This window comes from Magnolia sinica, chromosome 9 (assembly GCF_029962835.1).
Source record: "Magnolia sinica isolate HGM2019 chromosome 9, MsV1, whole genome shotgun sequence".
NCBI lineage: Eukaryota > Viridiplantae > Streptophyta > Magnoliopsida > Magnoliales > Magnoliaceae > Magnolia > Magnolia sinica.
In genome coordinates, this window is record NC_080581.1 from 85357213 (window position 1) to 85429301 (window position 72089).

Below are 72089 nucleotides of genomic sequence, written 5' to 3' on the forward strand. Positions count from 1 at the left end.
CTCGACCGAGCCAAGGGAGCGTGGGCTGAAGAACTCCCAGAAATATTGTTGGCATATCGAACTACAGCATGAACTGCTATGGGCGAAACTCCTTTCTCCCTTGCTTATGGCTTGGAAATCGTCACTCCGGTCGAGATCGGATTGCCTTCAGCCCGAGTCAGTTCATTTAACGAAGAGGATAATGAACAACTCCTAGCACTCGGACTCGTGGACGAACGAAGAGAATGAGTGTTCACTCCCCAAGTGCAGGGTTGCGATGTAGTAATAAACTCTTGGTTCTATAACGTCTGAGTCAAGGACAGACGTTTTCGAGTGGGAGACATGGTTCTTCGAAAGACGTTCCTCAATACTAAGGAAGTCGGCTCAGGAACACTGGGACCCAACTGGGAAGGGCCCTATATCGCCTCAGCCACCATTCGACTAGGGACATATAAGTTAGAAGACCTAACCAGACGACTACTATCTCACCCGTGGAACGCCGAGCATTTGAAAACCTATTACCTCTAAAGTCCGCACGGTAAAGCAATGAAAGAGACTCGGGAAAAATAAGCATGTAAACTGAGTCAAAAATGAATAAAATGAAACTGATCATGTTCATTTATCGGTATGTTATATCAAGTTACATCTTACTTCGGCAATATATTGTTAGACTAGAAAGGGGCAAAAGAAAGATCAGCCACAACGTGCGAATGTCTTCTTCGGTTAACGCTATTCTTGAGCTTACTCGGAGCCGGTGTTAGTGCTACAAATGGAGCCGATGATGGTACCAAAAACTGAGTTCCCAGCGGAGCTGGTATTAGTGCCAAAAATGGAGCCGATGATGGTACCAAAAATCAAGCTCCGGGGCTCTCAAGGGTCATTCGAAATGACCTCTGGAGCCTGAGCTGCTTCAGGCTCGACCTCGGTACCACCCACAACATCGTCAGGCTCAGCCGCTTCAGTCGCCGGATCCTCGGGAGGCCCATCCTCAAATTTTGAGAGGTCAAGGTCGGGAAAAAATTGCTTCACCACTTAGATGCAAGCTTGGTACCCACTCGCATATAGGCGATCTCTCTCGTCCTCGAACTTCGGAGACTCAAGGAAGTCTTTTAGGGCTTTCTCTCCCGCCTCTTTCTTGGCCATCTCGAGTGCCGTTTTTGTATCGGCCTTCAGCCGGGTTAGCTTATCCTTGGAGGCGTCATGAGCCAGGCGAAGTTGCCAACTCTCATCAGTAGCCCATTTCAGCAACTGAGCCATCCGAGCATATTCAGCAATAACATCTTCAGTCGCCTTCCGAGCCAAGCTCAACTCGCCAGTTAGCCGGCCGACCCTAGTCGAGGCGATCTCAAGTTGAGCTTCTGCCTCTGCTGCCCGTCTCTGAGCCGCTTCAACGTCCACCACATTTTTCTGAGCCTTCTCAGCCTCGGTCAGGTCTACGCTGGCTCTTAGTAAGCAAGGAGCGAGTTGCACAATAAAAAACACTACTAAGTCCGATTAAAGCTAAAAGAGACAGAGCTAGAGAAAAAAATTTGAAACCCCACCTGGAGTAAGACCTTTGCAGCATGGGAGAGTATCCGACTCCCAGGAGCTTCGAATATTGAAGCGAATTCCCTTTCGCTCCCGGCAGAAATAGCCCAAGGCACCATATTTGCCACGGCCCGACGGAAGGAGGATAGCTCCTGCGGAGCCGACTCCTCCCTTGAAATCTCCCCTCTCTACTCCTCTCTTCGTCCCGAGACTCGTTCGACGACCTGTGCTGGCTCGAGAGTCGCTTGAGACTCGACAAGGAACGTCCTCCGCCCTCTCTTCGGGGTCAGAAAAATCGACGACAGGCGAGATGACAGAGGTAGTGGTGACTGGGTAGAAGGCTCCGCGACCGAGGGAGCAGTCTTAGCCTTCTTCGGGAGCCGAGGATCCGACAGAAGGACTGACCTAGGGGGAGCCTTTAACTTCGACGGCCTCAGGAGGGGTCGAGCTTCGGCCATTTCTGTGTCAGATAAAACGCAGAATCAGAAAAATTCAAGAAGGATGTGCCTGAGTAATTCAAAGTTACCTATCACAGACGAGTCGAAGCCCGAGAGAAGAAGATGCTCCGGCTATAAGAGGGACTTCCAAGACCTGTCTTCCAAGCTCAACGTCCACAGGTCTCTGATCCGAGCTAATGTGTTGGTTGCTAGCTTCGGCTTTCTCTTGGAGATATCTGCAGAAGACGTTCAGTTAGACTCAAGAGGAGTTTAACAAAACAAGACGAGGAAAAAGGCATGCCAAGTCACCTGCTTTAGAGGACACCTGGGGAACGAGGGATTCGAACAGCCCAGGCTCGGTAGTTTTCCAGCAAACGCATGCTCAGAACCACCTCTCTCTCCAGTGCTTGTTAGAGGTAGGAGGGTCAGTTATCAAAGAACCGCCCTTGTTCCGCCAAGCACTCAAAAAATACCAGCCAGGCTGCGAAGTATTCGGCTGAACTTGGTATCGATAGAGGAACTCATCCATAGTCAGTGGGGGCTGTTCAGCCTCAGCCCACAAAATTGCACATCCAAACAAGTTCCTCCACCCATTCGGGACTATCTGCCCGGGAGCAATTCTGAGCCGAGAAAGAAAATTTCGAACAATAAGTTGTAAGGGTAAACGCAAGCTACATTGTATGGCGACTTGAAAAATTACGACCATCCCAGGAGGGGGATGGTGGGGCAATTCATTCGGAAGCGGAAGTTGAAGAATTACTGAGTCAGGGATATAATACCCTATTCGGATCCTATTTAAGTCCATCTCAGTTAAAACTAAGGGAACCGGCCCCTTTTGTTCATCTCTGACCTCCTCACTCTCGGCAGCCTCTCCTTCTTTAGCTGCCGACTCAGCAAATCGAGCCGATCTCCATAGGGGGACCGACTCAGTGGTTCCCCCAAACTCGACCCTCATCGGTCTCCCAGGAAGAGCCTACTCAGAGGTTCCTAATTCTTCCTCCTCTTCCTCTAAGTCATCCCCTAGGAAAAAGGGGGTGGGCCTGCTCGGGGCATGTCTCAAGACAAAAGGGCCCTCCGAAGCAGGGCGTTCCGCTGGAGTCCTACTGAACATCCTAGCGGTGAGTTGGAAAGCCTCATTGGCACTCATCACCATCTCTGCCAGTAAGGAAGGCAATTTCGAAATATTCCAAAAATACTCCGTTTCACCCTCATCACCAGAAATCTCCTCTTAGGGATTTGAAGGATACATAGTCACTGAACGTCAAAAAGAAAAGGGGGAAAGATAAGACTCACCGGAAAGACGATAAGCACACAGTTAAGGAGGAGGGAAGAAGGCAAGGACGGAGAAGAATGGCAGACCGCAAACACAGCTGAGAAGAGAGAAGGGAGAATGGGAGAGGAAAATGAATTGGGCAGACGAAAGTGCGAAAGTCGATCCCGCTCCTCCTTTTATAAACGAGCCATGTGACAGCAACATTTAAGGAGGAGTCAAATCGACGCCTATTTCGACTCCCCCGCCCGACACGTGGCTCATGCCGACTGACGCAAGTAACGTCTTCGCCACGTGTCTGGCGTTCATAAGCGGACAAAACGACTTAACGGCTGTTCGCTCATGCGACCTCGAGTAACGATCCATCGCATGTCAAGAACGACACAAGAAGCAATAAATACCCCATCATAACCTCGGTCTGCAATACAGTACTCCTTAGTGCCGATATAACTGACACAAGGAGTAGGGGGCTTACTGTTGGGGAAAATAATATGACAAGTCCGGAGACTCGGTTATTTTATGGACTAACTCTACTAAAATCGACTGAAAGATCTGAGCCAATAGTTCGGGTCGAGTAAGATAAAGCCAAAGGAGAGACTTGTTCGGATTTGTCGGAAATGAATCCCGACGGAAGTTGAGAGTCAAGAGCCTTAGGCGAGTATAGGGCACATCAAGTTGACTCTATTAACGAGGCAGCAATGTCTAAAGAGACCTATTAAAGGTCCCAAATCAGAAAGCCACCTGACCGATTATAAAAACAACCCATGTATGGTTGGTTGCAGTATCGGCTATCGGATAGAAGGAAAACATCGGTCCTGAACCGACCCAGTTTCGTCCGATAGTAGGCAAAAAGTCTCCTATATAAGCCAGCCGAGATTACAAATCTATTAAGGCCGAGCCAAGCAAAGGAGAGACGGTGTAATCTTAAACACCGTCCCGAGAATCTTGTAGAAGGATCCCCGGTCCCGGAAATCTCGGGATCAAGAAGTATCCATAAACAAAACACCATCTAAATCAAATCTCCAAAATATCGGGAAAGAATCCCCATAGGGTGGGATCCTCCTTCTCTTATAAATAGGAGAGAGTCCAAGGATGAAAGGTACGAAAAAACTCTCTCCTGAACTCCCTCAATACAATACGACCCAGATTCCTGGCCTGACTTTGGCATCGGAGGGTCCCCTACTCTAGCCAGGGTCTCATTTGTCTTCTTCCTGTGTAGGCACTCGCCGGCTAGAAGGAGGGACGACCAGATTTTTGCATCAATAGTGATCATTATTGTTGATTTGGTCTAATGGGCTATGGCCCAAAAGGTAAGATTTTGGTAGCCTTACAATCATCAGTGGCTTCAAGAATATGCACAAGCAATACAAGAAGATAAGTAATTGAACTGTTGAATTTGCTAGTATGACTGTGGCTCTATCACAGTGCACTCTACCTGATGAATGGCCCTGAACTGTGACACATAGAAGTCAAATCCCAGCCCTTTCAAATTTATGCAAAAATCCATCAACGGTGAAGTCTGACAAATGTTCTGGCCCTAATATAAATTGGATAACGACCCTTTTGAATTTATGCAAAAAAAAAAAAGCCCAATTATTATGATGAATGCCATCTTAGAAATGATTTCTGATAAGTAGCTACATTAGCTTAGAGCTCAAATATTTCTAGACTTCCCAGCTTCTATACAAACTTCAGATTTATTAGAACCGATATGAGTTTCCATCTGGACAGGGGATAGCCCAGAAACTGGGATATTGGCTCCATGACCTCCATGTCCCCAAAAAATGTGGCCACAAAATACAAGTTAATTAGGGATTCAACATAGCAAATCCCTAATTAAGGTTTCACATTGTAAATCCCTAATTAGGAATTCACCATTGTAAAATCCTAATTAGGGTTTCAACATTGAAGATATTCGATCGAGAGAGAGAGAGAGAGAGAGAGAGAGAGAGAGAGAGAGAGAGAGAGACCAAGAGTGATTGTGCCATGGAGGTTGCTTCGCCGCTAGATTGAGAGAGAGCTCTTGCTTGGCAGAAGGGGGAGAGAGAGAGAGAGAGAGAGAGAGAGAGAGAGAGAGAGAGAGAGAGAGAGAACTGCAGTGGGTAGCTGCTGGAGTTGCAGTAGAAGGTGGTTCTCACCGAGAATATGGGTTGTGGAGCTGCAGAGAGAGAGAGAGAGAGAGAGAGAGAGAGAGAGAGTGGGGGCGGGGAGAAGGAGAGAGTCAAGGGGCGGGGATCACAATGAGAGGGTTGTTGTTTTAATATTTATAGATACCCTTTGCCAGCGCCCAATATTACTTAGCACCGGGCAAAGGATCCCACGAAGCGCGGGATAAGCCCTGTTTTCTTGTAGTGTTGTAATCCTATCAATGGAGCGGAATTGAGTGGAAAGGAGATCGGAAACAGGTCATTTGATATATAGCAAGGTTGGCTTTATGAGCTGAGAGGTTATTTGGTATGCATACAAGACTTGATTGATGCAGTCTTTACAACTAGCAAAGTTACTTGGTTTGCATAAAACAACATACCAGATATAAGCACTACAAGTCTTCTCAAGGATGTAGCAAATGGGCTGAAATTCTCTTTCCAGTCGGCTGAAATCTCTTTGTTCACTTCCAGTGTAAGAACTGGTTTACCAACTGGTTTACCATCTCTGCATCTGAAATATGAAGATTCATGGCTAGTTCTTTTTGGTTATCTTCATTCATGAGGCAGGTCTTCAATTACATGCTTTTCAAGTTCGACATGAAATGAATGAAACTGCAACTTGGGGATATCCTCATGAAAATCATGCACATTATTGCAACTTCACCATTTTCCTTTTTTGAACCAAATCATTTCATTTCAGTTATGCATCCAGATGCTTCCCTGAGATCTCGAAAGTCCAAAGTCTCATATTTCAAATTTAATATTTCTGCGTCTCCTTCAACTCCCAACTCCTGGGAGTCATTTTCAGTAGTGACTATAGCCTCTACATATAGACTCTCCTCTTGATGAAATATGAATTAGCAGTGCTGCTTGAATAACCTCCATCCTTTTGAGTTTGCCTCTTCCTATAGCTCACCATACAGAGTATTGTTGTAATCCATTCAATGAAGTGTCCATCCGAAATATCCATCCAGGATGAAGTGAGTTGTATTCTACTTGCTTCAAAAACCATATTAGATATTTCAAATTAATCCAATCCATTCAACTGATTGTAGCCCCTCTGCTCCAGTCAGGCTCCATACTGTGATATTGTTCTGTATATTTGATTTTGTACACCTGTTCTACGTCAACTATATTTTTCCATGTGCCTCCGAAACAGCCTTGCATAACTTTATCCATGCTCAAATCCAGCTCGACCTAAAGAAGGTTTCAAATGTCACCAGTTCTTTACCTGTTGATGCTTCAGTAACTAGCATTTGATTCCACAAGACATTCGGGCTTCATTTTTCCCATGCTGATTGAGATTTCATGGTGCATTGCTTTGTAATGGTGCTTCTATGATACCTGCCACCAGATAACTTCAGTCGTGTTTAGCATATTGCCATTGAGAGCTACTCAAGACTGTTGAAAGTATAGTCTGTTTGGGCTTTTCTCAACTCTTTGGGAAATAAACTGCTGCTTGATGGACATAGGAAAGAAAATCAGCAAGTGTTCCAAATGCATGACCAGCTTTTCTTGTTCAGAAGGTAGGATATGCTGAGAAACAAAAATGCAGCCCAAAGCATTCTACAATATTAGATTTCAGGAAGCAAACAAAGTATCATCACCATTTCATATAGGAAGTATCATTACCATTTCATATAGGAAGTATCTTGGTTAGTGGACATGTAAATTGGAATCCACCCTTAGGAAGATCAATGACCTCCTGACTGTCAGCCCAATCTGAAAATTTCCTCTTACACGGGAGTGATTCTACTGCTCTATGGTATAAATACCTACTTTATTCATTGTAAACACTTTGCATGCTAGCCAAACACACAATTTGTTAATCTGTAAACAGATTACCACTTAAAAGCCAAACAGAATAGCATGTAAACCAATTACACCTGAAACTCTTTTCAGGTGTAATGTGTTTACAACTAAAAAAAAAATTACAGGCATCCAAACGACCCCTAAATCTCGTCTTATTTCAGGTGTAATGTGAATAATAATGTTCACTTTATTATCATATTTCAGTTTCTGCTCTATTCTCTTTTCTTTTTACATGCTTCACTTTCCCAGGATGACATAGACTCCTAAGAATCTTTTAGTACCTTATCAATTGATATGTACTAGGGGTCCATAAACATGGATATGTACCTTATCAATTGATAGCATTTCTGTACTGAAAATCTGTCAGATAAGTAGTCACCACTCATCAGCCAAGTCAACCCTCTCTGCCCCACTCTGAATCTTCCCAACTAATGTGCATTGCATGGATTGCAGGCAGGAAATATGCATACATGGAAGCAGAGGCTGAAGACCTAACTTTGGAAGACGTTCCAAAATTGCCAAGTGTATACAAAGATGTGGTTACTAAGTATTCGATGCTACATAAGGCTCTAAGAGGTCTCTCTCTAAATGAGGAGACGTTGCCCCCTGTACTGAGATAAGACTTTGCTAATCGTGTTGCAGCAACTGGAGATGACAGAATTAGAGAGTTCAAACTTAGCCCAGCATGGTACTGGCGGATGAAGTTAAAAGAAAAAGGATACTGTAAGTGCAAAATGTATTGTATTCCCTTCCCCCCCAACTTTTTATTCATGTGCTTGACATGCAATTTTTAAAAATTGAATGAGGAGAAGTCTATGTAAAAATTTTGAATGGACACCCTCATAAGTGTAAAGATGATCAGGCTGGAAGCTGCTAATCAATGGGAAAGAACAGCAATTGCTTGGTCAAAGTTTCCCAATCACCATGACTTTGGTCAATATCCTATTCACTGTCCATCCATGTTGTCATTTTTTACTGTTTGCAGTCCACTTCATGAGTGGACTGGCACGATTTTTAAGCCACCAATTGACCCCTGGATCTCATACACAGGTTCCACATGTGCATGTTTGATAGATTATCATCTTAATATCTTTTTTTTTGTTTTTTCGGCACAATTTTTAAGCCACCAATTGACCCCTGGATCTCATACACAGGTTCCACATGTGCATGTTTGATAGATTATCATATTAATATCTTTCTTTTTTTTTTTGGCACAATTTTTAAGCCACCAATTGACCCCTGGATCTCATACACAGGTTCCACATGTGCATGTTTGATAGATTATCATCTTAATATCTTGTTTTTTTTTTTTTTTTAATGAATGAGTTCGTTTAGCTAATGTCAGGAAGCAGGATCTCCAGGCATGTCTCACTAATTGGAGCCTAAATATAGAGATGGTCCGATGATAGGAATTATCTACGTTCTGTTCTGGATGCTATGTTTAATGGGCCACTGTAAGAAACTTTTACTGAAATCTTCACCATGTGTAGATGAATCATGAATGTAGGACATTCAAATGAAAATTTTCAACCATACAACACGAAAATGAAATGGTCTGGGATCATCCTTGCAGAGAAGATCACCCATTGGTGAATTTTTTATTCCAATTCTGCTTTGCTGTTGGAGATGAAACAAAAGACCCTGAGCAGGATGAAGAAAAGTTAGCTCAAGTGAGGGACTGGATTTCTTCTAGACACACTGAGACCGTCTATCTCCCTGATGTTCTTTCAAACTTTCCCAATGTATCTGTGGTAAAGACGAATACCACCTGCTCAGCTAAATTATTATTCAGGATTAAATCCTGTTTGATTTTACCATTGAACTGGATAGCAAATTGACCAACTTGTAGTTTCCTTACTATTAGTATAGAGGGATTAGGCTCTAAATTGCAATAATGTTTCTTTCTCAAGATGGAATAGAAATGAAATGCAATTGCAATTTGAGTGCTTCTTCCTCATATGATTACTAGGCAACACAATATCATTTGATAATTTCCATTGATTGAACTGAATTTTCACAATTTAGTTTAATTGTGTATCCAAACAAGCTCTCGATGTTTTAATTGAGATAGTTCTGTTCTAAGGGTAGAGAAACAGTCAGACATGTATTTAATTAGTGAAAATGATTTGCAGGTGTTAACAGAAGGTAATTGGACCCAAATTGCAGTTCAGTTACACACCCGTAAGCACCGTTATAGTTTCTAGAGGACTTGAATTTGTTGGAAAGAATGCTGGTTTGGAAGAAAACTTATATAATGGAAAAAAAAAAAAAAAAACAACTATTTTTGACACTTGTCTAAGTGGTTTTTATGTTAATTTTTGAAAAAAGAAAAGGAAAAATCTTTTCTTATTGAACTTATTTTGCCATTTGGGTTAACACCCATTTGGGACATTTTGTGTTGATTCTCAATAGAGAAAAAAGATTGGTACTTCTGTTAAATTCTGATGCCTGCTAATGTTTTTCATGTGTAAAGTTGTTAGGGAAATTGCAGTTGAGCACCTATATTTATGTGTAATTACAGTTATCCACCTATATTTATACTCACCCTGATTGATTTTAAGTACACCCACTTTCAATTTCTTGAATTGTAGTGCAGAATTAAATGAAGTTGTATGCAACCAAGCATGGTGTATGTCCCCCTCCCCTCAGCGGCATGGGTATATCAGAAGCATTTTGAACTTATTGCAGTTGTGCTAGGTGGTTTTGGGTTTTGGGTTACTGCATTGAAGGAGATGAAAAGATGCTACTCTATGAATACCTGCTGAACAAGAGCTTAGATTTCTTCATCTTTGGTTTGTCTATATAACCATAAGAAGCTTTCAATTCAAGCTTATTTTTGGATTAGCATGACTAATGATTTTATACATTTGGATGGAAACATGAAGATGAAAAACGAAGCAAATTGATACTGCTAGATTGGGAGAGGCGCTTCAACATCATCTTAGGGATCGCTTGAGGCCTTTTGTATCTTCACCAAGATTCAAAATTGATACTGCCATTGCAATATAATTTCTACAAATAGCTTTACATCTAGATCTAAATTAATGATAATTTTTGTTTTATTTGTTGTATTTGATTTTATCTTTCCTCTCAACTCTTGTCATCGATTATTTTTTTTTAGAGACTAAATCCAAATCTTATTTCAGGTAATTCATTGAGAACTCGGAGGCTTGCTGGCTGGTTTCGAAGATTCAGTAATCATTTTAGGTAGTTTAATCCAAACTGCCCCAATTTTATTTCTTGATCAAAATTTGGTTTCTATGCTAGTTTGAATGTAATAAGAAGGTAAGAATTAGTTTATAGTTTTTAAGATTTACATCATATGATTAGTGAGAATTGGAATATATAGTTTTTGTTAGCATATATTTAATTATTGTATCAACGTTCTTCCTAAGATTTCTTTTAGATGTTGTAATGATCCGTCATGGCCAGGTGGCAACCTGGGATTGGGTATCATATATACAATTAATTTTTTATGGAAATATAGATTTTACGTGTGGGATTTGGATGGTAGATCTGTTTTTTATTTCAATTCTGATTTCTTCATTTTCTTACCTTTTCAAATAGGTGGGGCTTTGGAGAACTTTTGTTGGCATTAAGCTAGTTTTCGATCTGTGCACTAATTAGGGAATCTATTTTCGTAATTAACTTTTTTTACTTAATGAGAAACGCTGGCTTTAACCATCGGCGAATGGCTTTTTAGACATCGGAAACGCCGACGATTTTGGTCGTAAAAAATGGCGACAGTTTTGGCCATCGGACTAAGCTGTCAGAAATGCTGACGGTTTTGACCATCGGAAATGCCAACGAATGTTAACCATCGGCGAGCAATGCCAACACCCCCTTTCCTGATGGCACTTCCGACGGCTAAAAGCTGTCAGGGAAGGTCATTGCCGACGGTTTTTAACCGTCGGCCTTGCGCTATTTTTTTGGTTGAAGCTTTCCTACAATGCGTTAGGTGATTATGTCAGTCATCTCCCTACAAAGTATGATTCACACAATATGACGAACAGATAGTCAATCCATAACCGTCTTGCCACGTGCTTGGTTCCAACCAAGACCATGAACATGTTGTCACCTCAGTGAAATCTTGCCATGGAACCCAATTCCGATCGAGGAACGAAAATATTATTGAAGATCTGTCATCCATTAGTCGTCCCTCCATAACGCCGAGTTCTGATCAAGCAATGAACAGACGTTCATCCAGCACATTACGACCATCCCGCTACGAAGCTCAAACCTGATTAGGAAACAAATAGATCATCATCCTCCAAGCCAATCATGAGTGCCATTATTGTAAAAATCATTAATAGAAGAATATTTTTGACTTGCATCTTCTTCCCCTATTATTTTTATAGTTGAACTTTGGCAGCGAATCACGCTGAAAGAAAAAGTCTGAAGTCGTAGACTCATGTCTATTGACACAAGGTAAAAAGAATCCATTCATAAGGTTTAGCCTCCTATCATTTCACAAATCACCTAAACGGAGCGCAATACGGGTGGTCAAGAGGACTCCGAATCCCGTGTCTAGTCTCTAATATGGCCGTCTTGGTGCAGGGGATACCAACAATTCAATCAACCCTTCAAGTCATGTATACTCTGGCATGCTTGTGCATCATAATCGCACATGAAAAATCGAATCCAAGCCCTCACTTGTGCGGCCTAGCTTGATTTAATTGAGCCAAAACAAAGATGCCATGAGTGGTAACATCCCATCCATTGGATCTAATTGTGCCAAGCCAAGTGTAAATAGGGACTAGTGAAGCCAGGGACTATTTACTTCCACGACCGAGAGAATACAAGGAAGTGAAATGATCTCAATTAAATCAATGGGTAGCATTTTGAAATCTTTTTTGAAAAAGTTAGTTGGAATATAAATTTAATATTAATTAGGTAGCTTATATATATATATATATATATAGTAATGGTCTCTTGCGAACCATCCCGCGGGCTACTTGGTGCGGTCTAATTCCCGACGCAAAGAGGAAATCGGATTGCATTCTGAGTAAACTCGGGTCCCGTGTGAATGTATGTGGTCTATCCATGCGGTCCATCGGTTTTTCAAGCACATTTTAATGGTTGAGACAAAAATTGAATCATTTCCAATGCTCAAGTCGACCATAGAACAGGAAACATTGGGAATAATAATTTCCACCGTTAAAACCTTTTTAGGGTTTATAGTGATGTTTATTTGTCATCCGACCTGTTCGTGAGATCACACAGATATGGATGAAAGGAAAACAAAAATATTAGATTGATCCAAAACTTGTGGACCCCAAGAAAATTTTCAATGGTTGGCATTCAATTCACACTGTTTCCTGTGGTGTGGCCCACTTGTGCTTTGGATGTACTTCATTTTTGGGCTTAAGCCTTAAAATTATCTGTTAAAATGGATGCAAGGAGTGGATGGAATATATAAATCATGGAGGGCCCCATAGACTTTACTCAGTACGCAGTCCGCTCCCCCCCCCAAGAGACCTGGGCGTGGATGGGCTATTGACCGGGTGAGAAGTGACGTCACCAAAATTTGTGGCCCCACTATGATATATGTTTTGCATCCACACCGTCCATCCATCTGGAGAGATCATTTTAAGGTAATATCCAAAGAATGAGTCACATCCAAAGCTCCACCCCACCACAGAAAACAATGGCGAGAGTGACACCACCGTTAAAAAATTCTAAAGGCCACAAAAGTTTTCGATCAAGCTTATATTTGTATTTTCCCTTCTTTAATATCTTTGTTAACTTTTGAACAGGTTGGATTTCGAAAAAACATCATGGTGGGCCTTAGAAAGGTTTCAACGATGGGCATCAATCTTCCCACTGTTTTCTATGGTGGGGTCCACTAAAGCTTTGGATCTGCATCATTCTCTAGCTCATGGCTTAAAATAATATCTCCAAATGGATGGAAATTGTAGATACAACACATACATCATTGTGAGGTCCACAGAACTTGGTAGCCTGCAGTGGGAATTGGACTGCACCAGGGTAGCCTGCGCGGTGGTTCGCAGGAAGACCATTGCTCTCTCTCTCTCTCTCTCTCTCTCTCTCTCTCTCTCTCTCTCTCTCTCTCTCTCTCTCCCTATATATATATATATATATATATAACCGAACCCTTGTGTACGTCCATCAATAATGACGTCCACCACTGACACCTGCACAGGGCGGTAGGTGATGCTCACTTGTCATCCAACTGTTCATTACATAACAGTGGGCCATACAGTCACACCACCTCGGTCGGTTAAGTAAAGGAGTCCTCACAAACCAGGCCAGTGAAATAGGTGGACGCGGATTCGCCGCCACAGCAGTTCCGGTGCTGGGATGCTAGATGGAGCAAATCGACTGGTCCATTCATCTTGAGAGCTCATTTCACGAAGTTTCAAAAAGAAAAAAATAAATAAATAAGCAGATCCGAAACTCAAATAGGTTACCTGAGAGGAAAAAAAAACACCTGCCCTTGAAACCTTCCTATCTCTACTTCAATGTTTATATGCCATCCAAGCCATTTATAAAATCATTTATACTAGAATGAATTGAAAACACAGGAAACTTATTGCTATGTAAAACTTTTGTAGTTATATGAATGTTTCAATGGTAGTCATTGAATCTTTACTGTTTCCTCTCGCGTGACCCACTTGAGGTTTGGATCCATTTCATTTATAGTCACATTCCTAAAATGAGCTTGCAAAAACGGATGAACAGTTTGGATTTCTAATAAACATCATGGTGGCTCACCTAATATACCAGTCGCAAGAACTTTTTTATTATTATTTTATTATTATTATTATTATTATTATTATTATTTAATTTTTATAAGAGCAATTTCATTGACAGCAAAGGTTATAAGATACATCCATTTGGACAGGACCGGATTCAAAAAAGAGATAGCCCTGCCTATCATATCCTATACATTAGAATTCCTATGAAAATATCTGATCGGGCCAATGCCCACTTTGCCTAGAAAGATCTCATCCTTAACCAGACCAGGGAGATTGGAGGAGTCCCTGAATAAGCGGGTTTCTTGCCTAGCGCTGCCATCCTTTACTTGGCTGTCAGCATGGCTGTTCGCCTCCCTGGGAATAGGGGAGAGCTGAAAACATCCCTTAGCTCCCAACCTACGAATCCTCCCCCATCCAGTAACCCCAAAATCAGGCGAGGGGCGAAAGGCCATCAAGACAATCAACTAACCATCTGAAATCTGACTCAACGAGCACCCTACGAAGCTCCAAGGAGACACGAAAGGCCATCCCATATATCATATAGGGTTCACATTTAAGACAATCAACTAGCCACTTGTTCATCAAGCGCAGGAACTTCCCGATAAAAGGCTTTTCCCAGGAAATCTGGGTACCAAATAGGTGGCAAGCCGGGTCCCACGAACCGCTTCCTTTTCTTTGGGGCCCATCTAAGCCGGTCCAGTAAACCTGACCACGCAAACCGCGTCCAATAGCTCCCATTTCTTTGTAAATATATTCCACCAGCTGTCATGGTATTGGGCAGCTCCCATTTCTTCGTAATTATATTCCACCAGCTGTTATGGTAGTGGAGTTGGTGCTTCCCTGACCTCGTGGCCCATCTTGATGTATGCGTAGTGCATGCAAGCCGTCCATTAGTTTTTCAGCTCATCATAATTCCAAAAATGAAATGGATCCAAATCTTAAGTGGACCACACCACAGGAAATAGTGGTCATTGAACACCCACCATCCATCCAATCGGTTGATAAGGTCACACAGGCCTGGATAGAGGTCAACCAGTGTGGGTCCCACTGTGATGCTTGTCAAACATCAACACCGTAAATTTGATGGGTCCCCTTTCAATTATGGGATATCCTAAAAATCAGCCTTATACAGAACTTGGGTGGGCCATACCATCTAAAATCATGTGAAGACATGCTTAAAACATATAAAAGCACTTGGTGGGGCGCACTTGAAATTTGGATGCATCTAAAACTTGGTCTGACCCCTCATCCAAGCGGGAAACATATAATGAATGGTTTGAATTTATGAACCACACCTCTGTGGGCCCAACAAATGATTTTAAATGTTTTAATGGGAGGGTAACCCCTCTCAACTTTTGTACATGGTGTGGCCCACAAAAGTCATCGATTGACTTGCCCGCGACCCACAATGGAATGGTGTATCTGACTGATGGGGTAGATGTTTGACATGCATCATGGTGGGGCCCACATAGCTAAAGTTCATGTGAAGTTCCCTTGAGCTGGACCGCAGAGAACCATTTCCATTATATATATATATATATATATATTATGTTTGGTGTTTTCACTTCATCCCATCTGGAATGACCTTATAAACGGTTTGGATAGCATATAAACATCAACATGGAGCCCAGGAAGGTTTCCACGGTGGAAATTTCTTTCTCAAATTTTCCCTCTCGTGTGACCCACGTGAGTTTTGTATCCACCTCATTTTTGGTCTCACATTCTAAAATTAGCTCCCAAAACAGATGAATCGTAATGAATTTATCACATACACTGTAGTGGGTCCCACCCAGCATCCTTGCGAAGAGGCTTTGGCAGGAAATCCGCGTCCCTAGGAATACGATTGCATGCAGTGCTCGCACTGGATCATCTTTCCATAATGAAATGTTTTAAAATCTACTTTTTGAAAAGAAAGGTTCATAGCATTTTCACCCAGTGTATATCAACTAACCTAATACGTGCATGCAAAATCCAAAACTTCCAATAGGTTAGTCCCATTATGAAAATCACCTAATGCCAAAAATCAGATCAATCTACTGATAAGGGGATTTCCCTCCATGTATAACAATATCTGGCCACTGATAAATGTCAATATAAACAGTTAGACCTTTTGATAAATGGATGTGGCTGATTATTGCACAAGGTAGTCATGGCAGTGAGTCCAACGTATTTAATGGGTTGGATATCATAAGCCCATTAAAAGGTTGGGAGTTACCAACTGGGTGGACCGTAATTTGCAGTCCACCTGGTCGGACCTGAGACCTCTCTAAAAATAAATAAGTACCAGCCTCTTGAGTCGTAAGAGGAAAAAATAATAATAAATAATTTGGAAGAAAATTTAAAAATAAGAAAAGAAATAATAAAGGCAGTTGGGGGAGGCATAATCCTGTGAAATCCTTTTCGGGGAGCTTTCCCAAATGGGAAGCTAGGTGGGGTCACTGTAATGTTGGTAAGTAATCCACTCCATTCATTTGTTTTAGCGGATCATGTTAGGAAATTGACTCTAAAAAAATGAGGCTGATCTACAACTCAAATGGGCTGCACGATAGAGAAACTGAATAAGAAAATGCCTGCCGTTCTCTTGGGTCTATTGATGATTTCTTAAATTTGTAAAATAACAGAGTTTGTCTATGCCACCGAAGTGTCATCGAGTAGGTGTCAATGCCATCAAAGTGCTATCGAGAAAATCCTTGCTGGAACTTTTTAGTATTACCACTCGATGTCATCGAAGTCCCATCAAGCGCGTGCGTAGAATTGCCTAGGTGCGGAATTTGTTTCCTATTCTGCTTATAATACTATATGATACTATATATATATAGGGTGTAATAGGGATTTGAGGAGAATTAGAGTTCTAGGCTTTCCAATTCGTCCCTAAGAATGTAAGGGTATAATTTGGGCTTGTGAAGTGGATTCGAGGCTCATTTGAATCAACAACACTATATCTTATATTTATATTTTTAGAATGTATTACTTGCCGATTTGCACTGTGGTTTTTCTGAAAAAGGTTTTATTACATAAAATTCAAATCGTTTATGTTTGAACTTACTTTTGTGATTGGTAGTACTTTACTTGATTCCCCTGTGTGCTTTTAGGATTCTCCAAAGTTCTCTAACGGAATCCGCCATTGATGTTTATATATGTCATCCATACTGATTCATAAGGTCATTACTATTGGGATGAACTGAAAACATAAAAATGTTAGCCGGATCATGGGGCCCACCTTTCCATATGTGTTGTATATCCACACTGATCATAGAATTTCCACTGCATTTTAGGCATGGTCCCAAAAATAAAGCTAATCAAAATCTCAAGTAAACCACATAATAGTACACAGGGATCATTGAACACCCACCATTAAAAACTTCCAAAGGCACAGCATAATATTTATTTTTCATCCAATCGGTTAATGAGGACAAACACACAGACGACCACTCTTTCCAGCACTTAGATATGAATCTGCTTTAATTTTGGGACCATGCCTTAAAAAAAGCTGCAAAAAATGGATGGGCGGTGTGGATATACAAGATGTAGATCAAGGTGGGCCCCACGGTCAGGGAATCACCCTGTACAGTGTTACCCGGGTAACACCTCCCCGCTGTAATGGACTTAAAAAGTGTGGACGCGGATGCGAAAGCCTTTCCAAAGACGGTGGTGTTTGTAGGGAACGGATTGGCTACTCCCCATGACACCAGCCAATGGCTGATGGACGGTGCTCTTTGGCCCCACTATGATGTATGTGTTTCATCCATGCCGTCCATATATTTTTACAGATAACTTTACAGTATGAGACCAAAAAACGAGACATATCCCAATCTCAAGTGGACCACATTACAGGAAACAGTGTTGAATGAGTGTCAACCTTTAAAAACATTTCGGTGGCCATAAAAGTTTTGGATCAAGCTGATTTTTGTTTTTTCCCTTCATCTGGGCCTGTATGACCAAATCAACAGATTGGATGTCAAATAAACACTACATTGGCATTAGGAGGATTTTAATGGTGGATATCCAATCACTATTGTTTTTATGTGGTGTGGACTACCTGAGATTTATATCCCTCTTATTTTTGGGTTAAATGCTTAAAATAATCTTTAAAAATGGATAAACGGAATGGATGAAACACATACATCATGGTAGGGCCCACAGAGCACCGACCACCAGCCACCGGGATGGTGGCAGGGGGAGCAGCCAATCCGTTTCAGTGTTTGTATGCCTTCCTTTGAAATCTGATTGGGTCCACCATTATGTTTATATGCCATCCATACGGTTAATAGTTTCATTCCTACTAGGATGAACTGAAATTTGCATTTTCCATTCATCCCGGGCTATTTGACCTTATGAGCCGGTTGGATGGCATATAAACATCACAGTGGGACCTACAAATGTTTCAACGGTGACCAGCGTCGTTATCACTGCTTCTTGTGGTGTGGTCCACTTGATTCAGTGGATAAAAGTCATGGATAAAAGGGAAACGGATCGGCTACTGACCCGGCCAGCCAATGGCTAGTGGTTAGTGCTCTATGGGCCCCACCATGATGTTGTGTTTCATCCACGCCATCCACCTATTCTTCCGGATCATTTTATTGTATGAGCACAAAAATGAGGTTGATCCAAATCTCAGGTGGATCACACAGTGTTGATTGAAGTCCCACCATTAAAAATTTCCTGGGTCACAAAAGTTTTCAATCAAGCTGATATATATATATGTGGGCCCCACCATGATGCGTGTCGACCATCAACACCGTGCATTTGATGGGTCCCCTCTAGATTATGGGATATCCCAAAAATCAACCGTATACGGAACTCAGGTGGGCCATACCATCTAAAATCATGTGAAGACATGCCAAAAACATATAAAATCACTTGGTGGGGCCGACCTAAGTTTTGAATGCTTCTGAAACTTGGTCTGAACCCTCATCCAAGTGGGACACACATAATGGATGGGTTGGATTTGCAAACCACATCTCGGTGGGCTCAAAAATGATTATGAATGTTTTAATGGTGCACACCCCTCCCCACTTCTGTATGTGGTGTGGCCCACAAAATTCACGTATTGACTTGATTTTTGAGACCTAGGCCCACGATGGAATGGTGCATCTGACTGATGGGGTAGATGTTCGAAACGCATTACGGTGGGGCCCACACAGCTCATCATCATGGGACGGACTAGTGAGGTCGAGCGCATGATACCTTTTCCCATATATATATATATATATATATATAATTTTCACTTCATCGAAGTCTGTATGACCTAATCAACAGGTTAGAAGTCAAATAACCATTACTGTGGCCCTAGGAGGTTTTTAATGGTGAACATTCAATCACATCTGTTTTCCTATGGTGTGGTCCACCTGAGATTTAGATCTACCTCATTTTTTGGATCAAGCACTAAAATTATCTTTCAAAATGGATGGACAGCGTAAACAAATACATCATGGCAGTGTCACTAGCCAAACCGCATCCGGATAAAACCCATACATCACGGGTGGCCCCATAGAGACTCTACCTGGACCGATTTCCATCCAGCGGGGCTGGACGTAATCCAACTCTCCGTCTACTATCAATCATTGTATTCATTGCAAGATACTCGGAATCTACGAAAATTGTCCCACTGGTTATAAGAAAGAACGAAGAAAACGGAAATTTATGAGAGAAGAAAAAGAAGAAATGGCGGAGAGTGCTGTGAGCTTCTTAGTTGAATACTTGGGAGCTTTGCTGGTGGAGGAAGCACAGTTGCTGAAGGGGGTCCATGGAGAAGTCTGTGACATCAGGGATGAGTTAGACAGAATTAAATCCTTTTTAAGGGATGCTGATACAAGACAAGACACAGACCAAAGCCTCAAGACATGGGTGAAACAAGTAAGAGAAATCGCTTCTGATGTCGAGGATGTTCTCGACAAGTTCATGCTCGGCAAAGCACAAGAGCAACACGATTCTCAGGGATGCATCGACTTTCTTTATATACTCATCAAGCAGTTCATGGTGCATCATCAGACTGCATCCTCAATACAAGATATCAAAACCCGAATCGGTATGATTACGGAGAGAAAAGACGCTTACGCTCTCAATAGAATAGAGCAAGGTTCAAGCTCCAATAACATGAGTGATCAATGGTATGATCCTCGATTGAATGCTCTTTTCATTGAGGAAGCTCATCTTGTGGGCATCGACATGCCGAGGAGGCAATTGATCAGATGGTTAATGAATGGAGATTCGAGACTCTCGACGATTTCGGTGGTTGGTATGGGTGGCCTAGGCAAGACCACTCTAGTAAAGAAAGTCTATGATAGCCAACAAGTGAAGAAATGTTTTGAAACATATGCTTGGATCACCGTCTCACAATCATTCAAACCAGTGGATCTACTCAGAAACATGATAAAACAATTCTCCGAGGCAAAGAAAGATCAGTCTCCTGAAGGAGTAGATGCGATGACACAGGTCGAGCTAATCCAAGTGCTACGGAGCTTCTTGCAGAACAAGAGGTATGTGCTTGTGCTTGATGATGTATGGGAGGTGCCTGTATGGAATTTCATAAGCAATGCATTGCCCACTAGTGAATATGGTAGCTGGGTAATGATCACCACACGCAAAGGTGACGTTGCATCATCTTCTTGCATTGGACCTTCCAATCACATCTACAACCTTCAGCCTCTGCATCCAGAAAATGCCTGGTCCCTCTTTTGCAGGAAGGCATTCCAATCAAATGAGGAGAACAGTTGTCCTCAGGAATTGGAGAAGCTTTCTCGAAGTTTCGTAAAAGAATGTCAAGGACTACCTCTTGCAATTGTCACATTAGGTAGTCTTTTGTCAATGAAGGGAAAGACGTATGTTGAGTGGGAGATGATTCACCGTAGCCTTGGATCAGAGCTTGAAAGTGATGACAATCTTAGAAGCATGACAAAAATATTATTACTCAGTTTCAATGACTTGCCTTACTACCTGAAATCATGCTTCTTGTATTTGAGTATATTTCCAGAAGATTATGCCATTAAGCGTATGAAACTAATTCGGCTATGGATAGCTGAGGGTTTTGTCGAAAGAAATGAAGGCAGGTCAATGGAAGAGGTTGCTGAAGGCTACCTCAATGTGCTCATCACTAGAAATGTTGCTCTAGTGACAGAACGGAAATCTTATGGCAAGGTAATCACTTGTCAAATCCACGATCTTGTGCGGGAGATGATTATTCCAAAATTCAGGGAGGAGCACTTCTTTGCATCTTCTGTTGAAGAGAACATGAACAGAATCCGGCATCTGTCGATTTGCAACGATGGTGAGAATTTTCCAAAATTTGATACCTTCACCCGTCTTCACTCTGTTCATTTTTGGGGTGGATGGGCTATTCAAAACTCCTGCAATCACATCGTTTGCTAGCTTAAGGTTGTTGAAGGTGGTGGATCTTGAAAATGTGTCCGTGGACATCTTTCCTGATGATCTAACAAGCTTGTTGCATTTGAGGTACCTAAGCTTGGAGAATACAAAGATCAAGAAGGTTCCAAGTTCGTTGATGAAGCTAAAGAACTTAGAAACATTGAATCTTAAGGGCACCTTTGTATGTGAATTGCCAGTTGAGATTCTCAAGCTCGAGCACCTTCGCCACCTCCTCGTTTATCGCTATCATATAATGGTTGTTTATTTACCTTTTAACTCTGTGTATGGAGTTAAGGTGTCAGCTGGAATTGGGCATATGAGATCCCTACGAAGTTGGCATGCATAGAGGCAGAGAGCGGAATCATTAGAGAGCTGGGGAATCTCACCCAACTGAGGAGGTTAGGCATTATCAAGCTAAAAAGGGAAGATGGGAACGATTTGTGCACTTCTGTTGAGAAGATGGAGTCACTACAAGAAAAGGGGGCTTTAGCCTCAGTTCAAAACCGAGGCTAAAATGGTAAAAAATTGAGGCTAAAACCTTTCGCCTCAGTTTTGCCTCAGTTATCCAAACCGAGGTTGAAACCCCCGTGGCTAAAGGCTTTAGCCTCAGTTTTAGCAACCGAGGCTAAAATGACTTTTATAGCCTCAATTTTCTCGAAATGAGGCCAAAGCAAAATTTTAGCCTCCATTGTTTCCAACTGAGACTAAATCCAAATTTAGCCTCAATTGCCTCTAACCGAAGCTAAAACTATTTTTAACCTCGGTTCTCAACAACCGAGGCTAAAGCCTTTAGCCATGAGAGCTGTAATCTCGGTTTAGGTAACTGAGGCAAAACCGAGACTAAAGATGGATTTAGCCTCTTTTGGCATCAACTGAGGCTAAATTCGGTTGATGACCTCATTTCTCTATCAACCAAAGCTAACAATATCATAATCAACAAATGACAACAAATGATTGAGCCTGTGCATATTTCACCCATTTAACATTCATCAAGACAACAATTAGCACAATATCAACAAAACAATTAATGGTCTATTTAAACTATAAATGTCTTCCTTTCCTAGCCTTCCACGTGAACTGTTTCAGTAAGGTCCCCTTATGGACCGATCATGTCTTCCTTTCCTAGCCACATCTTCTGGCAGATGTCTACAACACCAACCTCACTGGCCACGATCACGTGTCCACTATGTGTGATGCAGGCCCTTTTCTTTTCTTGCAATGAGCCCAAATTCCTCCCTGGGAAGTTTCCCTGCAATGGGCTGAGAAGCATAGCTGATTCGGTAAGTCGCACAGCATTGAGATTATACTGCTTGGAGCCGTAGAGTGTTGCAGAACCAGGCCCTCTATTTGTTGAAGACTTGAACCTTTATAAACAATCAAGGCCCATGATAAACAAGAAAATAAAAGGACAATCAGCTTCACAAGTCACCTCTATAGTTGGGAAAGTGTCACAGTAAATAAAAAAATAAAAAAACTGCTTGCAGATGGAATTTGATTGATTGCTAACACGTACACCGCATGCTCAAATACAAAAGTAGACGGCTCAGTTTTTTATGTGTAAACATAGCTAGCTATCTGTAACACATGCTTCAATATGCAGCAGGATAATATATGGTGGTTACTATAGACATGTCCAGTAAATATTGTAAAATATACTTGCTAATCAAATATCATTATACCGACATTATCAAAAAAAAAAAAAAAACTTGGCAAGCTTGCAGTTGGAACTTTTCTTCTCTTTTCCTTCTTTTTTCATTTCCTTTTTTCTTAATGAATTGCCTTCAATTGGAACTTCAATCACATTAATAAATTGTCATTGTATCAAACTATATGGTGCTACAAGGCTTACAAGCACCACAATACAACCCCTACTCAATTGCTTGCTGGCAGGTATTGCAAATCATAAGCAACAGAGGAAACAAAAATTGGCCTTATAAAAGAAAACCAGTAAGAAAAACACACCCAAGTATGAAAAAGTTTAGAAAGAAAAAGCAACCAAAAGTCATCACCTGATATTCTTGAAGTGGATTTTGCTGCTCGTCAGGCATGTACCAGGAAGCATCCAAAACTTGAAGAAATAAAAAAAAACTCAACATTCATAATGTAGATGATAAATATGATTCATTCAATTCATTCATATTCACAAGATTCCATTAATTTACCTTAGATACTCTAACAGGACCATGATAGAGGTGGTGATAATGGACAAGATGGCATTTTCACTCACACAAGATAGGGTCCTAGATAGGAATTTTTGCAACCAAGAAAAAAAAGATCCTTAAAGCAGACCCTAAGAAGCTGGGACAAGATACTTCTCTTCTACCAAGTCTATCCAAGTCTATCTAACAAAGAAAAATAAACAAGCAGCAGCCCGCAGTTTCTAAATGCTAAGTAAATTCCTAGCATTTCAAGAGCAAAAGGAAACGAACCAAAATCACAACTTGCTATGAGAAACTAATGAAAAACAAACAAAAAACAACAATAAGGCCACTGAATCCTAGCTTTTTTAACATAAGATGCCTTAATATGTAACCGAAAGGAAAACAAACACGATCTAATTCTCAGGCAATATCCGACCAAAACTTAGATACAACCAACCCTGCATGGTCCTGCAATCCCATTTAGAAAAAAATAAAAATAAAAATTCCCAAGGAGAGATGAAATGCCGACCTTCTACATCTTGAGCCTTTCATTCTCTTCTTCCAAACGTGAAAACTTGTTCTACAGCTTGTTTGTGTATGCCTGCCACAATGAGGAATAAATTCTCGGTCTTAAAAAAACAGAAAATGGAAGTAACTGGTTTTCAAAACAAGCAACCTGATCTTACAGACACACAGACAAATAAAGTGCTTATACACTCTGCACAATTCTTCAGATACTGCTCCTACCGGATTGATGGCACAAACAGCAAGAACATTCATATCAAACAGCACTGAGTAGATTGTCTCTTTCAGCTGTCTTCTAGATGCCTTAGCAGATTCAGTATCTGAAGAAAAGGAAAAATAATTTTTAAAAAAAGGTATCAATTTAACTGAAAATGCACCCAAATAAATTGAATGTACCCTATATGGTTGACTTTATTTCTCCTTTCAATCATCTATCCATTACTATTGCCCCTATCAAGGAGAGATGATACCATTGCCAGTTAAACTTCTGATTCCCACTGGGACACTATGCTAACTACACTTTGGGCATAACTTCCTCAATTGGGTCGGGACCACATTCTTTTGAAAGATAATACAGCATCTATTATAAATCTATAGAACAAGCTCCCATCTCATACAATCATAAGCAGAATTTTACATTGTGAAAACATAGAGAAGCTTTAAAGAAACCACAACATACCTGCAAGAGAGACCCCTCAGTCCATACTCGGCCAAACCTAGCAATTTCCCAGTCCATCTAGTGGACCGCAATGTAGTTTTTGGATGGCTAGAGATTAGCTAGCACCACATGCACCCTGGCCAAAAAGCACCTCCATATGCAGCATTGTGCAAAATCAGGTGAGTATGTAAAGCACTAATAATATCCAATCACCCTTATAAAATCCATCAGTAAAAAATGCCTAATTCCCGTAAGTTTGCTCCAGATTCTTAAAGAGTGACAGTTTGCAGCTGAAATTTTCCAGTCAAACAGTCTCTTGGCAACAGTATATAAAAAGGCATATCTTAACAACATATTCTAGTAAAGCTAACAGATGAAGCTAAATTCCGGATCGACTACAATTAATTACAATGTTTTTAGATACATAATCAATAACAGAGAATGAAGAGAATAAACAACTATGGTATGAAATGGTAGAGAATGACGAGAATAAAGAACTAAGATATGAAATGGTGGAGAACGAAGAGAGATGAAAAGGTATGGTACAATCGAGTTTCCGTACTAACTGAAATCCGTACTAATGAGTTACCATTCCTCATTAGGCTCATCTTATTTCTTTTATTGAAGTTTTGTTTGATTTAACAAAGTGGAGGGGCTTCCTAACTATCAAGTGTCCTTAGGGTCTGATACAATCAAGGAATTCAATAACGGTAAGTGACCGTAAAGGCCAACCTTATAGCCATCACGATACAAGTTGTAATATTCGTTACAGCCCTGTAACAGTTGAAATTCTCTTAAAGGAAAAATGTATCGGCCCATTATGGGCTCGAATTGGTATGTAATGGGCACGTTATGGCTTCGTGTTGGCCTGTTACAGGACCATAACAGCTGTTACGCCCATTACAGGACCATTATGGGTTGTTCTTTCTTTTTCTTTTTTTTCTTTTTTTTCAAGTTGGGGATTACAGCACCACATTGCGTAACGGTCACAACCCTTACTGCTACTAACGGCCATTATGGCTGTAACTCAGCCATTTTTAATACCATGGATACAAGACATGAACACATCTGAAAAATTCAATGGCTTTTGTTACCTCACAGAATAAAACATGTATCCGGACACTCTGTATCCCCTGTAAAGTTCTGTATTAGTTTGTCCATCCATAGTTCTTCACAGGAGTGAAAGAAATGTTTAGAGATCTCATTCATTGCCAAAAATTAAACCTTTATTAGATAATTTTAAGAAAATTTTACAAGAACCGGACATACTACGCCACAAATACTGCTTTCTTCCCCAAATCACACCATTTCCCAAAACAAAAGGGCCAGGAACAGAGAAATCATTACCAGATCCGATCGAAACCACGCAATTTTAGCAAATACAACCAAAAGAATCAGACAACCACAATCTCAAACAGACCGAATTCCAGATCTAACACTAGAAACACTAAAAAAAAACACACAAAGGCCACCACCAGATAAAAAATTCCACACATTTCAGACTCTAAAACAAAAGTCATCGATTGACTTGCCCGCGGCCCACCATGGAATGGTGCATCTGACTGATGGGGTAGATGTTTGACATGCATCATGGTGGGGCCCACATAGCTAAAGTTCATGTGAAGTTCCCTTGAGCTGGACCGCAGAGAACCATTTCCATTATATATATATATATATATATATATATATATATATATATATATATATATATATATTATGTTTGGTGTTTTCACTTCATCCCATCTGGAATGACCTTATAAACGGTTTGGATAGCATATAAACATCAACATGGAGCCCAGGAAGGTTTCCACGGTGGAAATTTCTTTTTCAAATTTTCCCTCTCGTGTGACCCACGTGAGTTTTGTATCCACCTCATTTTTGGTCTCACGTTCTAAAATTAGCTCCCAAAACAGATGATCGTAATGAATTTATCACATACATTGTAGTGGGTCCAACCCAGCATCCTTGCGTAGAGGCTTTGGCAGGAAATCCGCGTCCCTAGGAATACGATTGCATGCAGTGCTCGCACTGGATCATCTTTCCATAATGAAATGTTTTAAAATCTACTTTTTTTTAAAAAAAGTCCATAGCATTTTCACCCAGTGTATATCAACCAACCTAATACGTGCATGCAAAATCCAAAACTTCCAATAGGTTAGTCCCACCATGAAAATCACCTAATGCAAAAATCAGATCAATCTACTGATAAGGGGATTTCCCTCCATATATAACAATATCTGGCCACTGATAAATGTCAATATAAAAGTTTAGACCTTTTGATAAATGGATGTGGCTGATTATTGCACAAGGTAATCATGGCAGTGAGTCCAATGTATTTAATGGGTTGGATATCATAAGCCCATTAAAAGGTTGGGAGTTACCAACTGGGTGGACCGTAATTTGCAGTCCACCTGGTAGGACCTCAGACCTCTTTAAAAATAAGTACCAGCCTCTTGAGTCGTGAGAGGAAAAAATAATAATAAATAATTTGGAAGAAAATTTAAAAATAAGAAAAGAAAGAATAAAGGCAGTTGGGGGAGGCATAATCCTGTGAAACCCTTTTCCGGGAGCTTTACGATATGGGAAGCTAGGTGGGGTCACTGTAACGTTTGTGAGTAATCCACTCGTTTCATTTGTTTTAGCAGATCATGTTAGGAAATTGACTCTAAAAAAATGAGGCTGATCTAAAACTTTAATGGCTGCACGATGGAGAAACTGAATAAGAAAATGCCTACCGTTCTCTTGGGTCTATTGATGATTTCTTAAATTTGTAAAATAACAGAGTTTGTCTATACCACCGAAGGGTCATTGAGTAGGTGTCAATGCCATCAAAGTGCTATCGAGAAAATCCTTGCTGGAACTTTTTAGTATTATTATTCGATGTCATCGAAGTCCCATCAAGCGCGTGCATAGAATTGCCTAAGTGCGGAATTTGTTTCCTATTTCGATTATAATATTATATGATACTATATATATCGGGTGTAATAAGGATTTAAGGAGAATTAGAGTTCTAGGCTTTCCAATTCGTCCCTAAGGATGTAAGGGTATAATTTGGCCTTGTGAAGTGGATTTGAGGGTTGTTTGAATCAATAACACTATCTCTTATATTTATATTTTTAAAATGTATTACTTATCAATTTGCACTATGGTTTTTTTTGAAAAAGGTTTTACTACATAAAATTCAAACCGTTTATGTTTGAACTTACTTCTGTGATTGGTAGTACTTTACTTGATTCCCCTGTGTGCTTTCAGAGTTCTCCAAAGTTCTCCAACGGAATCCGCCATGATGTTTATATATGTCATCCATACTGATTCATAAGGTCATTACTACTCGGATGAACTGAAAACATAAAAATGTTAGCTGGACCATGGGGCCCACCTTTCCATATGTGTTGTATATCCACACCGGTCATAGAATTTCCACTGCATTTTAGGCATGGTCCCAAAAATAAAGCTAATCAAAATCTCAAGTAAACCACGTAATAGTAAACAGGGATCATTGAACACCCACCATTAAAAACTTCCAAAAGCCCAGCATAATATTTATTTTTCATCCAATCGGTTAATGAGGACAAACACACAGACGACCACTCTTTCCAGCACTTAGATATGAATCTGCTTTAATTTTGGGACCATGCCTTAAAACAAGCTGCAAAAAATGGATGGGCGGTGTGGATATATATACAAGATGTAGATCAAGGTGGGCCCCACGGTCAGGGAATCACCCTGTACAGTGTTACCCGGGTAACACCTCCCCGCTGTAATGGACTTAAAAAGTGTGGACGCGGATGCGAAAGCCTTTCCAAAGACGGTGGTGTTTGTAGGGAACGGATTGGCTACTCCCCATGACACCAGCCAATGGCTGATGGACGGTGCTCTTTGGCCCCACTATGATGTATGTGTTTCATCCATGCCGTCCATATATTTTTACAGATAACTTTACAGTATGAGACCAAAAAACGAGACATATCCCAATCTCAAGTGGACCACATTACAGGAAACAGTGTTGAATGAGTGTCAACCTTTAAAAACATTTCGGTGGCCATAAAAGTTTTGGATCAAGCTGATTTTTGTTTTTTCCCTTCATCTGGGCCTGTATGACCAAATCAACAGATTGGATGTCAAACAAACAGTACACTGGCATTAGAAGGATTTTAATGGTGGATATCCAATCACTATTGTTTTTATGTGGTGTGGACTACCTGAGATTTATATCCATCTAACTTTTGGGTTAAATGCTTAAAATAATCTTTAAAAATGGATAAACGGAATGGATGAAACACATACATCATGGTAGGGCCCACAGAGCACCGACCACCAGCCACCGGGATGGTGGCAGGGGGAGCAGCCAATCCGTTTCAGTGTTTGTATGCCTTCCTTTGAAATCTGATTGGGTCCACCATTATGTTTATATGCCATCCATACGGTTAATAGTTTCATTCCTACTAGGATGAACTGAAATTTGCATTTTCCATTCATCCCGGGCTATTTGACCTTATGAGCCGGTTGGATGGCATATAAACATCACAGTGGGACCTACAAATGTTTCAACGGTGACCAGCGTCGTTATCACTGCTTCTTGTGGTGTGGTCCACTTGATTCAGTGGATAAAAGTCATGGATAAAAGGGAAACGGATCGGCTACTGACCCGGCCAGCCAATGGCTAGTGGTTAGTGCTCTATGGGCCCCACCATGATGTTGTGTTTCATCCACGCCATCCACCTATTCTTCCGGATCATTTTATTGTATGAGCACAAAAATGAGGTTGATCCAAATCTCAGGTGGATCACACAGTGTTGATTGAAGTCCCACCATTAAAAATTTCCTGGGTCACAAAAGTTTTCAATCAAGCTGATATATATATATGTGGGCCCCACCATGATGCGTGTCGACCATCAACACCGTGCATTTGATGGGTCCCCTCTAGATTATGGGATATCCCAAAAATCAACCGTATACGGAACTCAGGTGGGCCATACCATCTAAAATCATGTGAAGACATGCCAAAAACATATAAAATCACTTGGTGGGGCCCATCTGAGTTTTGAATGCTTCTGAAACTTGGTCTGAACCCTCATCCAAGTGGGACACACATAATGGATGGGATGGATTTGCAAAACACATGTCGGTGGGCCCAAAAATGATTATGAATGTTTTAATGGTGCATGGCCCCTCCCACTTCTGTATGTGGTGTGGCCCACACAAGTCACATATTGACTTGATTTTTGAGTCCTAGACCTACGATGGAATGATGCACCTGACTGATGGGGTAGATGTTCGAAACGCATTACAGTGGGGCCCACACAGCTCATCATCATGGGACGGACTAGTGAGGTCGAGCGCATGATACCTTTTCCCATATATATATATATATATATATATATATATATATATATATATATATATATATATATATATATATATATATATATAATTTTCACTTCATCGAAGTCTGTATGACCTAATCAACAGGTTAGAAGTCAAATAACCATTACTGTGGCCCTAGGAGGTTTTTAATGGTGAACATTCAATCACAACTGTTTTCCTATGGTGTGGTCCACCTGAGATTTAGATCTACCTCATTTTTTGGATCAAGCACTAAAATTATCTTTCAAAATGGATGGACAGCGTAAACAAATACATCATGGCAGTGTCACTAGCCAAACCGCATCCGGATAAAACCCATACATCACGGGTGGCCCCATAGAGACTCTACCTGGACCGATTTCCATCCAGCGGGGCTGGACGTAATCCAACTCTCCGTCTACTATCAATCATTGTATTCATCGCAAGATACTCGGAATCTACGAAAATTGTCCCACTGGTTATAAGAAAGAACGAAGAAAACGGAAATTTATGAGAGAAGAAAAAGAAGAAATGGCGGAGAGTGCTGTGAGCTTCTTAGTTGAATACTTGGGAGCTTTGCTGGTGGAGGAAGCACAGTTGCTGAAGGGGGTCCATGGAGAAGTCTGTGACATCAGGGATGAGTTAGACAGAATTAAATCCTTTTTAAGGGATGCTGATACAAGACAAGACACAGACCAAAGCCTCAAGACATGGGTGAAACAAGTAAGAGAAATCGCTTATGATGTCGAGGATGTTCTCGACAAGTTCATGCTCGGCAAAGCACAAGCGCAACACGATTCTCAGGGATGCATCGACTTTCTTTATATACTCATCAAGCAGTTCATGGTGCATCATCAGACTGCATCCTCAATACAAGATATCAAAACCTGAATCGGTATGATAACGAAGAGAAAAGACGCTTACACTCTCAATAGAATAGAGCAAGGTTCAAGCTCCAATAACATGAGTGATCAATGGTATGATCCTCGATTGAATGCTCTTTTCATTGAGGAAGCTCATCTTGTGGGCATCGACATGCCGAGGAGGCAATTGATCAGATGGTTAATGAATGGAGATTCGAGACTCTCGACGATTTCGGTGGTTGGTATGGGTGGCCTAGGCAAGACCACTCTAGTAAAGAAAGTCTATGATAGCCAACAAGTGAAGAAATGTTTTAAACATATGCTTGGATCACTGTCTCGCAATCATTCAAACCAGTGCATCTACTCAGAAACATGATAAAGCAATTCTCCGAGGCAAAGAAAGAACAGTCTCCTGAAGGAGTAGATGCGATGACACAGGTCGAGCTAATCCAAGTGCTACGGAGCTAATTGCAGAACAAGAGGTATGTGCTTGTTCTTGATGATGGGAGGTGCATTTATAGAATTTCATAAGCAATGCATTGCCCACTAGTGAATATGGTAGCTGGGTAATGATCACCACACGCAAAGGTGACGTTGCATCATCTTCTTGCATTGGACCTTCCAATCACATCTACAACCTTCAGCCTCTGCATCCAGAAAATGCCTGGTCCCTCTTTTGCAGGCAGGCATTCCAATCAAATGAGGAGAACAGTTGTCCTCAGGAATTGGAGAAGCTTTCTCGAAGTTCCGTAAAAAAATGTCAAGGACTACCTCTTGCAATTGTCACATTAGGTAGTCTTTTGTCAGTGAAGGGAAAGACATATGTTGAGTGGGAGATGATTCACCGTAGCCTTGGATCAGAGCTTGAAAGCGATGACAATCTTAGAAGCATGACAAAAATATTATTACTCAGTTTCAATGACTTGCCTTACTACCTGAAATCATGCTTCTTGTATTTGAGTATTTTTCCAGAAGATTATGCCATTAAGCGTATGAAACTAATTCGGCTATGGATAGCTGAGGGTTTTGTCGAAAGAAATGAAGGCAGGTCAATGGAAGAGGTTGCTGAAGGCTACCTCAATGTGCTCATCACTAGAAATGTTGCTCTAGTGACAGAACGGAAATCTTATGGCAAGGTAATCACTTGTCAAATCCACGATCTTGTGCGGGAGACGATTATTCCAAAATTCAGGGAGGAGCACTTCTTTGCATCTTCTGTTGAAGAGAACATGAACAGAATCCGGCATCTGTCGATTTGCAACGATGGTGAGAATTTTCCAAAATTTGATACCTTCACCCGTCTTCACTCTGTTCATTTTTGGGGTGGATGGGCTATTCAAAACTCCTGCAATCACATCGTTTGCTAGCTTAAGGTTGTTGAAGGTGGTGGATCTTGAAAATGTGTCCGTGGACATCTTTCCTGATGATCTAACAAGCTTGTTGCATTTGAGGTACCTAAGCTTGGAGAATACAAAGATCAAGAAGGTTCCAAGTTCGTTGATGAAGCTAAAGAACTTAGAAACATTGAATCTTAAGGGCACCTTTGTATGTGAATTGCCAGTTGAGATTCTCAAGCTCGAGCACCTTCGCCACCTCCTCGTTTATCGCTATCATATAATGGTTGTTTATTTACCTTTTAACTCTGTGTATGGAGTTAAGGTGTCAGCTGGAATTGGGCATATGAGATCCCTACAGAAGTTGGCATGCATAGAGGCAGAGAGCGGAATCATTAGAGAGCTGGGGAATCTCACCCAACTGAGGAGGTTAGGCATTATCAAGCTAAAAAGGGAAGATGGGAACGATTTGTGCACTTCTGTTGAGAAGATGGAGTCACTACAAGAAAAGGGGGCTTTAGCCTCAGTTCAAAACCGAGGCTAAAATGGTAAAAAATTGAGGCTAAAACCTTTCGCCTCAGTTTTGCCTCAGTTATCCAAACCGAGGTTGAAACCCCCGTGGCTAAAGGCTTTAGCCTCAGTTTTAGCAACCGAGGCTAAAATGACTTTTATAGCCTCAATTTTCTCGAAATGAGGCCAAAGCAAAATTTTAGCCTCCATTGTTTCCAACTGAGACTAAATCCAAATTTAGCCTCAATTGCCTCTAACCGAAGCTAAAACTATTTTTAACCTCGGTTCTCAACAACCGAGGCTAAAGCCTTTAGCCATGAGAGCTGTAATCTCGGTTTAGGTAACTGAGGCAAAACCGAGACTAAAGATGGATTTAGCCTCTTTTGGCATCAACTGAGGCTAAATTCGGTTGATGACCTCATTTCTCTATCAACCAAAGCTAACAATATCATAATCAACAAATGACAACAAATGATTGAGCCTGTGCATATTTCACCCATTTAACATTCATCAAGACAACAATTAGCACAATATCAACAAAACAATTAATGGTCTATTTAAACTATAAATGTCTTCCTTTCCTAGCCTTCCACGTGAACTGTTTCAGTAAGGTCCCCTTATGGACCGATCATGTCTTCCTTTCCTAGCCACATCTTCTGGCAGATGTCTACAACACCAACCTCACTGGCCACGATCACGTGTCCACTATGTGTGATGCAGGCCCTTTTCTTTTCTTGCAATGAGCCCAAATTCCTCCCTGGGAAGTTTCCCTGCAATGGGCTGAGAAGCATAGCTGATTCGGTAAGTCGCACAGCATTGAGATTATACTGCTTGGAGCCGTAGAGTGTTGCAGAACCAGGCCCTCTATTTGTTGAAGACTTGAACCTTTATAAACAATCAAGGCCCATGATAAACAAGAAAATAAAAGGACAATCAGCTTCACAAGTCACCTCTATAGTTGGGAAAGTGTCACAGTAAATAAAAAAATAAAAAAACTGCTTGCAGATGGAATTTGATTGATTGCTAACACGTACACCGCATGCTCAAATACAAAAGTAGACGGCTCAGTTTTTTATGTGTAAACATAGCTAGCTATCTGTAACACATGCTTCAATATGCAGCAGGATAATATATGGTGGTTACTATAGACATGTCCAGTAAATATTGTAAAATATACTTGCTAATCAAATATCATTATACCGACATTATCAAAAAAAAAAAAAAACTTGGCAAGCTTGCAGTTGGAACTTTTCTTCTCTTTTCCTTCTTTTTTCATTTCCTTTTTTCTTAATGAATTGCCTTCAATTGGAACTTCAATCACATTAATAAATTGTCATTGTATCAAACTATATGGTGCTACAAGGCTTACAAGCACCACAATACAACCCCTACTCAATTGCTTGCTGGCAGGTATTGCAAATCATAAGCAACAGAGGAAACAAAAATTGGCCTTATAAAAGAAAACCAGTAAGAAAAACACACCCAAGTATGAAAAAGTTTAGAAAGAAAAAGCAACCAAAAGTCATCACCTGATATTCTTGAAGTGGATTTTGCTGCTCGTCAGGCATGTACCAGGAAGCATCCAAAACTTGAAGAAATAAAAAAAAAACTCAACAGTCATAATGTAGATGATAAATATGATTCATTCAATTCATTCATATTCACAAGATTCCATTAATTTACCTTAGATACTCTAACAGGACCATGATAGAGGTGGTGATAATGGACAAGATGGCATTTTCACTCACACAAGATAGGGTCCTAGATAGGAATTTTTGCAACCAAGAAAAAAAAGATCCTTAAAGCAGACCCTAAGAAGCTGGGACAAGATACTTCTCTTCTACCAAGTCTATCCAAGTCTATCTAACAAAGAAAAATAAACAAGCAGCAGCCCGCAGTTTCTAAATGCTAAGTAAATTCCTAGCATTTCAAGAGCAAAAGGAAACGAACCAAAATCACAACTTGCTATGAGAAACTAATGAAAAACAAACAAAAAACAACAATAAGGCCACTGAATCCTAGCTTTTTTAACATAAGATGCCTTAATATGTAACCGAAAGGAAAACAAACACGATCTAATTCTCAGGCAATATCCGACCAAAACTTAGATACAACCAACCCTGCATGGTCCTGCAATCCCATTTAGAAAAAAAAAAAAAAAAAAAAAAATTCCCAAGGAGAGATGAAATGCCGACCTTCTACATCTTGAGCCTTTCATTCTCTTCTTCCAAACGTGAAAACTTGTTCTACAGCTTGTTTGTGTATGCCTGCCACAATGAGGAATAAATTCTTGGTCTTAAAAAAACAGAAAATGGAAGTAACTGGTTTTCAAAACAAGCAACCTGATCTTACAGACACACAGACAAATAAAGTGCTTATACACTCTGCACAATTCTTCAGATACTGCTCCTACCGGATTGATGGCACAAACAGCAAGAACATTCATATCAAACAGCACTGAGTAGATTGTCTCTTTCAGCTGTCTTCTAGATGCCTTAGCAGATTCAGTATCTGAAGAAAAGGAAAAATAATTTTAAAAAAAAGGTATCAATTTAACTGAAAATGCACCCAAATAAATTGAATGTACCCTATATGGTTGACTTTATTTCTCCTTTCAATCATCTATCCATTACTATTGCCCCTATCAAGGAGAGATGATACCATTGCCAGTTAAACTTCTGATTCCCACTGGGACACTATGCTAACTACACTTTGGGCATAACTTCCTCAATTGGGTCGGGACCACATTCTTTTGAAAGATAATACAGCATCTATTATAAATCTATAGAACAAGCTCCCATCTCATACAATCATAAGCAGAATTTTACATTGTGAAAACATAGAGAAGCTTTAAAGAAACCACAACATACCTGCAAGAGAGACCCCTCAGTCCATACTCGGCCAAACCTAGCAATTTCCCAGTCCATCTAGTGGACCGCAATGTAGTTTTTGGATGGCTAGAGATTAGCTAGCACCACATGCACCCTGGCCAAAAAGCACCTCCATATGCAGCATTGTGCAAAATCAGGTGAGTATGTAAAGCACTAATAATATCCAATCACCCTTATAAAATCCATCAGTAAAAAATGCCTAATTCCCGTAAGTTTGCTCCAGATTCTTAAAGAGTGACAGTTTGCAGCTGAAATTTTCCAGTCAAACAGTCTCTTGGCAACAGTATATAAAAAGGCATATCTTAACAACATATTCTAGTAAAGCTAACAGATGAAGCTAAATTCCGGATCGACTACAATTAATTACAATGTTTTTAGATACATAATCAATAACAGAGAATGAAGAGAATAAACAACTATGGTATGAAATGGTAGAGAATGACGAGAATAAAGAACTAAGATATGAAATGGTGGAGAACGAAGAGAGATGAAAAGGTATGGTACAATCGAGTTTCCGTACTAACTGAAATCCGTACTAATGAGTTACCATTCCTCATTAGGCTCATCTTATTTCTTTTATTGAAGTTTTGTTTGATTTAACAAAGTGGAGGGGCTTCCTAACTATCAAGTGTCCTTAGGGTCTGATACAATCAAGGAATTCAATAACAGTAACAGTGACCGTAAAGGCCAACCTTATAGCCATCACGATACAAGTTGTAATATTCGTTACAGCCCTGTAACAGTTGAAATTCTCTTAAAGGAAAAATGTATCGGCCCATTATGGGCTCGAATTGGTATGTAATGGGCACGTTATGGCTTCGTGTTGGCCTGTTACAGGACCATAACAGCTGTTACGCCCATTACAGGACCATTATGGGTTGTTCTTTCTTTTTCTTTTTTTTCTTTTTTTTCAAGTTGGGGATTACAGCACCACATTGCGTAACGGTCACAACCCTTACTGCTACTAACGGCCATTATGGCTGTAACTCAACCATTTTTAATACCATGGATACAAGACATGAACACATCTGAAAAATTCAATGGCTTTTGTTACCTCACAGAATAAAACATGTATCCGGACACTCTGTATCCCCTGTAAAGTTCTGTATTAGTTTGTCCATCCATAGTTCTTCACAGGAGTGAAAGAAATGTTTAGAGATCTCATTCATTGCCAAAAATTAAACCTTTATTAGATAATTTTAAGAAAATTTTACAAGAACCGGACATACTACGCCACAAATACTGCTTTCTTCCCCAAATCACACCATTTCCAAAACAAAAGGGCCAGGAACAGAGAAATCATTACCAGATCCGATCGAAACCACGCAATTTTAGCAAATACAACCAAAAGAATCAGACAACCACAATCTCAAACAGACCGAATTCCAGATCTAACACTAGAAACACTAAAAAAAAACACACAAAGGCCACCACCAGATAAAAAATTCCACACATTTCAGACTCTAAAACAAAGAATCCAAATCATGACCTAGAATCAAATATAAAAAAACACACAGTCATTTCAAAAACAAAAATAAAAAAGTAAAGCTCCAAACAATGGGATCCGAAAGGAAAACAGATCTATCCGCAAGAACCGGATCAAAATCCGACGAAATCTCTCAGAATCAAGAGATATAAGCTGGATTCAGATTAAAATAGATTAAGCACCAAAAATTGAGAAAAAAATTTGAAAAAATAAACCCTAAGTGGAGAATATTTGGAAAAAAGCTCACTGTATTTCAAGGATCTAATGATCGGAGAGAGAGATGGAGAGAGATCCGATGAAGACAAGAACCGAAGATGGAGGAGGAGCTTTTCTCCTTCTTTGGAGACGGAAATCTCGGAGAAGAGAGAGAGAGAGAGAGAGAGGAGCTAGGGTAGGGTTGGGTTTCGGTTGGAAAGGAATGGTGTGAGAGGACTGTTTAAGGGGCGCGGATTGGGTTCCTACGTAAGGATGCTGGGTGGGGCCCATCACCATGATTGTGGGAAATCTACACCGTCCATCCATGCGTGCCTGTCGAATTTATATTTCAGAAATAGAATTTTAGCCTCAGTTCCTTAGGCAACCGAGGCTAAAAGGCAGAAATTTGGCCTCGGTTCCTATGCAACCGGGGCTAAAAAGTCCAATTTTATCTTCTTTTTTTTTTTTTTCAGAATTTTCAATTATTTGAAATTTCTCAATTTTAAAGAGATTTTCAATTTTTTTTTTCAAGATTCTCAAATTCAAAATTCTTATTTTTTTTAAAAATTCTTAATTTTTTTAAAATTCTCAATTTAAAAAAATCATACTTTTTCATAATTATCATTTTTTTTATTCTTAATTTTTTTAAAAAAAAATTCTTAATTTTTTAAAAGTTCTCAAAATTTTTAAAAATTCTTAATTCTTAAAAAATTCAAAATTCAAATCTTTTTCAAAACTCTCAATATTTTTTTTTCAAAATTCTCAATTTTTTCCCAATTGTCTCCATTTTTTTCCAAAATTCTCAATTTTTTCACAATTGTCAAAAATTTTAAAAATTATTAATTCTTTCAATATTCTCAATTTTTTTTTTTAATATTCCTAAATGTAGACTTTTGGCATTGGTTCTAGGATATAAAGTAGACTTTTGGCCTCGGTTCCCATGTAACTGAGGCTAAAAAGTAGACTTTTCGTCTCGGTTCCTATGCAAATGAGGCTAAAATGTAGACTTTTCACCTCGGTTCCTATGCAACTGAGGCTAAAAGTTAGACTTTTCACCCCGGTTCCTATGCAACTGAGGTTAAAAAGTAGATTTTTCGCCTCGGTTCCTATGCAACTGAGGTTAAAATGTAGACTTTTGGCCTTGGTTCCTATGCAACTGAGGCTAAAAATTAGACCTTTCGCCTCGGTTCCTATGCAACTGAGGTTAAAAAGTAGACCTTTCGACTCGGTTCCTATGCAATTGAGGCGAAAAAGTAGACCTTTCACCTCGGTTCCCATGCAACTGTGGCTAAAAAGTAGACTTTTCGCCTCGGTTCTTATACAACTGAGGCTAAAAAGTAGATTTTTCACCTCGGTTCCTATGCAACTGAGGCTACAAATTACACTTTTCGCCTCGGTTCCTATGCAACTGAGGCTAAAAAGTAGACCTTTCGCCTCGGTTCCTATGCAACTGAGGCTAAAATGTAGACTTTTCGCCTCGGTTCCTATGCAACTGAGGCTAAAAAGTAGACCTTTCGCCTCGGTTCCTATGCAACTGAGGCTAAAAAGTAGACCTTTCGCCTCGGTTCCTATGCAACTGAGGCTAAAAAGTAGACCTTTCGCCTCGGTTCCTATGCATTTGAGGCTAAAAAGTAGACTTTTTGCCTCGATTACTATGCAACTGAGGCTAAAAAGTAGACTTTTTGCCTCGATTATTATGCAACTGAGGCTAAAAAGTAGACTTTTAGCCTCAGTTCCAAAGCAACTGAGGCAAAAAGTGAACTTTTAGCCTTAGTTCCTTACCAATTGAGGCTAAAAAACACATTTAGCCTCCATTTTTTCAACCGAGGTTAAAAAATTGAGGCTAAAGGCCTACTTTCTTGTAGTGGCAGCTCTCAAATTAAATTAAATTCCTTTGGTGTCCAACTTGAAAGGAGCATAATCGTGAATTTATATTCAGCTTCTCTTTTCGTACATGATCGGGGGCCGGTTCCCTTTTGTCGCTGGCCCTCCCAAACCACACTTTGTACAACCTTGGGCTCATTTCCTCATGAAACACAAGCAGCTTAAGTTTTTTGGAAAAAAAAAAAAAGAAAAAAAAGTGAGAGTTAGCCACTAATTAATTTAGAGATGTTCACATGCTGAGTAAATCTACCCTGATGTCGAATCATCCCAATCTGATGAGAGAGAAAAAAAATAAATTTTGGAAAAGAAATTTGTGGAATATAACGTTTCATTGCAATATGGTCTTTACATTGTTGTCTAGCTTTCTAGCGAGTCCCACTCAAACTAACATGATGGCTGGTGATGTAGAAGAATATGCTCCTCCAGTGATCATACAACAACATGCTTCTTTCCCGTTTGAAGAGAGCGAAGAAAGTGAATTCAAAGTTGACAAAGCACCACATGTCAACATGGTTACTGTCATGGCCGGGGGTGTATCCAAAAGGGTAATTATCGACAAGCCCACCCACAATGACACAACACAGCCGTTGTACATGTTAGCTTATATAGACAGATGTCCTCTTACCAGAATTCTGGAAGATAATGGAGCTACTGAACTTGTTGCCATGGAGAATGATGGCTAAGCTAGGAAAAACTACGACCGATCTGATCCCATCAGAAGTCACTGTTAGTAATTTTGCTGGCCATGTCACCAACACGCATGGGGTCTTGGTGGTCGATTTGACCGTAGGCATCAAAACGGTCTTGGCGCCATTTTTTTTTTTTGTTGTGGATAGTTCGTCAAGCTATAACACACTATTGGGGAGAGACTAGATCCATTCTTTTGCATGCATCCCATTCTCTCTCCATCATTTTGTGATTTTTTTGGAACCAAGATAAGGTCGAGCTAGTCCTGGCTGACAACAAGCCTTTCTTGGCCACGTCGAATGCCAATGAAGCTAATTACTATGGTGAAGAAGTGAGACCTATCAGATTCATCGGGAGAATAAGTTTGGTCGCCCTACTAAGATTACAGTAAAAAGGAATCCAGATAGCATTGTGTAGGCTATTCTGGAGATCACCAGAACCAATGATGTCCAGCCGAAAGATATTGTTCTACATTGGCTGACCTCCCACTGCACCATTGAAGAGTTCCCATGATCGGGATGCCAAGGGATGAAGCAAATTGGGTCGATTTCACGACCAAAATAAAAAGGCTTAAAGAAAGCTTAGGGAAGCCAATGAAGGCTATTTCATACATTTGGCCCAGTTGGAGGAATCGACTGAGAGTGACAACATTTATTTCAAAGAAGACTTAGAAGTGAAGGAAGATTCTCGACCGCAAGTTCAGGATTCGTTAGTCGAGATCAATCTAAGTATAGAACAGGATTCGAAATTGGCATTCATAAGTGACTTTTTGCAACCTCTTAAGAAAGAGTTGGCAAAGCGGCTCTCTAATTTTGTTGATTATTTTGCATAAGATTATCATGAAATGTCAGGGCTTGATCGATCCCTGGTTGAGCATATATTATTCACGAAAGAAGGTTATTGGCTATACAAACAGCCACTTAGGCAGATGACAACCTAAGTTACCTCAAGATCAAAGATGAGATTGAGCGATTACCAAAGGCTGGTTTCATCCGACCGATCAAATACGCGGAATTGATGTTAAATGTTGTCCCAGTGATGAAAAAGAATAGTAAGGCTATGTATCGACATTAGAAATTTAAACCTACCTACACCAAAAGATGAATATCCCATGCCGTTGTCCGATCAGCTTATCGATCGGGTTGCTAGGGCCTGTTTGGGAGCGCGGATTTGGAACCCCCTAGATTCGGAACCCCCAGGATTTGAAATCCTCTTGGTGTGTTTGGCACCCTAGAGTGTGAATCAACTTTAATCCAAAAAGGGTCCTTACTCTTACCTGGGTGGTAGACTCCTAGGAGTTTCAACACTGGGTCAAGGGTTCGAGTACCCACCAGTGGTGAAATCCCACGGCGTGTATATGTAAGCGCGTGTGTGTGGGGTGTGTGTGTGTGTGTAAAAATAAAAATAAAAATAAAAAATAAAAATAAAAAAAATTGATGAAATTCCAAGTCTCGAATGGGCCACAAGCACAAGATCATGTTTGAGTTACTAACCAATGATTTTTAATCATTGATTTACATGGACAATGTTTGGATGGTGCTGGACAATGTTTGGATGTTGCTAATTTACATGGACAATATGTTTGGACGGTGCTGGACAATGTTTGGACGTTGCTAATTTACATGGACAATGTTTAGACAGTGCCAATTATCATTAGTGGGCCATGTGCCCAATAGAATAATAGTATAGTGACACATATGTTACACTGCAACTATTGAAATGATTTTAGGTGTAATCCAAGCTCTCACCTGGATTTGAAACCCCCTCAAAGAGGGGATTTGAAACCCCCTGGATTTGAAAGCCCTGTTACTTTATGTTGCCAAACAACTAATGGATTTGAAACCTCCTCAAATCCACTCAAATCCATAATGCCAAATTACCCCATAAGGTGTCTTTTATGGATGGGCAATCTAGATACAATCAAATCTATATTGCATTAGATGACGTGCCGAAGACATCACTCAGGTACGTGGGACTTTTGGAGACTTATTGCTGAGTAGGATTAAAGAACGCAAGGGCTATGTACCAAAGAGCGATGGATGCCATCTTCCATTATATGACTGGTCCCTTTATGGATGACTATGTGTACGACGTAGTAGTCAAGTCGACTAATGCAATGGAGCATCTGGCACACTTGCACAAGTCCTTTGAGTGAATAAGACTCCATAAATTAAGGTGGGTGGTGTGTGGTACACCGGATATTCGGGTCGCTGAACAGGCAGAAAACACTTGAAAGAGAAAAAATGTGTGGCTGGAAAAAAAAAAAAATCACCGGTCCAAATTCTCACCTGATCAGTGTGCCATCTGATTTTTTTTTCTTCTTTTTCTTTTGGTGTGGCATGTTGAAACTGAACAATATCTAATGAACAGCTTGGATAGATCACACGTGTAGCATCCATGATGGTAACAAAGGCGATGCATGGTAACTGAGAATAGGTCCGCAATTCTTTCAAAACCTAGTGAAGTCAGCATCTTTAATTAGTCTAGCACCATTTTGCAAATGCGCGGTGTCTCATGTTCCTCACGTGAGCCATTATCTCCAGCTATCCAGACCATTCCCCATCAACTGTGGTTGAAGCAAATGTTTTCACCAATAAATTATTACCATTCGATAGTGGATTTCAAATGGATGGTTCAAAGTAAACCGTGATTGGCCCAAATTAAAAATAAATAAATAAAAATTCAGATTGTTTTTTTAGAATCTCAGTGCATTTTTTTAAATTATATCATGCCCTATCTATACGTATGTGATCAATTTGGATGGTCTTGATTACCCCAATGTGATTCGGGGTTGGTGCATGCAATACGAAATATGATGCTCCAGCAGACCCACGGTCATCGCTCTATGGTGGTGGAACGTACTGAATACGGCATCCACAGTGTACGTCAATCTAAACAAGTCAAGAAAATAATTATTGAATGAAAAAATGTTGACTTATGGGTTGGTAAATGATGCTTTTATTTTCCACCAACGTCTCATTTTGGGGGAAATCTGAGCCGTGAAAAAGCTGGGCTACACCATCAAGTTGGCCTGAACAAACCAATCATGAACCGCACGTGTATGTAGAGTCTTGTGGATCCTTACTCTTGCTCCGGTGGTAGACTTTTAGGAGTTTTAACACCCGGTGAAGGGTTTGAATATCATGGTGAAATCCCACCACGGCATGAGTGTGTGGGGGGTATGTGTGCGCGTGTAAAAAATAAAATAAAAATAGGACTTGAATTTCATCATTTTTAGACCGTATATTTCAAGGGCCTTATTACAACTATTTTGTCAGTACATATTTTATTTAGAGATATTAAAGTTGATTTAGTAATTAAATTGAAACCCATGTGAATATAACATGCATAGCTACTTTTGGATTAAAGGGTATTTTGAATCCAAGGTACCAGACACAACGGTAGGATTCCAAAACCAGGGGTTCCGAATGCCGGGTTCCATATCCACGCTCCCAAACAGGCCCTTATATCTATTAATCTCAGCAGTCGTCCCCACTCGCGAACGGACAATCCCGATTTTTGTCCACCTTCTGTTTGGCTCAAATTAATGCTGCATATCTCATATGTTTAGCCAAGGACAGACTAACTGTTGTCACGAGAGAGAGAGAGAGAGAGAGAGAGAGATGGCGGAGAGTGCTGTGAGCTTCTTAATACAATACTTGGCAACTTTGCTGGTGGAGGAAGCTTTGTCATTGAAGAGGCTTGATAGAGAAGTCCGCGAAATCAGAGATGAGTTAGAGAGCATCAGATCCTTCTTACGAGATGCTGATGCAAGACAAGACGCGGATGAAGGGCTCAAAACGTGGTTGAAACAAGTAAGAGAAGTCGCCTACAACGTTGAGGATGTTCTTGATGAGTTCATGCTCGGCCTTGCACAAGAGCAGCATGGCACTCAGGGATGTTTCAATTTTCTTCCTAGACTCATCAAGCGGTTGAAAGTGCGCCATCAGATTGCATCCTCGATACGAGATATCAAAACCCAAATCCATAAGATTGCAGAAAGAAAAGATGCTTATGCTCTCACTAGGATCGAGCAAGGTGGTTCAAGCTGCAACAACATAACTGATTCATGGTATGATCCTCGACTGGATGCTCTTTTAATTGAGGAAGCTGATCTTGTGGGCATCGATGCACCAAAGCGCCAATTGATGGGATGGCTAGTCAATAGAGATTTGAGACTCTCAATGATTTCTGTGGTTGGGATGGGTGGCCTTGGCAAGACTACTCTCGTAAGTCTATGATAGCCAACAAGTGAAGAAGAGTTTCGAAACATATGTTTGGATCACTGTCTCTCAGTCATTCAAAGAAGATGATATTCTTCGAAGCATGATAAAGCAATTCTTAGAAGCGAACAAAGATCCATCTCCCCAAGGAGTAGATGCGATGACACAGGTCGAGCTAATCCAAGTCCTAAGAAGCTACTTGCAAAACAAAAGGTATGTACTTGTTCTTGATGATGTATGGGGTACTCATGTATGGAATCTCATTAGAAATGGGTTACCCAATAGCGAATGTGGTAGCAGGGTAATGATCACCACACGCAAAGGTGATGTTGCATCATCTTCTTGCGTCGGACTCTCGGATCATATCTACAATCTTCAACCTCTGCATCCAAGAGAGGCTTGGTCCCTGTTTTGTAAGAAGACCTTCTACTCGCACGACGAGAATAGTTGCCCTCCTGAATTGGAGAAACTTTCTCAATGCTTTGTAGATAAATGCCGAGGATTACCGCTTGCAATTGTCACATTAGGTAGTCTTCTATCAATCAAGGACAAGACGTATGTCGAGTGGGAGATGATTCACCGTAGCGTTCGATCGGAGCTTGAAAATGATGACAATCTTAGAAGCATGATGAAAATATTCTTGCTCAGTTTAAATGACTTGCCTTACTATCTGAAATCATGCTTCTTGTATTTGAGTATTTTCCCCGAAGATTATGCCATTAAGCGTATGAAATTAATTCGACTATGGATAGCCGAGGGTTTTGTAGAAAGAAATGAATGCAGGTCAACCGAAGAGGTTGCTGAAAGTTACCTCAATGCACTTATCGCTAGAAATCTCGTTCTAGTGGCAAGACAGAAATATGGGAAGGTGATTACTTGTCGCATCCATGATCTCGTGCGGGAGATCATTATTTCAAAATCCGGGGAGGAGCATTTCTTTGCATCTTTGGTTGAACAGAACACATTACCATCTAACAGAATCAGGCGTCTGTCCAGTTGCAATCGTGGTGAGAATTTTTCAAAATATGGGGGATTCTCTCGTCTTCTCTCTTTGTTCATTTTCGGGGTGGATCGGTTACCTAACAACCCTACAATCACATCATTTTCCAGCTTAAGGTTTGTTGAGGGTCAAATATTGCATATCAGACCCCAGTCGTTGCCAGGATTTACAAACATAGTACTGTTTAACGGCATGATTTAATCATGTTTGTGATGTAGGGCATATTCACGAGCCTGGACTGGGGAAGGGTACTAAAAGCATGGATTTAACGATCTGAAGGCACCAAGGCAAGCGACGGATCCTAGGAGACCAAGATCGACAGATTTGCACGCCAAGGATCCAAGAAAACCTGAGAAATTGAAGCTCAAGTGGCCTGAAAAGTGTCCAGAATGCAAGATCATAGGGTTCCCACCATCTAATCAGTTCAAAACTCCATATGTGGCCTGAGGACCATAAATGAACCGTACACGTAAAATTTCAGCCATTGGATCCCTCTGGAAGTGGTCCAATGGTCAGATCAGCTCACGAATTACTGATCTGAGGCCCACCTGATATTCAGATATGCTTCAAACTTGGACTCTAACCATTAAATGAGATGAGAAAAGGGACGAGTGGATCCGATTTCCCACAAATATCAAGGTAGACCCCACTTCAAGAGGCGAATGTGCATAGCCAGTGTACACCCGTTGTGCATCGGACCATCAAGAGCGGTCAAAGTCGGTTTTGACCGACATTATTCAAAAGAAAACGGAAATCACCGTCTCTGTTCGCAACAGGGAGTTGCGGGTGACTTCAGGTGGGCCATCATCATCGCAGATAAGCCTCATCCGGACCGTCCATTTGTTTCAGAAGGTCAAACCGACCGTACACATGAGGCTTTTCCAAATCGATGCTTGCATACACAGGATAATACCGTTCAAACGCAGGTTGAACGGTGATATGGAAAATCAGGTGGGACGCTTCAGCGTCGATCCAAAACCGACCATATACGAACGGTTTTGTGAGTAGAATACAGTGGACGTCGTGGATTCCTCGAACCAGTAGTGAAGTGGGCCCCACCAGCAGTAGAATACAGTGACGTGCGCGCCTCTGTTCACGCGATCCGGAAAATCTGGGACGATGTGGTCCACCCCTGTTGATCAGATGGTTGATCTGATCCGTCTAGTAGGAGCGCAGGTCAGCCATGATCCTAGCTATGTCGCCGGAATTTCGACTGAAGGAATCAGCAATCCAAAAAGTTCAGTCGTAGCTTGGTATGTTGCGTAAGGAATCCCGAAACCTGCAAACTGGTTGCGAAACGATTTCGCGGCAACCATTCTGCATTGTCTTACGCACTCCCAGCCGAGGAAGGTTAAGACCACCATATAAGCAAGAGAGAAAGAGAGAAACGGGGGCCCGGGGGAGATTCTTTTGAATAGAAAGGAAGGAGTTTTTGGAGGGACGTGAGGAGGATCGGCTGCTGGAGCGAGCGTGGTTGGAAAGGAAAAAGGAGAAGTTGGGACGTGAGTAGCATCGCTTGGGCTGGACCTGGACCTGATTTTTCTTGTCTTTTTCTTTTCTCCTTCTTCTGTTTTTGATATTTGAATTTAGCCCATTCATGTGTGGCTAAACCTCTTAGCTAGGGCTAAGAGGTGAAGCATGTAGCGAGATGAGAGATTTTACTGTGTGCCTTTAATTCATAAACTGAATTTGATATAGTTGATTATTAAAGAAATATTTTTCTTAGTCTTTTATGGTCTGTTGTGACTGAAATTACAATGGGTTTGCAATGGCTTTGAGTATTTTTTTTTTCCCTTTTTATGTTTATGAAGTCAGGAACCCCTGTTGTTCATCATTGTCATATGAGCATGGTAGGATGACAGTACCCTTCCTGATCCTCATACATTGTTGGTTGGTTGGTAATTAGTTTAATTCTATTATTTACTTTGTCTCCTGGGCATGGCTTGGTGATGGAATCCATTCTAATTCATATACCTTTCACCTCTTGAAAACTATATCAAAGGAAGTCTAGTTAAATTCCATGATTTCTGAAGCAGGCATAATTTCTCCCTGATCTCTACAAGTGGATCCTCTGAATCCCTAGTTTCTTCCTCTGAATTCCTTAAAGTTTTAGATAATTATTCCACAATTATTCCTTAAACTCTATTTGGTTTAGATCACATCTTAATCTAGTTCTAGTTCTACTTGGTTTCAGATAACGTACAGGTATCAGTCCCTGTGAATTCGACCTCGGTCTTACCGAGTTTATTACTACATCACAACCCTATACATGGGGAGTGAACAAGGTTGTTGAAGGTGGTCCATCTTGAAAATGTGACCATGGAAATATTTCCTGATGATCTAACAGGCTTGTTGCATTTGAGATACCTAAGCTTGGAGAATACAAAGATAAAAAAGCTTCCTAGTTCATTAGGGAAGCTAAAGAACTTAGAAACATTGAATCTTAAGGGCACCTTTGTACATGAATTGCCGGTTGAGATTCTCAAGCTCGAGTGTCTCCGCTACCTCCTTGTTTATCGTTATCGAAGAACACAGTTTCATGTGCCATTTACTGATGTGGATGGAATTAAGGTGCCTGCTGGAATGGGGAGTCTTAGATCCCTACAGAAGTTGGCATACATAGAAGCGGAGAGTGGAATCATTAGAGAGCTTCAGAATCTCACCCAATTGAGGAAGTTAGGTATTATCAAGCTAAGAGTGGAAGATGGGAATGATTTATGCACTTCCATTGAGAAGATGAATCACCTTCACTCCTTTTCTGTGACATCAATGGATGAGGATGAGGTTCTTGACTTGCATTATATATTTCATCCTTTGCTGCCTCTTCAACATCTTTATTTGAGAGGGCATTTGGAGAAATTACCTGAATGGATTGCCTTGCTCCACAATCTGGTTGCGATTCGTCTGAGATGTTCTAGATTGAGGGATGACCCACTCAAAGCTCTTCAATCATTGCCCAATTTGGTGGACCTCACGCTATGGCGAGCTTATGATGAAGAAGAGTTATGTTGCGAGGGAAGAGGATATCCAAGACTTAAGCTATTATGGCTCGTTGAGTTGAGGGGATTGAAGAAGGTGAGGGTAGAGAAGGGAGCAATGTCTTGCCTTGAAGACCTACGTATTAGATGTTGCGAAGAATTAGTGGAGGCGCTGTTGTGGATTGAACACCTCACTAACCTCAAAAATCTCTACCTGGTGGACATGTCGGAGGATTTCTTGAAGGGGCTAAGAAAGGATGGAGTTGAAGAGTTGGTGGATTCCATTCAGCACATCCCACTCATTCGATGTTTTGACACTCATAAAGGGACTCTCTGGGACTTGTTATGATCATGGAGAACACACCCACAGAGTAAAAGCACTTGTAAGGTTAATCTTTTATATTTCTCTTCCTATTTGCAGTTGATTTTTATTTATTTTTTTTGCTCTCTCTCTCTCTCTCTCTCTCTCTCTCTCTCTCTCTCTCTCTCTCTCTCTCCTTTTCTTCTCATTCTTCTTCTTTTTTTGACATTTTTGTAGTTCTTTCAAGGAGGCCAGTTCTTCTACAATGTTTTAGAGTAAACCCAAGCGTGAAAGTTGGATGCCTTGAAGGCTAGGCCAATGCAAGCATTATGTAAGTCACCATGGGAATTTGAAGGATTGTGGGTGGTGGTCCATTGTGTGGCCCACCTGGTGGCTCAATAGGCATGATTTTGGGGCATCCTATCACCACGGGTGTCTCACTTGATGCAGAAGTTGGCTGGCATACATATTCAACATAGTGGTCATTTAGGTAGTTGAATAACTTTTTCATGCAATTGTATATGCTTTCGTAGAGTTGAATAAGTGTTGTAGAAAAGCTTATATGATAGCATTGTATTGAAAATTGGCTTCTTATTTCATGAGTATGCTGTCTTCCCATGAAAATCTTAATAGGATGGACCGGAATCCACCATATTATGTGTGTGACATCTTCACCATTCAACAAGTGCGCTTACCATTTTTTATTTCATATAAAGGTGGGAGCATACCACATAAAACTTTGTTGATTGGAAAAGACACAAGCATTCAAGTAAGCGCCACAAAAAGAATGGGCCTCATCAATCATACGAACCATACAAAATCAACACACACACACACACACACATATAAACAACGATGATGGAAAGAATGTGCTGCCGCCGAATAGGGGCAGACCAATAGCAACTTGAGGGATGCCAATAACCGGCTCCACAGCAGAAATATCCCCACAGAACATAAAACTGGAACCTGATAGCAGAGATGACACTCAAACAAGGACATCCCTGCTAGAAACCACTGCAGGGGAAAACTCAGGATAATCAACTAAGACAGCACCCAGCCTCTCCACGGTCATGAGGCCTAACATCAGCCTAATTATCACAATCACCCCAGCCTCAACCACAACAATCATCCTCCCAAATTTCCTCCACAATCAGGATTGGCAGCTGATAGGGCATTGCCACGATTTCACATCAAGGTGACAAGGTCCATAGAGGACTGAATTGCAGGAGCCTAGCCTGGAACAGTTAGCCCTCCATAAACCAGAGGCGACGCATCTGAAACCTGCGAGCACACCTTGTAATATACAAGCCATCCCATGCAGCCAAATGATGTAGAGCAGACGGGACACTTTTATGGCAAAGATAGACTAGAGAAGGCCTGATCAGAGGCAGAAGTGATCAAGACTGTTAGAACCTTAAAACGGTTAAATCACGCAAACCGACATGAGTTTTTTGAAATATCATATATGATTTTGGGGCAGGAGAAATTACTTTAGCCAACCAACACTGCTATGCTGGGTTGCCCACACCAGATTTGCGAGATAAAATCAGATCGACGGTCAAAGTCCCTATTATTTTCGTTTTTACTGTAACTAGTAAGTTTTCATTGGAGTGTAACTTTTGATCCTTTGAGTTGTAGGAGTTGTGCCCAACATGAAAATGGCTTAGAAAAGCTAGGAGAATAACATGGTTAGGCCAAATTGGATACTTACTATTTTTGGCCAAAAACTATGAAGTCTAGTAGGAATCATGACTGTCTATAAATAGTAAGTTTACTATTTGTAGTAAGTCACGTTTTTAGGGAGTTTGAGTCTAAAACTCCATCTTAGATTTGAGTTCACTATTTGAAGGATTGTAATTTCGTTCTTTTATAATCAATCAATTTATTTTGAATTGTTAGAAATTATTTTTATTTTCGTCCCTCATAGATTCAAGGAATCTCTGTGGAGTCCAGAGAAGTTCTGTAGATTCAGAGTAGTTATCGTGAGGAAGACAGTGATCGACCTCGTCATGTCCTTGCCTGCGTCACCAAACAACCGCAAGTAAACATTCACCAAGCGCATCAAGCCATACAAGATCAGCAGAAACAGCTAGTAGGACAAGCCAACGGCCAAACACACAACAAACCATTCCCCTCGTCAAAGCATCCATCAAACAACTCCCTGATGCAGCCATCCAACCAGCAATCAAACATCAGAATACATAAAGAACTAGCTTGCAAATAGCCCCAGAGTCCACCCAAACAACTTCAAGATAGTAGCTAAAGACAGAGCACAGAGTACAGAGTCCAGCAATCAATCTGTCCCACCAGCCACCAGTATCAGCACACAGCATCCCACAGGCATCAACCCTAAATAAAAATAACTGTAATATACAGAAATGAAATGATCGCAATTAAATTACCCGGTAGCATTTTGAAATCTTTTTTGAAAAAGTTGGTTGGAATGTATATTTGATATTAATTAGGTAGCTATTTATAAAATTTTCTTTTCTAGCTATCAGTAGCAACTATGATGAAAGTATGGAAAAGATAATCCATGGTAGGCGCTCATATTTTTTTACCCTCCTATGTACGTCCATCAATAATGACGCCTACCACTAAAACGTGTATGGGGGAGGAAAAGGATTTGCTACTTCGCTATGTGAGCACCACTATGGTATACGTGTTGAGGGTCAAATATTGTATATTAGACTCCAGTTATTACCTGATTTTACGAATGTATTATTTGATTAACATTATATTTTAATCATGTTTTTGTTGCAAGGTAAATTTAGAAGTTTGGACAAAAAAGGGTATTAAAAGCATAGATTTAACGCTTATAAATCACCAAGGTAAAGGACGGATCTTAGGGGACTGAGATTGAAAAATTCACACGCTAAAGATTGAGAAAATCAAGTGATTAAAGTTAAAGGGGCCTGAAAATCATCCTGAATACAAGATCACAAGGTTCCCACCATCCGTTTGGCTCAAAGCTTTATATCTGGCCTGAGGATCATAAAGTAACCGTCCACATAAAATTTCAACGATTGGATCTTTGTGAAAGTGGTCTAGCGGATAGATCAACCAATAAATCACAAATTTGGGGCCCACCTGATCTCTGGATTCACTTCCAATTTGGTATCACTCCTTAAATTAGATTAGAAACCAAATGGACGGTGTGGATTTTCTATAAAACATCACTGTGGGGCCGACACACGTGATGCACGTGCACCACGGCAAGACCACCCGCAGTGCACCGGAGCAGGGGAGTCGGTCATCGTGTGCTGACCCGACTCCCAGCCCGTCTTTTACGCAGGGGACGCACGTCCGATTGCTGTGGAGTGTAGTGGGCCACCACCATTGTCCCGATGGTTGATCTGGACCGTTCATTATGTCTATGGTGGTACGACCACAATCATGGAGTCCTTTTTCCACCATACAAGCGATGGCAAGAAGATCACTGTCAAATGCAGGATGAACTGCGGGAAGATTTGATACAGTGGGCCGTGACAAACTCGACCAAAAGCACCCATTTCTAACTGAAATTTTGCCACGGATTCAATGGATGGAGTTGATTTCTCCTTTAATGCTGATCAGGGGCCCATCGCACGTCCCAACGCAGGTTCATGCACAGGAATGTGCATAGTAGCGTCCGGCCCTTCGTGGGCTGTTGTATGATCGTGGACACGATTGGTTGGATGATCTGAACCGTCCAGATGGAATTCCATCCAAGGCTGACCACCACCATGGAGCCAAAACAGATTGTGTGATGATTACCGTCCCAAAACTCTCATTCCAATGCAAGATGGTTGCGTTTCGCTGCACAAGGTGCGAAAGGAGTTGCTGCTTAAGCTCTCCACCGAATTCCGGCCACCGACCCTCTCCAAGCCTATAAAAGAGAGAAAGAGATGTGAGGGGAATCCTTAGACGTGTGGAGCACGAGAGAGAGGGAAGAGGACGTGCAGCTGGCTCTTGGCTAGGAAGTTTTCTTCCTCTTCATTGCTTTGTTTTGTTTATATTTTTTTCTTTAAGAGCTTAGTTTCATCATATTGATGATGGGCTAAACCTCTTAACTAGGGCTAAGAGGTAAAGCTTGTAGTGTGATGGGGCGTTGTTTATGGCTTTGATTCATATTACGTTGAACTATTCATGATTTTGGTTTGATTATAAGGAATATTTATAGTTTTTAATAGTTTATTGTGACTTAAATTACAATGGATCTGCGATAGCTTTGAGTATGTTCTTTTCATTATTATGATTGTGAAGTTGGGAAGCCCTGTTGTTCACCATTATCTCATGGACATGGTTGAATGATGAAATTCTTCCTAACGTTCATAACTCTCTCAGATTGGTTGTGGATTGGTTAAATTCTGTTGTTTACTTTGTCTCATGGGCATGGTTTATTGACGGAATCAATTCTAATTCTCATACCTCTCATCTCTTAAAAACTAGATCAAAGGAAGTTCATATTTGAATTTTAATGAATTATCTTCCAATTGGACGAAGATAAAACTATGATTCCAATTGTATTCTTGAATCAAGCATAGATCTCTCTGATCTCTACAAGTGGATCCTTAGAAACCCTAGTTCCCACCTTTGAATTTTACAAGTTTTAGTTTAACAATTCACCATTATTTTCCTACATTCTACTAATTCAAATTACATCTTCTTCTAATTTTAGTTTTGGTTACTTTCACAGTACGTATAAGGTTCAGTCCCTGTGGATTCGACATCAGTCTTACCGAGATTATTACTATATCGCAATCCTATACTTGGGGTGTGAACAGTATGTTTTTCATCCATGCCATCAATCTATTTTTCTAGATTATTTTATGGTATGAGATAAAAAATGAGGAATATCCCAATCTCAAGTGGACCAGATTACAAGCAAAAAGTGTTGACCATTAAAAACTTTTCGAGCGCCATGAAAGTTTTGGATCAAGCTGATCTTTGTTTTTTCCCTTCATCTAAGTCTGTATGACCTAATCAACAGATTGGATGTCAAATAAACAATATTATGTGCCTTAAGAAGATTTTAATGGTGGATATCCAATGTAAGACCCGTGTCCTAATCCGTACTGTTCCGTTAGCTTCCGCAGTCCTTCCGGTCAACTTCCGGCAACCTTCGCACTGTATTCGGTGTTTGCGCACGATCCTAAGCCAGGTCCCGCGCACCGACGTCGGCTTGGTCTGAAAGTTATATCATAGCGACCGCGTCGTCGCCGCGGTTCCAACGCCGTGACTTGCGCACCGAACCGATAACCAGGCTAGAAGATGCCGATCAGCGTTTATTCCGAAGAAACACCGCGCGTTGCGGATTTCGAGGGAATCTCTACTATTAGTCCCATCAATCAACCATTAAAGCATCCCTTACCTCAAGTACATCAACCCATCTCCACTTTTTTCAAAAGTCCACCATTCTTTCCACCTCACCACTCCTCTTTTCCAAATTTCAACAACAACCATACACCTTTTCACAATTTTCAACCCAAACCATCCCCCATCACTCCATCACCCATCTCACTCTCTCTCTCTCTCTCCCTTACAAGTCTCTCTCTCATTCAAACTCTCCCATAGCAAGTCCCATACGTATGGTCCTCCCATGGTGAGAAAACTTCCTTTGTGAGGTCCACCTTTCCCACCCCTTCATCTCTCATCTCAACCATCCATTTTTCATCTTCCACCATCAAAGAGGAGCTCAAGGAACTAAGGAAGCCAAGGGAGCAAGAAGATCAAGTGGTGGGTGTTTGGATAGGATAGATTTTGATGCTTTTAAGTTGGGCCAAGTGAGGCCAACCGATCAATGGTTTGGATCTCACTTTGGACCCTAAGATGTGGCCAATGGCCCACTTGGATCATCATGATCATTCCATGATGGGGCCATTCTCCATGGACCCCATCATGATGTTTATTTCTTTACATGCTTAGGGTCATCTAGACCATTTAATTTAGTGGAGAAGGGATCTCCACCGTTGGATCTAATTTTTATAGACCCATGTGTAATGGGGCCCACTTGATGTACGATTTAGTGCAAGGGAGGGCCCATAGTGCCGGGGTCCCTCCATCACACGGTCTCACTCTCTATCCCTCTCCCTTTTTATTTTATTTTTATTTTATTTTATTTTATTTTTATTTTTATTTTGTTGTATGATGGTAAGGTTGTATGGCCACTTGAATGGACCCCACCATGTAGTAAGCATTTTATTTGAGTGGGGCCCACCTTATAAGGATAGTACCCACGCCATTCATCAGTGGTGGCCCACCTGAACAGGCCCACCTCAAATTGCAAGACCGTCCAGCGTCCCTGGACGCTGGACGTTTAAATGGGAAAACACAAATATCACCTTTTGTCCCAAGCCTTGGGGTGGTCCACTTGTGTAGGCCCCACCTTGATGTATGTATTAGATCCACACCATCCATTCCCTTCCCAAGCTCTTTTTAGGCGTTGAACCCAAAGATGGGACCGATCAGACTTCCTGGCGGGCCATAGCATGGCAAACAATGCGTTCACCATTAAAGCACCCTCTAACACTTCTATACGCTGAAACAGGCCCAATATTGGGCTTGTTTTGACTGTCGCAAGGCATGGAGAGCCATTGGACGGAGCAGATCTGCAAGAGGTGGATCCCACTTGCAAAATCCATGGAAAAACAATAAATCAAAAAAAAAAAAAAAAGAATAACAAACAGCAGCAGCTGCTGCTGCTGCTGCGTCAGAAGCGCAGCAGGCGCTGCCTGCGCCAGCGTCCGGGCGGACGTGTCCGTGTACAGCCACCCACGGCTGTAGCCGTGGGCCCCACCTTGATGTTTATATGCTGTCTAAACCGTTCATCGGGTGGGCCGCTATCTGACGTGGGCCCACCCCAAAAATCAGACTGATCCAAGATTCGGGCGGCCCACATCAAAGGAAACAGTGTGAATTGAATTATACCGTTGGAACCCTTTTTGGGCCCACAGAAGTTTTGGATCAGGGTGAAATTTATTTTCACCCTTCATCTAGGTCTGCTGGACCTTATCAACGGTCCGGATGGGATATAAACATTATGGTGGGCCCCACATGGAGCCCACATTGATGTATGTGTTTCATTCCCACCGTCCGCCTGGACGGTAGGCGTAGAGCCACTGTGGTGAGTGGTGGGCCCACTGTGATGAGTGTGTGGGCTCACTGTGATGTGTGCGTGTGTGTATGTGTGTATATATATATATATATATATATAATATTATATTTCATATAATATTATATGTATTATGTATATATATATATTATATACTATATTATATGTATATTTTTTTGAGGCCCACCTTGATATATAGGTAAGGCCCACCTCAGTACTTGTGACCCATGGTTGAGGCCCACTTTGATATATATATAAGGCCCATGGGTCGAGGCCCATTTAATATATTAGGGGCCCATGGGTCGAGGCCCATTTGATGTAATGGGGCCAATGAGTTGAGGCCCATTTGATGTGCACATGGGGCCCAATTGGTGAGGCCCATTTGATACATATAAGGCCCAGGTGAGTAGACCCATTTGATGTACATATGGAGCCCAACTGTCAAGGCCCATTTGACACGTGTAAGGCCCATAAGCTTAGGCCTATTGGATATGTTCTGAAGCCCCCGGGTTATAGCCATTGCAATGCGCATAAGGCCCATTGGTGTGGCCCACTTAATGAATGTAAGGCCCATATGACTTGGCTAATTTGATGTATTTAAGGGCCCAATGGATGTACCTAAGGTCCATTGCAATGTGTGATCCCAAAATAACTTATGAAATGATATTTGTGGCAGTCGTGCCTTGGGAGCAATGTTGGTTTGACGTCCACATTGTAAGTGTAGTGTGGTTAAATGTCCGCATTATGACTTTCCCTTGGGCCCACTGATAGGCCCATATGTGTAATATGTAGGCCGTCTAGGCCCGTCTTCATTATGAGCATCATCCACCCCATGTGACATATTTAATTCCATGATTCATGATCATATGCATCATACGTATGTTTGATATGAGAAATGACTGATCATAGCATAGCCTTCGGGCAGATTGTTTACTCCCGAATGAGCGGTGTTGCCTACATGAGCGCACGATATGCGCGAGATTGATGCGCATGAATGAATAGTGTGATTCATGCATTCGCATTGTGTGGTATAGTTATGCGCCCTAGCGACATCAGGGCCGTAGCCTCCACGGGCGTATCGTGGTTGGCGGGATTGGATACCGGAAATCTTGTTCTACATGGGGTGCGATAGATATCCACGGGTGAAAGTCCCTAAACCCTTATGGTACCGGGAGGTTGCTCCAACGTCTGCAGAGTGGGTGCATGAGCGCTGGTGCCGATTACCGACGGTTGCGCTTTCCACTGTGTCGTGGTCGGTTGGAAGGGGGTGCGGCCTTACCCGCCCGAGAGTAGGGGGCAATGCTAGGCTGAGTCTGACCAGCTCGAGGAATGGGTCCGCTATTGACGAGCCGAGCCCGATATTGGCAGGCGGATAGTGAGGTCTTTTCCACTCACCTTATTGCGCGCGATGGGGCGGCAATCTGGCTTGGAGCGTACTAGACCCCGGTGATATCCCAGATTTGAGCCGTATTGACATGTGGACTTAGATGAGGATTTGTATGCTTGACTTACATTTTGCATTGCATGGCCTTAGTATGGCCGACATCATTCTTTGCACCGCATGGCCTTGATACGGCTAATGGGATTCTTAGCATTCATCAGCATGTTCCGCATTACTCTGATACTGCATGACTACATTATCACCTTGAGCATACACTTTCACCACCCTCTAAGCTTTCTATAAGCTTATGCACGACCGTTGCGTGCAGGTGACGTTGGATCGCAGCAGCGCTGAGGCTTGGACGCGTGGCTGATCTTTTGGAGCTCTTTTTTTTGTCTATCATCATTGTATTTCCTTTATGCTCATTGTACTTGTAAAGTTTTTGATTATAGTGGAAATGTGATGGAGTTTTTGGTTGTTGTTTGTGGGTTATGCCTTTGGTTATACTTATTACGAATCAAACTGATGTTGAAAATCCTCCTTGTAGCATCCCAGGATCGGAACCTGGCGAATGGGCGCTGGGAGCCGAGAATGGGGTTCTACGGAGGCTGTCGGCGCCAGATTCGGCGATCGGGAATTTTGTGAGCCCGGTTTCCGAGTTTGGGGCGTGACATCCAATCACTATTATTTTCCTGTGGTGTGGTCCACCTGAGATTTATATCCCTCTATCTTTCTATCAATCCCTAAAATGATATGTAAAAATAAATTAAAGGAATGGATGAAATATTAATAACGAGGCTCACAGAGCACCAACCACCAGCCACCGGGCTGGTGGCAGAGGGTGTAGCCAATCCATTTCATGGGGAAATAGGTGATGCTTAGTTGTCGGAAGCGGATTAGCTGGTGTACCTCACAACAACTATATAGTTGTTATATTGACATAGTTCTGTGGGTTTGATCACGAGGTATGTGTTATATCCAAACTGTCCATCCATTTGGTGATCTTGTCTTAAGGCTTTAGACGAAAAATAAGATAGATCTAACTATCAAGTGGACCACACTACAAAAAGTAGTGGGGGATTGAATGTTTACCATTGAAACCCTTTTTGGGGTCACAGAAGTTTTGGATCAGTATGAAATTTGTTTTTCCTCTTCATTCAGGTCTTTTTGACATTGTGAACAGATTGGATGGAAAATAAACATTATGGTGGGCCCTACGAATTGTTTAGCTGTGAAAATCATTATCTCAGCTGCTATTTGTGGTGTGGTCCATATGATCTTTGGATATGATTCATTTTTTGTATAGTGCTCTAAAATGATCTCTAAAAATAGATGAAAGGTGTGGATATAATAAATACATCACTGTGGGGCCATTTAACTTTGATCTCCTTTGAACCGTTCGTACAACTCGGAGCTCGAGGAGCGTCGGTGCTTGTCTTCGCACGACACGTACCTACAGCATCTATATAGCTAGTGTGGGAAGCAGATTGGCTGGTGTACCACACACTTTACGTGGGGTATATGTTATATCCCAACTGTCCTTCCATTTTACGAGCTTATAGTAAAGCTTGAGCTGAAAAAAATAAGACATTCAAAGATCAAGTGGACCATAGTGCAAAAGGTTTTGGATCAATATGATATTTGTTTTTTATCAATATGATATTTGTTTTTTCCATTTCATCCAAGTCCGTGTGACCTTGTGAATAGATTGGATGGAAAATAAACCTTATTTTGGGCCCTATGAATGTTTTCATGGTGAGAATTATGGTCTCCACTGGAATTTGTGGTGCGGTCAACTTAAGCAATGGATATGAATCATTTTTGGGTTAAATAAAGGAGGCCTAAAATATCACGTACATGAAATAGGTGTACTTGGATTTGTGTCCATCCTGATGTTTTTAAGAAATTCACTTATTTATCAATTTTGAGAGCTCATTTTAGAACGTGAGGTTAAAAAACTAAACTAGATCTAAAACTTAAATGAGCCACGTGAGATGGAAATTTAGAGAAAAAAATGCCTACAATATTTAAAACTTTTTTAGCTCTACCTTAATGTGTATATTATAAGAACTCTATAAGGTGGGTTTTATTGATCAACTGTCTAGATTGTCCTAAGGGTTGGATAATGTGATCGGGTGCACCAGTGGGCCTCATTAAGTTGTGATACATCCAGAATTTGTGTAAGGGGTGTTGTGCTGCTACTATGATACGCACACAATGTCTTGATAGAATTAGGATTACCAATTTGTGTGGAGCCTTAGGGAGAGGAGTTTTGATGGGTTTCAAAGTCTTCATCCCTCTAACCTACATTAACAGGGCTAGGTACCCAATCCAACACTATCGACAGAAGCTTGAACCCTATCGTATCTTCTCTAAAGGGTGTTAGGAAAGGAAGGCCTCAACATCCCTAGCTACAACAATGACATCACAACAAGGTAAGCCATTTACTTCTTCAAATCTCCATATCCAAAGCATAGCAAAGTCCTTCAGCAATTCCACATATAGAACTTACATAAAGGTATTTCCACTCAGATGAAGTAACAACACAAAAAACTCAGCGGGATACAAAACTGTTATAGTCATACTAATGTTTCAATGGTGGTATTGAATCCCCACTATTTTCTCTTGTGTGGCTCACTTAAGTTTTAGATCTACCTCAATTTGGGTTCTTACTCTCGCTCGGGTGGTAGACTCTCAGGAGTTTTAACTCTCGATCAAGGGTTCAAGTACCCATAGGTGGTGAAATTCCACTAGCGTGAGTGTGTGGGGTGTGTGTGCGTGTAAAAAAAACAAAAACAAAAAATAAAAATAAAAAATACCTCAATTTCTAGGGCATATGTTAAATTGAATTTGAAAAACAGATTAGATTTCTCACAACCATCACAGTGGACCCCACCCAATATCCCAGCACAATTTGTGATAAAAGGCTTTTTGGCTACCAAATAGGTGATAAGGTAGGTCCCACACACCGCTCCCTTTCCTTTTCCACCAGCTGTCATGGACAGCCGAGTGTGTGTTTCCCTTATTGTGGAGCCTACCTATGTCAGTACCTCACCCTCAAATAAGTGGCAAGCCGAGTCCCACATGTGCCTCCCACTTTGTAATTGTCTCCCACCAGCTGTCATGGCAGGGGTGGGTGTTGCCCTGACTACGTATTATATTTGCTTTTCCACTTCATCTAGGTATGTGTGACCTTTTGAACAGATTGGATGGAAAATAAATGTTATGGTGGGCCCTACAATCGTTTTAACGGTGATAATCATTGTCCCATTGTTATATGTGGTGTGGTCCACTTGAGCTTTGGATATGACTCATTTTTAGGCCCATGATCTAAAATGATAACCAAATGTATGAACGGGGTGGATATAATAAATACATCATTATGTGGCCCATGTAACTTTGATCTCATTTGAACTATTCATACAACTCGGAGCTCGAGGAGCGTCAATGCTTGTCTTCGCACAACACATACCCACACCAGCTAGGGCTCTAGTTTTTTAGTTCTTAGTTTATTCCTCCACCATTCATCCACAACATCCTGATAGATCGTAAGGAAGATCACTCAATTTTGAACGGAATGTTGCGGGACTTTCCTACGATGTACAGGGTGATTATGCAAGCCATCTCGTTACAAAGTATGGTCAACACCATATGACGAACGGATAGTCAATCCACGACTGTCTCGCCACGTGCTTGGTTCCGACCAAGATCACCAACCATCTTGCCAAGGAGCTTGGTTTCGATCCAGCAACCAAAATATTATTAAAGATCTGCCCTTCATTGATCGTCCCACTATAACAATAGGTTCCGATTGAGCGACGAACATATGTCCATCCAGTATGTCATGACCGTCCCGCTACGATGCTCAAACTAATTGGGAAACAAACGAATCATCGTGAGTGTTACTATTGTAAAAATCATTAATAGAATAATACTTTCGACTTACATCTTCTTCCCATATTACTTTTACTCTTGAATTTTGGTAGCGAATCACACTTAAAGAATAAGTTCTTAAGTTCGTATACTCATGTCTATTATCGCAAGGTAAAAAGAATCCATTCGGAAGGTTTAGCCTCTTGTCCTTTCATAAATCACTTGAACGAAGCACAATACAGGTGACCAAGAGGACTCTAAATCCTATCTTTAATATGTCCGTCTCGTTGCAAGGGACACCAATAATTCAATCAACCCTTTAGTCATGTAAACTCTGGCATGCCGGCACATTATAATTGTACACGAAAATCAAATCCAGGCCCTCGCTCATATGTGTGGCCTTACTTGATTTAATTAAACCAAAACAAAGGTGCCACTCATGGTAACATCCCATCTGACAAATCTAATTGTGCCAAGCCGGGTGTAAACAGGGACCAATCAAGCCACCGACTACTTGCACGACCAGATAATACAAGAAGTGCAATGATCGTAATTAAATCACTTGGTAGCATTTTTTAATCTTTTTAGTTGGAATGTAAATTTGATATTAATTAGAAAGGTATATATATATATACACACACACATACCTTCTACCAGCGACAGCCACCCAAGAAAAGCATATATTTTTTTTCTCTCACCGACAGCCACTCATGAAAAGTATGGAAACCTTAATTTATAATCAGCACTGATATTATTTTATCTGACCCTCGTGTACGTCAATCAATAATGACGTCCACCACCGAAACCTGCACAGGTCAGTAGGTGATGCTTTTTTGTCATCCAACTGTTGATTACGTAACAGTGAGCCATACAGACCTCACACCACCTAATCGACAGTTAGATTGGATGTCAAATAAAAAGTGCAGTGGTTCTTAGGAGGATTTTAGATATCCAATCACTATTGTTTTCCTGCGGTGTGGTCCACCTGAGATTTACATCCCTGTAATAAACAGTGCAGTGGGCTATACAGTCCTCACACCACCTGGGTCGGTTAAGTAAAGGTGTCGCCACCAACAAAGTTCGTGAAATAGGTGTACGCGGATTTGCCGTTACAGCAGTTCCTGTGGTGGGATGCTAGATGGTGCTCACCGCGATGTTTCTGAGAAATCGACTCGGCTATTCATTTTGAGAGCTCATTTTACGAGGTACTAAAATTTTTTTAAAAAAATCCAAAACTCGAGTAAGCCACATGAGAGGAGAAAATACACCTTCCAACCAAACCTTCCTTGCTCTACTTTAATGTTTATATGCCATCCAACTCATTTATAAAGCTATTTATACTAGGGTTAAGTGAAAACATATAAAACATAGCCTGTGTAGAACTTTTGTAGGTATATGAATGTTTCAATGCTAGTCATTGAATCCTCACTATTTCATCTCATGTGGCCCACTTGAGTTTTGGATCTGCTTTATTTTTAGTTAGATATCCTAAAATGAGTTTGCAAAACGGATGAACATGTTGGATTTCTCACAAACATCAAGGTGGCCCACCTAATATGCAAGCGCAGGAACTTCCGGATAAAAGGCTTTTCCCAGGAAATCCGGATACCAAATAGGTGGCAAGCGAGGTCCCACGCACACCGGTCCCTTTTTCTTTCTAATTGTCTTCCACCTGCTGTCATGGGCAGCCGAGTGTACTTCCCATACTGTGCGGCCCACCTAAGTCGGTCGAGTAAACGTTGACCACGCAAACCGCGTCCCGTAGCAAGCCGGGTCCCGCACGCACCCGTCAGCTCCCATTTCTTTGTAAATATATTCCACCAGCTGTCATGCTAGTGGGCAGCTCCCATTTCTTTGTAATTATATTCCACCAGCGTGGAATGAAGCAGAGAGAGGAAGTATCAATACCTCATTATAAACGAATGAATTAAGCAGAGGCATTCATCTTCTTCATCCAACAAAGCTTGAGGATTACTTTAATGGCAGACAGTTAAGGTACGTTATTTTATTTTTTATTTTTCTTCTTCATGATTCAACACACAAGATCTTCGTATTGGAATCCAGTAATGAATTACATTCATAGGTGAACATTCTAGAAAAAAGTAATTACCCACAATTATCCATGTTCATACCATAGATTCCTAATATCTAAACGTTCATATACAACACTGGATGTGAACTTTCTCATAAAACGGTTTACTTCCTGTGAACATGGTCAGGTAGATCATATGTTATCCAGCGATTTGAATGGTATTGCCAGTGGAAGAGGAGTTGTAATCCTCCAAGGGATTCGGAGTTTTGGAGAGAGTTTGGAGAAGGTGGGTTTTGATATGGGAAGGGGAAGGGTGTGAATGTTGAAGGAAAATGGCAAGGAAGGGGTCTTAAACCCCTTTTGCAAAAGATTTTGGAGAAGGTGGGTTTTGATCGGGGAAGGGGAAGGGTGTGAATGGTGAAGGAAAATGGCAAGGAAGGGGTCTTAAACCCCTTTTGCAAAGGAGACGGATTGGTCACTCCCCCTGACACCAGCCCCCTGGCTGGTGGTCTGTGCTCTGTGGGCACCACTATGATGTATTTGTTTCATCCATTCCGTTTATCCATTTTTACAGATCATTTTAGGATTGACACAAAAAATAATAGGGATATAAATCTCAGGTAGACCACACCACAGGAAAACAATAATGATTGGATATCCACCATTAAAATCCTCCTAAGGCCCAATGTACTGTTTATTTGACATCCAATCTGTTGATTGGGTCATAAAGACCCAGATGAAGGGAAAAAATAAATATCAGCTTGATCCAAAGATTTTATGGCCCCCAAATCGTTTTTAATGGTCAACATTCATTCAAAACTGTTTCCTGTAATGTGGTTCACTTTGGAATTCAGTATACCTCCTTGTTTCTCCCACAACATAAAATGATCTATAAAAATAGATGGACGGCATGGATGAAACACATACTTCATGGTGGGGCCCACAGAGCACCAACCATCAGCCATTGGCTGGTGGCAGGAGTAGCCAATCCGTTTCCTGCGCACCAGCTATATAGCTCGTGTGGGTACGTGTCGTGCGAAGACGAGCGGTGACGCTCCTCCAGCTCCGAGTTGTACGAACGGTTCAAAGGAGAGCAAAGTTACATGGCCCCACAGTGATGTATTTATTATATCCACACCGTTCATCCATTTGTTGAGATCATTTTATAATAATATGCGTAAAATGAATCATATCCAAAGATCAATTGGACCCACCACAAATAACAGTGGGGATAATTATTTTCACCGTTAAAATTTTCGTAGGGCCCACCATAACTTTTATTTTCCATCCAATATGTTAATAAGGTCACAAAGATAAGATGAAAAATAAATTTCATATTAATCCAAGACACCAGGAACCCTGAAAGGGTTTCAATGGTAGACGTTCAATCCCCCACTGCCTTTTGCAGTGTGGTCCACTTGATTGTTAGATCTGTCTTAGTTTTAGTCTTAAGCATTAAGATGAGCTCGCAAAATAGATGAATAGCTTGGATATAACACATACCTCATGATGGGACCCACAGAACTTGCTAATGTCAATACACCAGCTATATAGCTGGTGTGCAGTACACCATCCCCCACGTGTAAGACCTCCCTTCCCATCTTTCTTTCATTTTTTTAAAGAAAAAAAAAATTCTGTGGACTCATCGACTGGGTCCAGCTAGGGTCCACCAGGTTGCACTGTCCCACTTTCTTGGCCAGCCATCCAGGGACAACTGAGTCGACCGGATGGTGACCGGGTTGACCGGGTCGCCCTAGTCCCGTTGGTCAGCAACCCGAGTTCGACTGGGTGGTGATAGGGTTGACCCGGTCCCCCATTGGTCAGTAACTTGAGGTCAACCGGGCCCCTAGTGACTTAGGGTCAACCTGGATCCACTACTATCTTAATTTCAAATGTTTATTTTATTTTATTATTATTTATTATTATTATTATTATTTTATTTGCTTGGTGTGTCACATATTCGGAATCATATCTGTGCCCTTCTGCGAAACCAACCTGACCCGCATAGTTCAGGTCACTCGTTACTAGCACCCAGCTAGCGAGACGAAATTATTGGTTTACTAAAGTAACACGATGACATTTTCGCCTAGTCTAACCAGGACATGCCGGGCATAGACCTGGAGGTGATGGTCCACAAGCTAAACGTCGACCCTGACTATAGAGTCGTAAGATAAAAATGACGCATGTTCAACCCAGAGCGGTATGCGGCCATTGGTGAGGAACTTAGCAAACTCCTAGAGGCTGAATTCACCGAGGAAGTCTATTACCCAGATTGGTTGGCAAACTTCGTGTTGATAAAGAAGTCTAATGGCAATTGATGAGTATGTGTCGATTACATCGACCGAAATAAAAACATGTCCAAAATATAGTTTCCCTCTCCCAAGGATCGACCAACTGGTCGATAGTATGGTTGGAAACGAACTTCTAAGCTTTATGAACACATATTCGAGTCACAATCAGATTTTCATGCATAAGCACGACAAGCAGAAGACAACCTTTGTCAGTTACAGAGGACTCTACTACTATAAGGTAATGCCCTTTGGGCTGAAAAATGCTGGAGCAACTTACCGATGCCTCGTCAACAAAATATTTGCCAAACAGGTTGGCCACGCAATGAAAGTTTACGTTGACGATATGCTAGTCAGGAGCATTAAAACGATAGATCATGTTACCGACCTTGAGGAAATGTTCGTGATCCTAAGAAAGTATTAGATGAAACTAAACCCGAGCAAGTGTGCCTTAGGTATTAACTCAGGAAAGTTCCTTGGTTTCCTAGTCAATTAAAGAGGAATATATATGAATCCTGACAAAATCTGGGCATTCCTAGATATGAAGTCCCCCAAGACTACAAAGAAGATCCAATGCGTTATAGGTTGGATAACAGGCCTCAACAGGTTTGTCTCTAGAGCCACAGATAAGTGTCTACCATTCTTCAAGAAACTAAAGGTGAAGTCAAAGCCGACTTGAACAAGCAATTGCGGTAAGCTTGTTAATAGATTAAGGAGTACCTGGGGTCACCCCAACTGCTCTCCAAGCCGGAACCCAGAGAACCGTTGTTACTATATTTGGCCATTTGGACAACCACAGTCAGTTGGCCCTGGTACGGGAGATCATAAATAAATAGTTCCCCATATATTACGTCAATAAAGCTTTGGTTCATGCCGAGATTAGATACCCCAACATCGAGAAGGTGGTACTTGCCTTGATCGTGTTATTATGGCGTCTCCGATCATACTTCCAGGCCCATACAATCATTATCCCGACCGATCAACCACTCCGCCAAGTACTCCAAAAAGTTGGAGTGGCTTGGCCATTTGAACAGGCCGTATTTATGTATTAGCTCGAAATTGTTAGAGCAGACCCTAGTATAACCCTAAACCTAAACATACACCTAAAACTAAACATCATGGTGGGGACAGTTCTCCTGACCATTGATTCCTTCCTTGGACCCACCATGGTGGTTATTTGAGATCCAACCTACTAGTAAGTTCACACAGACCTAGACTTACCTAATTTTAATTGATTTTGGGTCACTAACAAATGTATATGACCAGAACGTCACGTGAAAAGGGAAACACGAATGGGCAGCATGGATAAACACATGCATCAATGTGGGCCTATGTGTAGTGCATTTAACAAAAAACCCATGTGAATCACTCACGGATTAAATGTACTTTTCAACCCGCCTAATCAATTTGTGCCTAACATCCTCTCATTGGATTTCTCTGACTTGAAATCTCTTTCCTCAATCGTCTCGGTCCACTCACTCAAGTATTAGTCCATGATTGGTCTCTAGCAACTGATGCTCTTATGAGCCAGATTACATCAATTTAGGAAAATTTCAAGTTTAAATTTTCTACACATGAGTTCACACATGTTAATAATCTTTTGATTCCTAGGGTTCAATATAACTAATTTTCAAAATTATATCTATGTTCATTATGGTAAGTCCTTAGCTCATGATTCAATTTAATCTCAAACTCATGATCTGATACCAACTTGTGATGTTCTGAATTTCAGGGGTTGAGTACATAATCGATCCCCAATATTTCGAGTATCACTTAAGCCTTTCGGAAATGTCATTTGGTTAAGCGTCTACCAATTGTATCATGATCATGCGGAAGAAGTAAACTAAATAGTGAATATCATGGTTATCACAAGTGTACGAGTTAAAAAAAAAAGTCACATACATGCATACATACACCCAACTAAGTTATAGAGTCCACCCAGCTAGGGATTCAATATACATGTCCAAACATAAAATGCAATAAGCGACCTCGTCCTCAAAAGGAAACCAAACTGATGGTCCTAAAACGTCACTTTACATTTGGTTATCTACACACTGGAAGTATAAGAACTCCTCGATATGGTCCACATACTCCTCAACAAGTGTATCCTCGTTTAGGGCACCTGCATCGACGAAATCGTTTGGTTGGTGTTTTAAAACAGCGTCCCAGGTTGGGGTGAGTGATCAATTCAGTGCTACTATTTACTTAAGTTTCACATATTATCAAACAGATACATGAATGACATGAAAGTCCTATATTTGGTTATTTAAATACGTGAATGAGATGAAATGTGTATGCTTGACCTGAGGTTTAATTATACCAATATAGAACCATGTCAACACCATCGCTAGTGAGGATGTCAACATATGCGTAATGGTTGGCCTGAAGCACAACCCAACAAATGTTATGGTGTGCATGATTAGCCGAGTGCTTATTAATGTTTAGTTCAAACAGCAAGTTGATGAAGCTAGGATACGAATCTCGGGTTTCTATCTAAATTACATGGGTCGTTGCAGCACTAGGCAGCTCCTCACCAGTATTACTTAATCCATTTTGGGTTTCCATTATATTAAGTCTTTATACTTAAATCAGATTTATAATAGCGTTAATCGTCCGAAGACAGCCACGACTAGGGTAAAGGTCGTTACCTGACCTCAATGTGGAGAAGGCACACCACTCGTATCATCAATATCATGATAGGGTCGCGTACTTCTTACATGCTAGCCGGTCACTATAGGGAGGCTCGTCACCCAATGTTTTACCAATGTGGTAACCTCGTCATCCTAGTGTAGGCCGACAGCCCAGGTAAAGTGTGTCATACCACTATGTCTCGCGCCTGAGTCTCAACGGATCGTATCACACTAATGGTCATGAATGACCTCATTCTTTGGTGACGGCCGACATGGTATCCCAGATTCCACAATGTGTCTCAAACATTTATCATACATGCGATCGGGCCATGCAAGGGACTAATTAGTTTGTCCAAGGAGAAACCTGGATAGACCAGCATTGGGTGTAAGCAAGCCATGTAGCTCCAACTATTGTCGATCGCCTAAGTTCTGCCTTGGTCAGCTACATGAGTCGGGGTGGGTAGATTTGTCGACCATCCCTTGTTTTCAAGGTTGAGCAGGGCTGGAACTCTTCCTATCATAGCTTAATATGACGAAATTAGTAATATAATATTTATTTGACATCAACGGGGTTTCAAACTTATCTCAAATAATAAATGTATATGTAAGTCTAGGTTGGAATTTAATACCCAACAAAATATGCGAAGAATATGCCCAAAGTTGTAAAGGAATAAAAAACCATTTGAAATCTACCATTGCCATTTTCAAACCCTAATCAACCACCAACAAAGTAAGCATTAAAATGAACATGCATTTCATCATACATGTGATTTACCAATAATAATACTCTAATGCCCGATTTTCAAAACCTGACTATACAAATCATTTTTCGAAAACTCGAGTGTTAAACTTTAAAGATCGCGAAATTTCAGGTAATTTTCTTTTCTTTCTTTTTTAGAGTTAGCAGTTTAATGGAAGAGAAACAAATCAAAATTAAAGAAAATTCACATATACATTCAAAATATATGAGCAGTTGCCCATAAGGCTTATACAAACCAATATCTCAATACTTACAATTACAAAATGAAATAATTTAACATATAAAATAAAATAAATTGTCACTAGTCTTGACCTATAAAATCACGTAGCTTCTCTTGGAAGATGCAACCATGCATCCCTGATAAATATTGTACCCTACTCCTCATCAATCTAGACATGAATATCATTTAAACCACCTGCAGGACCTGTACGGTTATATATTCGATGTATGAGTGGTCAACTTAGTGTGAATTCCCCTCAAGATTACAGACCACCGCATTAGTTAAGCATAGTTTAAATAAGATAATATACAAAACAATCGATAATGGGATCTTATTTAAATGTATGGGTGTGTGATTACAAATTAACTGGGGATGCACATCCAGTTGGCCAAATGAATGGACCTTTCAAATAGTCAGTCCATTTATACAAAACAATGAGCTTTTCAAACGGTCATCTCATTCATGTATTGGAATAAGTCTTTCAAACAGTCGACCCATTCCTCATAAGAGAATGGACCTTTCAAATAGTTAATTCATTCACGCAAGAGAATGAGCCTTTCAAACAGTTGGCTCATTCAATTTGTAAGAGAATTGATCTTTCAAACAATTGACCCGTTCAAGTAAAAGAATGAACCTTTCAAACAGTTGGTCCATTTAAGCAAAATAATGGGTCTTTCAAATAGTCAACTCGCTCATGTAAGAGAATGAACTTTTCAAACAGTTGGTCCATTTAAGTAATATAATGAGTCTTTCAAACAGTCGGCTCATTCAAGTAATAAAATGGGTCAGCCGATTCATTCAATTGCCAATGAACGGGTGCTTCAAATAGTCAACATGCTCAGGTAAGAGAATGAACCTTTCAAATAGTTAGTCCATTCAAAATACAAAAAGGGTCATTCGAATGGAGCACTGATCTTTCAAACAGTCAATTAGGCACCCAATAACGCCCAAGTACTATGAATGCATGATTATTCGAGTCATTATTATTCTAATTTACAAGCAGCCAATTTAAGAAAGCTTAAAGGTCACTATGGAGGAAGAGGGGTCGTCACCTAACATAGGCTAACAGCTCGGGTATAGTGTCCCATACCATAATCCCTGGCTAATGAGACTCCAACATTAGGACGTTTAATAGTGTCATTGTCAACTAGTGGCTAATCATAGTTTAACAAATGAGACATACCTTCACATGGTCATACAAAATAATCCATCAAGCCATTTAGGGCGAATATACAGCAATCTATGAATGGTAAGCCCGCATCAATCTTCCATTTGATCCATCAGTCAAAGTGGCCACTAGGTCATGGGTCCATTATAATTGCACTCAATCAAGTTACATCCTGAGTCAGAATGTACATGTATAAGTGGAATTTTCCACTAATAGATGTAACAATTCAAGTTTTACAACAATCCTTAAGTATGAGAAGATATACAATACAACATATAAATATCCATACAAGATAAATGTTGAGCATACAATTTGATAATCCGATTCAATAACTAATACAAGTAATCATGAATTAAATATGTCAGTTATCAATTGAAATTAAAATTGAACTATCACTTAAGCTAACATGGAAGATGAAAGCTTAAGGGAAAAAATTCATCACTTTATGTTTTGAATCGCCTACAATGTTGCTAGGAAGTGTGCGCACCCTTAGAATCAAATCAACCACGTTAATCCAATCTGTAACTTGACCTCAATTCGATTTCCATGCTCCAATGTCACCGAACTCAGCTAGCCCACTGAGTCAACTCACCTCATGCTCCCCCAACTCGGATTGACCTGGCAATCACAACATCGGTCTATTGGGTTTGAGGGAGAAACACCCCGTTAACTATTGAGTTTGATGATCCAGACCCAAAGCAAAACACACTAAAAACTAAGTCAGTAACTTACTGACTTGGTTATACAAGGATTGGAATCAGTTCGACTCGGTTAGGATCCGAAAGCCAACATCTTCTCTCATCTTCTTCTTCGATTCTACTCTTTTTTCCTCTCCTTCTTTTTCCTTTTATTTTCTTTATTTTGGTTTTCTTTTCTTTTCTTTCCTACTATGCCTAGTAGAGTGGATGGGCTAGACTAGGCCCAACCCATATCCAACATCCTACCTCAACTCAACTGAGTTGAGCAAGTCAGCCATACAACTATTGACTCAATTCGACTTAATGTGAATTGCACCCCACTCGGCAGCCCGATCCACTCTCCTTACTCTCTCGTTTCTCTCCCTCTCCCCTCTTCTTCCTTTATCCTTCCTCTCTTCCTCTTCTTTTGTTATAACAACCAACAAGGTCCGGACTTGACCTAGTTGAGTCTGAGTGAGTTCATGACTCGACTCAAGTTGAGCTGGTGTGGTGACGCACGCGCAGACACACACACACACACACACACTCTCTCTCTCTCTCTCACTACCTTCCCTATCTTCCTCTTCTTGCCCTCTCTCTCTCTCACTCGCCTCTATTTCCTTCCTGCTCCTTCCCTTTTCTCACCCTGTCAACGAATTAGGAAGGATCTGGGCTTAGCCCAACTCAGTCCACGACTTGTCTTGCCGTAATGCAACGCATCGGTGACCCCCCCCCCCCCCCCCCCCTCTCTCTCTCTCTGATGTAGAGTAGGTCGCGGCTAGTTTCATCGCTAAGATGGATCAAAAAAGGCTCGGTCGACGACAGAAGTGATCCGGACCGTCGGACCTTAGATCAGCGTATCTCGCAATCCGGAATGAGTTACCTGACGTAAAATATATGATTTTGGGGTAGAACGAGCTACTTTAGCCAACTAACCCTGTTACGCCGGGTTACGCAGCCCGGAATTGTGAAAAACCCTTGGATCGACGGTTGTTTCCCTGTTTTAATTTCGTTTTTACTATAAATAGTAAGTTTTAGTTTGATTATAACTCTTCATCTGTCGGGCTTTAGGAGTTGCGCCCAATGTGAAAAGAGCTTAGAATAATTAGGAGAACGGTTTGGTGAAGCCAAATAGGACACTTACTATTTTTGGCCGAAAACCTTGCGCACTAGTAGACATCACGACCATCTATAAATACTAAGTTTACTATTTATAGTAAGTCGCAGATTCTAGGAGTTTTAGTTGTAGTTTGATTCTGATTTCTTTCACATTGCTTGGCACCCCTATTTAAATGGTTGTGAACTCATTTTTTGTTATTCATTAATCAAATTCGAATTTATTAAAATTTCTTTCTATTTCCTACTTTCTTTCCTCGTGGATTCAAGAAGTCTCTGTGAGGAGTCCAGAGAAGTTCTATGGATTCGGAATATTTATCCTCTTGAGGAAGACGGTGCTCGACCTCACGTCCTCCCCTGCGTCACTCTCTCTCTCTCTCTCTCTCTCTTCAGTTTCTATTTTTGAGAAGGAAAGCCCTAAAAGGGTAGCCTATATACGCTATACTAATCCATTTCTAGATGTCCCTAAACTCAGATTAGCTATGAGCCAAATGGCTCTCAACCAATTGAATTTGAGACAATGATCATGGCTTCTGATTGTATGGCCCCTATTAGTCACCAGGGAGGAATTTC

The 72089-nt window shown here is 41.0% G+C and overlaps 4 protein-coding genes and 5 long non-coding RNA genes across 11 annotated transcripts in view; 4 read left to right on the forward strand and 5 right to left on the reverse strand.

Moving 5' to 3' along the window:
• Positions 1–5267, reverse strand: part of LOC131255922 (uncharacterized) — a 15123-nt gene extending 9856 nt beyond the window's left edge. For all 3 annotated transcript variants that reach the window (XR_009176520.1, XR_009176518.1, XR_009176519.1), the window contains exon 1: positions 5184–5267. This is a non-coding gene — a long non-coding RNA (uncharacterized LOC131255922). The remainder of the gene's footprint in view (positions 1–5183) is intronic.
• Positions 5268–19555: 14288 nt separating this feature from the next.
• Positions 19556–21259, forward strand: LOC131255303 (disease resistance protein RPM1-like). Its single transcript, XM_058256001.1, has one exon. It carries the CDS (start codon positions 19556–19558, stop codon positions 21257–21259), a length of 1704 nt encoding a protein of 567 aa, XP_058111984.1.
• A 948-nt stretch (positions 21260–22207) lies between these two features.
• LOC131256516 (uncharacterized) lies at positions 22208–23327 on the reverse strand. The gene is made up of 2 exons (XR_009176860.1): positions 23266–23327; positions 22208–22620 (listed from the first exon to the last, which is right to left on the reverse strand). It is a non-coding gene; the product is annotated as an uncharacterized LOC131256516 (long non-coding RNA).
• A 78-nt stretch (positions 23328–23405) lies between these two features.
• LOC131256517 (uncharacterized) lies at positions 23406–24762 on the reverse strand. The gene is made up of 3 exons (XR_009176861.1): positions 24319–24762; positions 24145–24242; positions 23406–23998 (listed from the first exon to the last, which is right to left on the reverse strand). It is a non-coding gene; the product is annotated as an uncharacterized LOC131256517 (long non-coding RNA).
• A 6061-nt stretch (positions 24763–30823) lies between these two features.
• Positions 30824–32156, forward strand: LOC131255304 (disease resistance protein RPM1-like). Its single transcript, XM_058256002.1, has 3 exons — positions 30824–31031; positions 31145–31227; positions 31311–32156. The coding sequence occupies exons 1-3, from the start codon at positions 30824–30826 to the stop codon at positions 32154–32156; spliced, it is 1137 nt and encodes a 378-aa protein (XP_058111985.1).
• Positions 32157–33105: 949 nt separating this feature from the next.
• LOC131256518 (uncharacterized) lies at positions 33106–34224 on the reverse strand. The gene is made up of 2 exons (XR_009176862.1): positions 34163–34224; positions 33106–33518 (listed from the first exon to the last, which is right to left on the reverse strand). It is a non-coding gene; the product is annotated as an uncharacterized LOC131256518 (long non-coding RNA).
• Positions 34225–34299: 75 nt separating this feature from the next.
• On the reverse strand, positions 34300–35664 carry LOC131256519 (uncharacterized). Its single transcript, XR_009176863.1, has 3 exons — positions 35221–35664; positions 35047–35144; positions 34300–34900 (listed from the first exon to the last, which is right to left on the reverse strand). It is a non-coding gene; the product is annotated as an uncharacterized LOC131256519 (long non-coding RNA).
• Positions 35665–44102: 8438 nt separating this feature from the next.
• On the forward strand, positions 44103–48326 carry LOC131255305 (disease resistance protein RPM1-like). Its single transcript, XM_058256003.1, has 2 exons — positions 44103–45006; positions 47347–48326. The coding sequence occupies exons 1-2, from the start codon at positions 44103–44105 to the stop codon at positions 48324–48326; spliced, it is 1884 nt and encodes a 627-aa protein (XP_058111986.1).
• A 14181-nt stretch (positions 48327–62507) lies between these two features.
• LOC131255306 (disease resistance protein RPM1-like) overlaps positions 62508–72089 on the forward strand; it is a 16421-nt gene continuing 6839 nt past the window's right edge. The window contains exon 1 of the mRNA XM_058256005.1: positions 62508–62620. The gene's annotated coding sequence lies outside the window, so the exon portion shown is untranslated. The remainder of the gene's footprint in view (positions 62621–72089) is intronic.

Coding starts and splice junctions, on each gene's coding strand:
- LOC131255303 (XM_058256001.1), top strand. CDS start 19,556: ATGGCGGAGAGTGCTGTGAGCTTCTTAGTTGAATACTTGGGAGCTTTG.
- LOC131255304 (XM_058256002.1), top strand. CDS start 30,824: ATGATAACGAAGAGAAAAGACGCTTACACTCTCAATAGAATAGAGCAA. Junction 31,032..31,144: donor CTCGACGATTTCGGTGGTTG/GTATGGGTGGCC, acceptor CATTCAAACCAG/TGCATCTACTCAGAAACATG. Junction 31,228..31,310: donor GAGTAGATGCGATGACACAG/GTCGAGCTAATC, acceptor GTGCATTTATAG/AATTTCATAAGCAATGCATT.
- LOC131255305 (XM_058256003.1), top strand. CDS start 44,103: ATGATAAAGCAATTCTTAGAAGCGAACAAAGATCCATCTCCCCAAGGA. Junction 45,007..47,346: donor TCTGTCCAGTTGCAATCGTG/GTGAGAATTTTT, acceptor ATGATCTAACAG/GCTTGTTGCATTTGAGATAC.